At 45.1% G+C, this 68,695-nt stretch overlaps 2 protein-coding genes across 4 annotated transcripts in view; one reads left to right on the top strand and one right to left on the bottom strand.

Annotated features, from left to right (window-relative positions):
- The first annotated feature begins 23,453 nt into the window (after positions 1 to 23,453).
- LOC137537246 (zinc finger protein 572-like) lies at positions 23,454 to 53,492 on the top strand. The gene is made up of 3 exons (XM_068259337.1): positions 23,454 to 23,531; positions 41,475 to 42,264; positions 51,433 to 53,492. Exons 1-3 carry the CDS (start codon positions 23,454 to 23,456, stop codon positions 52,503 to 52,505), a joined length of 1,941 nt encoding a protein of 646 aa, XP_068115438.1. The 3' UTR covers positions 52,506 to 53,492.
- Positions 53,493 to 64,125: 10,633 nt separating this feature from the next.
- LOC137535513 (oocyte zinc finger protein XlCOF6-like) overlaps positions 64,126 to 68,695 on the bottom strand; it is an 11,489-nt gene continuing 6,919 nt past the window's right edge. For 2 of the 3 annotated variants that reach the window (XR_011024408.1, XR_011024407.1), the window contains 2 exons: positions 65,047 to 67,485; positions 64,126 to 64,602 (listed from right to left, as the gene is read on the bottom strand). Coding sequence is in view for 1 of the 3 variants with exons in the window: in XM_068257355.1 (XP_068113456.1) it covers positions 66,071 to 67,485 (1,415 nt within the window). In the remaining 2 variants the exon portion in view is untranslated. Of the gene's footprint in view, positions 64,603 to 65,034; positions 67,486 to 68,695 lie in introns of those variants that run through there. The other variant, XM_068257355.1, reaches the window with a different exon arrangement.

The raw sequence follows: 68,695 nt of genomic DNA, 5'->3' as shown, positions 1-68,695 counted from the left end.
CTGCTAGTCCTCAGAGCTAGACTAATAGACGACTAGTCATCAGAGCTAGACTAATAGACTACTAGTCCTCAGAGCTAGACTAATAGACGACTAGTCATCAGAGCTAGACTAATAGACTACTAGTCCTCAGGGCTAGACTAATAGACTACTAGTCCTCAGAGTAGACTAATACACTACTAGTCCTCAGAGCTAGACTAATAGACTACTAATCCTCAGAGCTAGACTAATAGACTGCTTGTCCTCAGAGCTAGACTAATAGACTACTAGTCCTCAGAGCTAGACTAATAGACTACTAGTCCTCAGGGCTAGACTAATAGACTACTAGTCCTCAGAGTAGACTAATACACTACTAGTCCTGAGAGCTAGACTAATAGACTACTAATCCTCAGAGCTAGACTAATAGACTACTAGTCCTCAGAGCTAGACTAATACACTGCTATTCCTCAGAGCTAGACTAATAGACTACTAGTCCCCAGAGCTAGACTAATAGACTACTAGTCCTCAGAACTAGACTAATACACTGCTAGTCCTCAGAGCTAGACTCATAGATTACTAGTCCTCAGAACTAGACTAATAGACTGCTAGTCCTCAGAGCTAGACTAATAGACTGCTAGTCCTCAGAACTAGACTAATAGACTGCTAGTCCTCAGAGCTAGACTAATAGACTACTAGTCCTCAGAGCTAGACTAATAGACTGCTAGTCCTCAGAGCTAGACTAATAGACGACTAGTCATCAGAGCTAGACTAATAGACTACTAGTCCTCAGAGCTAGACTAATAGACGACTAGTCATCAGAGCTAGACTAATAGACTACTAGTCCTCAGGGCTAGACTAATAGACTACTAGTCCTCAGAGTAGACTAATACACTACTAGTCCTCAGAGCTAGACTAATAGACTACTAATCCTCAGAGCTAGACTAATAGACTGCTTGTCCTCAGAGCTAGACTAATAGACTACTAGTCCTCAGAGCTAGACTAATAGACTACTAGTCCTCAGGGCTAGACTAATAGACTACTAGTCCTCAGAGTAGACTAATACACTACTAGTCCTGAGAGCTAGACTAATAGACTACTAATCCTCAGAGCTAGACTAATAGACTACTAGTCCTCAGAGCTAGACTAATACACTGCTATTCCTCAGAGCTAGACTAATAGACTACTAGTCCCCAGAGCTAGACTAATAGACTACTAGTCCTCAGAACTAGACTAATACACTGCTAGTCCTCAGAGCTAGACTCATAGATTACTAGTCCTCAGAACTAGACTAATAGACTGCTAGTCCTCAGAGCTAGACTAATAGACTGCTAGTCCTCAGAACTAGACTAATAGACTGCTAGTCCTCAGAGCTAGACTAATAGACTACTAGTCCTCAGAGCTAGACTAATAGACTGCTAGTCCTCAGAGCTAGACTAATAGACGACTAGTCATCAGAGCTAGACTAATAGACTACTAGTCCTCAGAGCTAGACTAATAGACGACTAGTCATCAGAGCTAGACTAATAGACTACTAGTCCTCAGGGCTAGACTAATAGACTACTAGTCCTCAGAGTAGACTAATACACTACTAGTCCTCAGAGCTAGACTAATAGACTACTAATCCTCAGAGCTAGACTAATAGACTGCTTGTCCTCAGAGCTAGACTAATAGACTACTAGTCCTCAGAGCTAGACTAATAGACTACTAGTCCTCAGGGCTAGACTAATAGACTACTAGTCCTCAGAGTAGACTAATACACTACTAGTCCTGAGAGCTAGACTAATAGACTACTAATCCTCAGAGCTAGACTAATAGACTACTAGTCCTCAGAGCTAGACTAATACACTGCTATTCCTCAGAGCTAGACTAATAGACTACTAGTCCCCAGAGCTAGACTAATAGACTACTAGTCCTCAGAACTAGACTAATACACTGCTAGTCCTCAGAGCTAGACTCATAGATTACTAGTCCTCAGAACTAGACTAATAGACTGCTAGTCCTCAGAGCTAGACTAATAGACTGCTAGTCCTCAGAACTAGACTAATAGACTGCTAGTCCTCAGAGCTAGACTAATAGACTACTAGTCCTCAGAGCTAGACTAATAGACTGCTAGTCCTCAGAGCTAGACTAATAGACGACTAGTCATCAGAGCTAGACTAATAGACTACTAGTCCTCAGAGCTAGACTAATAGACGACTAGTCATCAGAGCTAGACTAATAGACTACTAGTCCTCAGGGCTAGACTAATAGACTACTAGTCCTCAGAGTAGACTAATACACTACTAGTCCTCAGAGCTAGACTAATAGACTACTAATCCTCAGAGCTAGACTAATAGACTGCTTGTCCTCAGAGCTAGACTAATAGACTACTAGTCCTCAGAGCTAGACTAATAGACTACTAGTCCTCAGGGCTAGACTAATAGACTACTAGTCCTCAGAGTAGACTAATACACTACTAGTCCTGAGAGCTAGACTAATAGACTACTAATCCTCAGAGCTAGACTAATAGACTACTAGTCCTCAGAGCTAGACTAATACACTGCTATTCCTCAGAGCTAGACTAATAGACTACTAGTCCCCAGAGCTAGACTAATAGACTACTAGTCCTCAGAACTAGACTAATACACTGCTAGTCCTCAGAGCTAGACTCATAGATTACTAGTCCTCAGAACTAGACTAATAGACTGCTAGTCCTCAGAGCTAGACTAATAGACTGCTAGTCCTCAGAACTAGACTAATAGACTGCTAGTCCTCAGAGCTAGACTAATAGACTACTAGTCCTCAGAGCTAGACTAATAGACTGCTAGTCCTCAGAGCTAGACTAATAGACGACTAGTCATCAGAGCTAGACTAATAGACTACTAGTCCTCAGAGCTAGACTAATAGACGACTAGTCATCAGAGCTAGACTAATAGACTACTAGTCCTCAGGGCTAGACTAATAGACTACTAGTCCTCAGAGTAGACTAATACACTACTAGTCCTCAGAGCTAGACTAATAGACTACTAATCCTCAGAGCTAGACTAATAGACTGCTTGTCCTCAGAGCTAGACTAATAGACGACTAGTCATCAGAGCTAGACTAATAGACTACTAGTCCTCAGGGCTAGACTAATAGACTACTAGTCCTCAGAGTAGACTAATACACTACTAGTCCTGAGAGCTAGACTAATAGACTACTAGTCCCCAGAGCTAGACTAATAGACTACTAGTCCTCAGAGCTAGACTAATAGACTACTAGTCCCCAGAGCTAGACTAATAGACTACTAGTCCCCAGAGCTAGACTAATAGACTACTAGTCCTCAGAACTAGACTAATACACTGCTAGTCCTCAGAGCTAGACTCATAGATTACTAGTCCTCAGAACTAGACTAATAGACTGCTAGTCCTCAGAGCTAGACTAATACACTACTAGTCCTCAGAGCTAGACTACTAGTCCTCAGAGCTAGACTAATAGGTTACTAGTCCTCAGAGCTAGACTAATACACTGCTAGTCCTCAGAGCTAGACTAATAGACTACTAGTCCTCAGCGCTAGACTAATACACTGCTAGTCCTCAGAGCTAGACTAATAGACTACTAGTCCTCAGAGCTAGACTAATAGACTACTAGTCCTCAGAGCTAGACTAATAGACGACTAGTCATCAGAGCTAGACTAATAGACTACTAGTCCTCAGGGCTAGACTAATAGACTACTAGTCCTCAGAGTAGACTAATACACTACTAGTCCTGAGAGCTAGACTAATAGACTACTAATCCTCAGAGCTAGACTAATAGACTACTAGTCCTCAGAGCTAGACTAATACACTGCTATTCCTCAGAGCTAGACTAATAGACTACTAGTCCCCAGAGCTAGACTAATAGACTACTAGTCCTCAGAACTAGACTAATACACTGCTAGTCCTCAGAGCTAGACTCATAGATTACTAGTCCTCAGAACTAGACTAATAGACTGCTAGTCCTCAGAGCTAGACTAATAGACTGCTAGTCCTCAGAACTAGACTAATAGACTGCTAGTCCTCAGAGCTAGACTAATAGACTACTAGTCCTCAGAGCTAGACTAATAGACTGCTAGTCCTCAGAGCTAGACTAATAGACGACTAGTCATCAGAGCTAGACTAATAGACTACTAGTCCTCAGAGCTAGACTAATAGACGACTAGTCATCAGAGCTAGACTAATAGACTACTAGTCCTCAGGGCTAGACTAATAGACTACTAGTCCTCAGAGTAGACTAATACACTACTAGTCCTCAGAGCTAGACTAATAGACTACTAATCCTCAGAGCTAGACTAATAGACTGCTTGTCCTCAGAGCTAGACTAATAGACGACTAGTCATCAGAGCTAGACTAATAGACTACTAGTCCTCAGGGCTAGACTAATAGACTACTAGTCCTCAGAGTAGACTAATACACTACTAGTCCTGAGAGCTAGACTAATAGACTACTAGTCCCCAGAGCTAGACTAATAGACTACTAGTCCTCAGAGCTAGACTAATAGACTACTAGTCCCCAGAGCTAGACTAATAGACTACTAGTCCCCAGAGCTAGACTAATAGACTACTAGTCCTCAGAACTAGACTAATACACTGCTAGTCCTCAGAGCTAGACTCATAGATTACTAGTCCTCAGAACTAGACTAATAGACTGCTAGTCCTCAGAGCTAGACTAATAGACTACTAATCCTCAGAGCTAGACTACTAGTCCTCAGAGCTAGACTAATAGGTTACTAGTCCTCAGAGCTAGACTAATACACTGCTAGTCCTCAGAGCTAGACTAATAGACTACTAGTCCTCAGAGCTAGACTAATACACTGCTAGTCCTCAGAGCTAGACTAATAGACTACTAGTCCTCAGAGCTAGACTAATAGACTACTAGTCCTCAGGGCTAGACTAATAGACTACTAGTCCTCAGAGCTAGACTAATACACTGCTAGTCCTCAGAGCTAGACTAATAGACTACTAATCCTCAGAGCTAGACTAATACACTGCTAGTCCTCAGAGCTAGACTAATAGACTTCTAGTCCTCAGATATAGACTAATAGACTACTAATCTTCAGAGCTAGACTAATAGACTACTAATCTTCAGAGCTAGACTAATACACTGCTAGTCCTCAGAGCTAGACTAATAGACTACTAGTCCTCAGAGCTAGACTAATAGACTACTAGTCCTCAGGGCTAGACTAATAGACTACTAGTCCTCAGAGCTAGACTAATACACTGCTAGTCCTCAGAGCTAGACTAATAGACTACTAATCCTCAGAGCTAGACTAATACACTGCTAGTCCTCAGTGCTAGACTAATAGGCTAGTAGTCCTCAGAGCTAGACTAATAGACCACTAATCCTCAGAGCTAGACTAATACACTGCTAGTCCTCAGAGCTAGACTAATAGACCACTAATCCTCAGAGCTAGACTAATACACTGCTAGTCCTCAGAGCTAGACTAATAGACTTCTAATCTTCAGAGCTAGACTAATACACTGCTAGTCCTCAGAGCTAGACTAATAGACTACTAATCCTCAGAGCTAGACTAATGCACTGCTAGTCCTCAGTGCTAGACTAATACACTGCTAGTCCTCAGTGCTAGACTAATAGGCTAGTAGTCCTCAGAGCTAGACTAATAGACCACTAATCCTCAGAGCTAGACTAATACACTGCTAGTCCTCAGAGCTAGACTAATAGACCACTAATCTTCAGAGCTAGACTAATACACTGCTAGTCCTCAGAGCTAGACTAATAGACTACTAATCCTCAGAGCTAGACTAATGCACTGCTAGTCCTCAGTGCTAGACTAATAGACTACTAATCCTCAGAGCTAGACTAATGCACTGCTAGTCCTCAGGGCTAGACTAATAGGCTAGTAGTCCTCAGAGCTAGACTAATAGACCACTAATCCTCAGAGCTAGACTAATACACTGCTAGTCCTCAGTGCTAGACTAATAGACTACTAGTCCTCAGAGCTAGACTAATAGACTACTAGTCCTCAGAGCTAGACTAATAGACTACTAGTCCTCAGAGCTAGACTAATAGACTACTAGTCCTCAGAGCTAGACTAATAGACTACTAGTCCTCAGAGCTAGACTAATAGACTACTAGTCCACTTCCAATGCAGCTGGCAATTCTGTCAATAGGCAATAAACGGTGTTACTTGATGTATAGAAAAGGAGCGGCAGAGGAGACTGCGTCCATTCAAGGTACTTACAAACAAAAATGACAGCGCTCACAGACTGCAACTGGCTTCAGGGGCGTGTATAGACCCCCATGGGCTAAATACACGCCTTGAATCCAAATCAGATGCAAAATTATGCAAATTAAGTGCAAATTTATGTGTTAGTCCCTAATCTAAAATTTGAATGCAGATTGGATGCAGGCTAGCACAAGTATACTTAGAACATTTTACATAGAGAAGAGGGTGTAGGCAGCGCTTCCAAATACAGAAGGCTGCACCTGAGTTGATTTAGCTGCAAAGAAGTGCAGAGCTCCAATGGACCATATTACACAACATGCATTCAAACAGGTACAGCAATGGAGGGCGTTAGCTTCAGCAATAATGTGTGCACAAATTATTCCCTACTAGACTTCCCCCCGGCGTTGACGTGCCCCCTCGGGGAAGACCTAACCACTAACCTAACATTAAAAGCATAACTTACCTGGTGCGACTTATACAATGGTATACACATTTCTTCAAGACAGACAAACAGAAATGACAGCGCTCACAGGCTGCAACTGGCTTATAAACCACCAAGGGGCGTGTACAGACCTCCAGGGGCTAAATACACACCTTGAATCCAAATCAGATGCAAAATTATGCAAATTAAGTGCAAATTTATGTGTTAGTCCCTAATCTAATATTTGAATGCAGATTGGATGCAGGCTACCACAAGTATACTTAGAACATTTTACATAGAGAAGATAGTGTAAGCAGCGCTTCCAAATACAGAAGGCTGCACCTGAGTTGATTTAGCTGCAAAGACGCACGCCCCTGATGGTTTATAAGCCAGTTGCAGCCTGTGAGCGCTGTCATTTCTGTTTGTCTGTCTTGAAGAAATGTGTATACCATTGTATAAGTCGCACCAGGAAAGTTATGCTTTTAATGTTAGGTTAGTGGTAGGTCTTCGCCGAGGGGACACGTCAACGCCGTGGGGGGGGGGGGGGGGGGTCTAGTAGGAAATGATTTGTGCACACATTATTTGCTGAAGCTAACGCCCTCCATTGCTGTACCTGTTTGAATGCATGTTGTGTAATATGGTCCATTGGAGCTCTGCACTTCTTTGCAGCTAAATCAACTCAGATGCAGCCTTCTGTATTTGGAAGCGCTGCCTACACCCTTTTCTCTATGTAAAGCATTCAAGGTACTTAGACTGTCTCCCCATGCCTCTTAAAGGACACCCAAGACTAAAATAAACTAATGAAATAAACGATTGTATCTATCTTCCTTCTCCTAAAAATGACTTTTTATGATATTTCACAGTTTTATTTTATGTTTAAATCTACTTTTTCAGTTTTAACTGTTTTATTGTTTTTGCTCAATGACACATTCATTGAAGTATGCCAGAGCTAAAATCTATGAACTCCTGACCCTTTCTATCTCTTTCCTGCTCTCAGAAGCCATTTTCTGATAGGAAAGTGTTGTATAGTTGGGATTTCTTATCAGTGAGGGTCACACTGTAGTCACTTCCTGTCTGAGTCAGGACTGAGTCAGCCACTTACATACCTGATATTTAACTCTTTCAGGCAGAGAAAGAAAAAAAGGAACACAGCATAGTTATGTGTTTTCTAGGCACTGTACATACCATGTCTATCTCATCATGTCACATGTCACCTCGGGTATTCTTTAAAGAGGAACTTCAGTGAAAATAATGTAATAAAAAAGTGCTTCAGTTTTACAATAATTATGTATAAATTATTTAGTCAGTGTTTGCCCATTGTAAAATCTTTTAAATCCCTGATTTACATTCTGACATTTATTACATGGTGACATTTTTACTGCTGGCAGGTGATGTAGCTGCTGCATGCTTTTTTGGCAGTTGGAAACAGCTGTAAACAACTATTTCCCACCCGCAAGGTTCACAGACCGGAAACTGCCAGGAGTACGTACATACTCAGAGTTTCTTGTGGCAGGGGTTTCACCACAATATCAGTCATACAGCGCCCCCTGATGGTCTGTTTGTGAAAATGAATAGATTTCTCATGTAAAAGGGGGTATCAGCTACTGATTGGGATAAAGTTCAATTCTTGGTCGGAGTTTCTCTTTAACCATTTCAATCTGCCGGTATTTTTCACCTTATGCATCAGAGCAATTTTCATCTCCCATTCATTCGCTAATAACTTTATCACTAATTATCACAATTAATTGATCTATATCTTGTTTTTTCCGCCACCAATTAGGCTTTCTTTGGGTGGTACATTTTGCTAAGAATTATTTTTTTCTAAATGCATTTTAACATGAATAGTATGGAAAAAAAATGGAAAAATTCATTATTTCTCAGTTTTCGGCCATTATAGCTTTAAAATAATACATGCTACCATAATTAAAACACATGTATTTTACTTGCCAATTTGTCCTGGTTATTACACCGTTTAAATTATGTCCCTATCACAATGTATGGCGCCAATATTTTATTAGGAAATAAAGGTGCATTTTTTTCATTTTTGCGTCCACCACTATTTACAAGCTTAAGCTCTCAGTCGTTTTCACTTTATGCATCCGAGCAATGTTCACCTCCCATTCATTAGCCTATAACTTTATCACTACTTATCACAATGAACTGATCTATATCTTGTTTTTTCTGCCACCAATTAGGCTTTCTTAGGGGGGTACATTTTGCTAAGAGCTACCTTACTGGAAATGCATTTTAACAGTAAGAATGAGAAAAAAAAATGAAAAAATTCATTATTTGTCAGTTTTCGGCCATTATAGTTTTAAAATAATACATGCCTCCATAATTAAAACCCACGTATTGTATTTGCCTATTTGTCACGGTTATTTCACCGTTTAAATTATGTCCCTATCACAATGTATCGCGACAATATTTTATTTGGAAATAAAAGAGCATTTTTTCCGTTTTGCATCCATCACTATTTACAAGCTTATATAGAAAAAATAAAGAGAAATATTTCATCTTTACATAGATATTTAAAAAGTTTAGACCCTTAGGTAAATATTTCTGCTTTTTTTATAGTAATGTTTTTGGTTTTTTTTTATTAAACATTTTATGTGGGCATTTTTGGGAGGGTGGGATATAAATAGTGTTTTATTTGGGGAAATATTTGTGTATTGTAATGTTTTTTTACTTTTACTTGTAGTTTTACTTTTTGGCCACAAGATAGCAATCTTGAGTTTGTTTACATGACGTCACTTACGCTTAGAGGGACATAGCTTCAGAAAAAGCGTAGCTTCCGAGAGAAGCTGTCACTTTTTTTAGCGGGGGGAGAGGAATCAGTGATCGGGCACCATAGCCCGATACACTGATTGCCTGGGCTAACGAATCCGCGGCCGGAAGGGCGCGTGCTCGTGCGCGATCGGCCGCGGGTGCGCGCATGTCCTCCTTGATGTTTTTATACGTCAAGGAGGACAAAGTGGTTAACAAGCTTATAATTTAAAAAATGTTCATAATATACCCTCTTCACATACATATTAATAAAGTTCAGACCCTTAGGTAACTATTTATGTTTTTTTTTATATTGTAATTTTTTTTTCATCAAAAAATTGATTTAAGTAGTTTTTGGTGTGGGAGGTAAACATTTAATTTTTAATGTAATAATATGTTTATTTTATTAAAAAAAAGTATGTAGATGTAGTTTTACTATTTGGCCACAAGGTGACCACAGTGAAATAATTTTTTTTTTAGCCTGGAAGCGAAGTGCTCATTTCCAAGAAGCATATGGAGGTCGGGAAACTTTTTTTTTGTCAGAAAGACTGTGGCTTCTGATGAGAAGCCATCGTCTTTCTACCGGGGACTATGTTCCCATTCATTGGTCTAAGCCCGGGCTAATGGGGATGGCACGGAGGCGTGCGGCAGCAGCAGCCGCCTGGACGTGACAATCACGTCCAGGCGGCTTAAATGGTTAAGGTAGCCATACATCAGGCAATGATGGGCAGATTCGACAGATCTCTTTCTGATCGAATCTGATTAGAGAGAGATTAGTCGGCTGTTCATACACAGCAGGATAATTACTGATCAATTTCAGCATGAAATCGATGCAGAATCAGCCTTGTGATGCCGCATCCACCACCTCATGGCCTGACGCTGTCCCTCTAATGTCCAACGCGCCCCTCCCCCAGTGCCCTGTGATTATGCATTACCGGTCTGTGTCCGCTGCTGGCTCCACCCTCCATCCATACTCGCCCCTCCCCCAGTGCCCTGTGATTATGCATTACCGGTCTGTGTCCGCTGCTGGCTCCACCCTCCATCCATACACGCCCCCCCCATGTGTTTGCTGAAGTAACGTGGGGGCATTTGTAACGTCACTTGGATGGCTGATCACCCACCTAGTGGCCTGATGTACGGTCACCTTTACACAACCGCTCGTCTTATGTGTGGAGAGCCCCTCAGATGTCTGACCTAAACAGCAGTTATCGAGATATTTTCCCATCAGGAGTGGCCTGGAGGTGATATGATGTATTCCGGGGAAAGAGTTTACTCAGATTACTTTGTCTTTTCAGCCAATAATTGTCCTCGGGGAGTCAATTTTCAGCTGCCATTCATGACGTCTCTTGTAATGTCTTTCCATTTTCCTCCCCATCTACGAATCCTTGTATTCTGTGTCCATTAACAACAAATAAAGCTTTGAATCCAGTTTTCCTGTGTTTGTGTGTCATCATTTCCTGTATTGCTGCCTGTATAAAGGTACTATGTGTGCTTTGTATTATAGAGCAGCTGCTGCATGGATCTGGCTATATCTGAGCCTCCCGTCAGGTGGTATTCATCTCATATTTGGGGGAAGGTATTTTGGTTTCTGGTACTGCTGGCAGATCTAGCCCAGTGTGAGCTGTGTGTGTGTCTTTCTGTCTGTCTGTGTGTGTGTGAGATGTGTGTGGTGTGTGTGTGAGATGTGTGGTTTGTGTGTGTGTGAGATGTGTGTGTGCGTGCGTGTGTGGTGTGTGTGTGTGTACAGTGTGTGTTTGTGATGTGTGTGTACGTGCGTGTGTGTACAGTGTGTGTCTGATGTGTGTGTGTGTGAGAGGTGTGTGTGTGTGTGTGTGTGTGTGTGTGTGTATAGTGTGTGTGTGTGTAGTGTGTGTGTGTCTGTGTGTGTGTGTGTACAGTGTGTGTGTACAGTGTGTGTGTACAGTGTGTGTGTGTGTCTGTGTGTACAGTGTGTGTGTGTGTGTATGTACAGTGTGTGTGTACAGTGTGTGTCTGATGTGTGTGTGTGTGAGAGGTGTGTGTGTGTATAGTGTGTGTGTGTCTGTGTGTGTGTGTGTACAGTGTGTGTGTACAGTGTGTGTGTGTGTGTGTGTACAGTGTGTGTGTGTACAGTGTGTGTGTGTGTATGTGTGTACAGTGTGTGTGTGTACAGTGTGTACAGTGTGTGTGTACAGTGTGTGTCTGATGTGTGTGTGTGTGAGAGGTGTGTATAGTGTGTGTGTGTCTGTGTGTGTGTGTGTACAGTGTGTGTGTACAGTGTGTGTGTGTACAGTGTGTGTGTGTACAGTGTGTGTGTGTGTGTATGTGTGTACAGTGTGTGTGTGTGTACAGTGTGTGTGTGTGTGTGTGTGTGCCTGTGTGTGTGTGTGTACAGTGTGTGTGTACAGTGTGTGTCTGATGTGTGTGTGTGTGAGAGGTGTGTGTGTGTGTATAGTGTGTGTGTGTCTGTGTGTGTGTGTGTACAGTGTGTGTGTGTGTACAGTGTGTGTGTGTACAGTGTGTGTGTGTGTGTCTGTGTGTATGTGTGTACAGTGTGTGTGTGTGTGTGTGTCTGTGTGTGTGTACAGCGTGTGTGTGTGTGTACAGTGTGTGTGTGTGTGTACAGTGTGTGTGTGAGGTGTGTGTGTGTGTACAGTGTGTGTGTGTGTGTGCGTGTGTGTGTGTAGGCAACAGCACAGCAGCCTTTAAAGAAAAACATTTCTTTGTTACAGCTGATACAAATGCTGCAATAAATATGCAGTGTGTCAACTTCCTGCTTTCATGGAAGCAGACATATTGTTAACATCCTGTGTTTACCAATTAGCTCTCTGCTGTGGCAGTCATGTGACACAGCTGAACAGATCAAATTACAATTAGTGATTAGTCACAAATGAGGGGGAGTTAGACAGGGTAAACTCTCTGCATACTTACAGGGTGCATTTCTATATATGTTTTCCTTCTGTCCTGTGCAAGAGTTCAGCTCCACTTTAAGCAATACCAGTTGCCTGGCTCTCCTGCTGATCCTCTGCCTCTAATGCCTTTAGCCATGGCCCCTAAACAAGTGTGCAGATCAGATGTTTCTGACTGAAGTCATAGGCAGACACAGTATTCCCTGATATTCTACTAGAATACCAGGGAGTAATGTCAGGGATGGGTGGACCACTAGAATACCAGGGGATATTTAGAGGGAGGGACCAATAGACTACCAGAGCATACTAAGGGGGGAGGGACCAACAGACTACCGGAGCATACTGGGGAGGAGGGACCAATAGACTACCGGAGCATACTAAGGTGGAGGGACCAATAGACTACCGGAGCATACTTAGGGAGGAGGGACCAATAGACTACCGGAGCATACTGAGGGGGAGGGACCAATAGACTACTGGAGCATACTAAGGGGGGAGGGACTAATAGACTACTGGAGCATACTGAGGGGGGAGGGACCAATAGACTACCGGGGCATACTGAGGGGGAGGGACCAATAGACTACCGGAGCATACTAAGGGAGGAGGGACCAATAGACTACCGGAGGATACTAAGGGGGGAGGGACTAATAGACTACCGTAGCATACTAAGGGGGAGGGACCAATAGACTACCGGAGCATACTACGGGGGAGGGACTAATTGACTACCAGAGCATACAAAGGGGGGGGGGAACCAATAGACTACCGGAGCATACTAAGAGGGGAGGGACCAACAGACTACTGGAGCATACCAAGGGGGGGAGGATCAATAGACTACCGGAGCATACTGAGGGGGGAGGGACCAATAGACTACCTGAGCATACTGCGGAGGAGGGACCAATAGGCTACTGTAGCATACTAAGGGGAGCAGGACCAATAAACTACCGGAGCATACTGGGGAGCAGGACCAATAAACTACCGGAGCATACTGGGGAGGAGGGACCAATAGACTACCGGAGCATACTGGGGAGGAGGAACCAATAGACTACCTGAGCATACTGGGGAGGAGGAACCAATACGGTAGACTACCGGAGCATACTGGGGAGGAGGAGCCAATAGACTACCAGAGCATTCTGGTGAGGAGGAACAAATAGACTACTGGAGCATACTGGGGAGGAGGGACCAATAGACTACCGGAGCATACTGGAGAGGAGGGACCAATAGACTACCGGAGCATACTGGGGAGGAGGGACCAATAGACTACTGGAGCATACTGAGGGGGAGGGACCAATAGGCTACTGGAGCATACTGGGGAGGAGGGACCAATAGACTACCGGAGCGTACTGGGGAGGAGGGACCAACAGACTACTGGAGCATACCAAGGGGGGAAGGATCAATAGAATACTGGAGCATACTAAGGGGAGCAGGACCAATAGACTACCGGAGCATACTGGGGAGGAGGGACCAATAGACTACCGGAGCATACTAGGTAGGAGGAACCAATAGACTACCGGAGCATACTGGGGAGGAGGGACCAATAGACTACCGGAGCATACTGGGGAGGAGGGACCAATAGACTACTGGAGCATACTGGGGAGGAGGGACCAATAGACTACCGGAGCATACTGGGGAGGAGGGACCAATAGACTACCGGAGCATACTGGGGAGGAGGGACCAATAGACTACTGGAGCATACTGAGGGGGAGGGACCAATAGGCTACCGGAGCATAGTAAGGGGGGAGGGACCAATAGACTACTGGAGCATACTGAGGGGGGAGGGACCAATAGACTACAGGGACATACTGAGGGGGAGGGACCAATAGACTACCGGAGCATGCTAAGGGTGGAGGGACCAATAGACTACCGGAGCATACTAAGGGAGGAGGGACCAATAGACTACCGGAGGATACTAAGGGAGGAGGGACCAATAGACTACCGCAGGATACTAAGGGAGGAGGGACTAATAGACTACCGTAGCATACTTAGGGGGGAGGGACCAATAGACTACCAGACCATACTACGGGGGAGGAACTAATTGACTACCAGAGCACACAAAGGGGGTGGGGGACCAATAGACTACCGGAGCATACTGGGGAGGAGGGACCAATAAGCTACTGGAGCATACTGAGGGGGAGGGACCAATAGGCTACCGGAGCATAGTAAGGGAGGAGGGACCAATAGACTACTGGAGCATACTGAGGGGGGAGGGACCAATAGACTACTGGAGTATACTGAGGGGGAGGGACCAATATGCTACCGGAGCATAGTAAGGGAGGAGGGACCAATAGACTACCGGGGCATAGTGAGGGGGAGGGACCAATAGACTACCGGAGCATGCTAAGGGCGGAGGGACCAATAGACTACCGGAGCATACTAAGGGAGGAGGGACCAATAGACTACCGGAGGATACTAAGGGAGGAGGGACTAATAGACTACCGTAGCATACTTAGGGAGGAGGGACCAATAGACTACCAGAGTATACTACGGGGGAGGGACTAATTGACTACCAGAGCATACAAAGGGGGGGACCAATAGACTACCGGAGCATACTAAGGGGGGAGGGACCAACAGACTACTGGAGCATACTGAGGGGGGAGGGACCAATAGACTACCGGGGCATACTGAGGGGGAGGGACCAATAGACTACCTGAGCATACTGGGGAGGAGGAACCAATAGACTACCGGAGCTACTGGGGAAGAGGGACCAATAGGCTACCGGAGCATACTAAGGGGAACAGGACCAATAGACTACCGGAGCATACTGGGGAGGAGGAACCAATAGACTACTGGAGCATACTGAGGGGGGAGGGACCAATAGACTACCGGGGCATACTGAGGGGGAGGGACCAATAGACTACCGGAGCATGCTAAGGGAGGAGGGACCAATAGACTACCGGAGCATACTAAGGGAGGAGGGACCAATAGACTACCGGAGGATACTAAGGGAGGAGGGACTAATAGACTACCGTAGCATATTTAGGGGGGAGGGACCAATAGACTACCAGAGCATACTACGGGGAAGGGACTCATTGACTACCAGAGCATACAAAGGGGGGGGGGAGCAATAGACTACCGGAGCAATTTAAGGGGGAGGGACCAACAGACTACTGGAGCATACCAAGGGGGAAGGATCAATAGACTACCAGAAGATACTAAGGGGAGCAGGACCAATAGACTACTTGAGCATACTGGGGAGGAGGGACCAATAGGCTACTGGAGCATACTAAGGGGGGAGGGACTAATAGACTATCGGAGCATACTGGGAAGGAGGGACCAATAGACTACCGGAGCATACTGGGGAGGAGGGACCAATAGACTACCGGAGCATACTGGGGAGGAGGAACCAATAGACTACCAGAGCATACTGGGGAGGAGGGACCAATAGACTACCGGAGCACACTTAGGGAGGAGGGACCAATAGACTACCGGAGCATACTGAGGGGGAGGGACCAATAGGCTACCGGAGCATACTAAGGGGGGAGGGACCAATAGACTACTGGAGCATACTGAGGGGGGAGGGACCAATAGACTACCGGGGCATACTGAGGGGGAGGGACCAATAGACTACCGGAGGATACTAAGGGAGGAGGGACTAATAGACTACCGTAGCATACTTAGGGGGGAGGGACTAATACAGGGAGTGCAGAATTATTAGGCAAGTTGTATTTTTGAGGAATAATTTTATTATTGAACAACAACCATGTTCTCAATGAACCCAAAAAACTCAATATCAAAGTTGAATATTTTTGAAAGTAGTTTTTAGTTTGTTTTTAGTTTTAGCTATTTTAGGGGGATATCTGTGTGTGCAGGTGACTATTACTGTGCATAATTATTAGGCAACTTAACAAAAAACAAATAAATACCCATTTCAATTATTTATTTTTACCAGTGAAACCAATATAACATCTCAACATTCACAAATATACATTTCTGACATTCAAAAACAAAACAAAAACAAATCAGTGACCAATATAGCCAGCTTTTTTTGCAAGGACACTCAAAAGCCTGCCATCCATGGATTCTGTCAGTGGTTTGATCTGTTCACCATCAACATTGCATGCAGCAGAAACCACAGCCTCCCAGACACTGTTCAGAGAGGTGTACTGTTTTCCCTCCTTGTAAATCTCACATTTTATGATGGGCCACAGGTTCTCAATGGGTTTCAGATCAGGTGAACAAAGAGGCCATGTCATTAGTTTTTCTTCTTTTATACCCTCTCTTGCCAGCCACGCTGTGGAGTACTTGAACGCGAGTGATGGAGCATTGTCCTGCATGAAAATCATGTTTTTCTTGAAGGATGCAGACTTCTTCCTGTACCACTGCTTGAAGAAGGTGTCTCCCAGAAACTGGCAGTAGGACTGGGAGTTGAGCTTGACTCCATCCTCAACCCGAAAAGGCCCCACAAGCTCATCATTGATGATACCAGCCCAAACCAGTACTCCACCTCCACCTTGCTGGCATCTGAGTCAGACTGGAGCTCTCTGCCCTTTACCAATCCAGCCACAGGCCCATCCATCTGGCCCATCAAGACTCACTCTCATTTCATCAGTCCATAAAACCTTAGATAAATCAGTCTTGAGATATTTCTTGGCCCAGTCTTGACGTTTCAGCTTGCGTGTCTTGTTCAGTGGTGGTCGTCTTTCAGCCTTTCTTACCTTGGCCATTTCTTTGAGTATTGCACACCTTGTGCTTTTGGGCACTCCAGTGATGTTGCAGCTCTGAAATATGGCCAAACTGGTGGCATCTTGGCAGCTGCACACTTGACTTTTCTCAGTTCATGGGCAGTTATTTTGCTCCTTGGTTTTTCCACACGCTTCTTGCGACCCTGTTGACTATTTTGAATGAAACGCTTGATTGTTCGATGATCACGCTTCAGAAGCTTTGCAATTTTAAGAGTGCTGCATCCCTCTGCAAGATATCTTACTATTTTTGACTTTTCTGAGCCTGTCAAGTCCTTCTTTTGACCCATTTTGCCAAAGGAAAGGAAGTTGCCTAATAATTATGCACACCTGATATAGGGTGTTGATGTCATTAGACCACACCCCTTCTCATTACAGAGATGCACATCACCTAATATGCTTAATTGGTAGTAGGCTTTCGAGCCTATACAGCTTGGAGTAAGACAACATGCATAAAGAAGATGATGTGGTCAAAATACTCATTTGCCTAATAATTCTGCACTCCCTGTAGACTACCGGAGCATACTACGGGGGACGGACTAATTGACTACCAGAGCATACAAAGGGGGGGGGGGGAACCAATAGACTACCGGAGCATACTAAGGGGGGAGGGACCAACAGACTACTGGAGCATACCAAGGGGGGAAGGATCAATAGACTACCGGAGCATACTGGGGAGGAGGGACCAATAGACTACCGGAGCATACTAAGGGGGAGGGACCAATAGACTACCTGAGCATACTAGGGAGGAGGGACCAATAGGATACTGGAGCATACTAAGGGGGGAGGGACTAATAGACTACCGGAGCATACTGGGAAGGAGGGACCAATAGACTACTGGAGCATACTGGGGAGGAGGGACCAATAGACTACCGGAGCATACTGGGGAGGAGGGACCAATAGCCTACCGGAGCATACTGGGGAGGAGGGACCAATAGACTACCGGAGCATACTGAGGGGGAGGGACCAACAGACTACTGGAGCATACCAAGGGGGGAAGGATCAATAGACTACCGGAGCATACTAAGGGGAGCAGGACCAATAGACTACCTGAGCATACTGGGGAGGAGGGACCAATAGACTACCGGAGCATACTAAGGGGGGAGGGACCAATAGACTACCTGAGCATACTGGGGAGGAGGGACCAATAGGCTACTGGAGCATACTAAGGGGGGAGGGACTAATAGACTACCGGAGCATACTGGGAAGGAGGGACCAATAGACTACCGGAGCATACTGGGGAGGAGGGACCAATAGACTACCGGAGCATACTGGGGGGAGGGACCAATAGACTACCGGAGCATACTGGGGGGAGGGACCAATAGACTACCGGAGCATACTGAGGGGGAGGGACCAATAGACTACCGGAGCACATATAAATGAGTACATATTATTTGCGTGCCAGGTGAGTGGAATGATGACTAAACTCCCTTGTGGCGTTAAATACTATTCCCCCTCCCAGATGTTGTAACTTGGAGGGAGATGTAATTCTGGGTCTGGCGACCGGAGGAGCCCCGTATTACTGTAATGCGGGACGCTTAGCGTAGCATTGCTACTATGACGGCGCCCAGCTTCAGCGCTCAGCCGCGCACCAAAATATCCTGCTTCGTATGTAAATAAGGGAAGGGGGATGGGCGTATGGATATCAGTCCAACCCAAACTTTTTACAAAGAATAAAGGAAGGTATAATAGACTTAATTTATTGGTTTCAAAAAGTATCAACAACCATATCATAAATGCCAAAGTGCATCACAGACCAGACATAAATAAGGCCCAGTGCACACTGAGCGGATCCGCCGGCCGCATAGTCTGTTAATCCGCGTGGCTAATGTAAATGAATGGGCTGGTGCACATCGGCGGTTTGAGTTTTTTTGCAAACCGTAAACGTGTGCACCAGCCCATTCATTTACATTAGCCACACAGATTAACAGGCGGATGCGGCCGGCGGATCGCATCCAAATCTGCTCGGTGTGCACTGTGCCATTTATCTGCTCTGCTAGTGGTTTTGGTGTGCACTGGGCCTAAAACCAGTTAAAACAAAATAAACCTCCCGACACATTAAACTATATACCCTGACACGATGCAGTGTGTGCACTGTAATAATGTACTAACACAATGGACCTGTAATGCAGTTGGCTGTATCAGTTGAATTCAGCTTGGCATCATGGGAAAAAGGCATCAAGACAGTTCGTCCAGTACAGGAAATCTGCCAAGTAGAATCTCTGACCGCTCAGTTCCATCAATAGCTGAATCCAATGAAGGCCGTGACGTGTGTGGTTAGCCAGGTGCTCAATGAGGAGAGTCCCAATCTCAGACCTCCACACAATATCAGCAGCAGCAAGCTTGTATAGATAATCAGCACAAAGCAGTTCATGCGGGATTATGCATTTACATCTACTCCAAAACCTCTGCACCACCACTAACCCTCTGACCGTGGCCCTGGTTGGCCGAGGCACCACAAACCCCAAAGCGGGAGTCCATAACATAAGACCCCTCTTGTGCAAAAAGGCCCGGAACCAATCATAAAATCCTGCAGCCTTCTTCAATAATAGTACAAATAATGGAGCATTTAGCCAGACCCAGAAAAATCTCCTGACATTCCTCTAAAGACCAGGAGCATTTAAGTTATCCACCTTGCCACTTAAGCATAGCTGGGGACATGTTCTCTTCATACAATAGAGAGATCAGGCCTTGTCTATACACACAGGAGAGGAATTCAGAGCAGACCAGTGCGAGGTTCAGATCCACTCTGGACTTATTCCAATTGGAATTGGACGTAATGGAAGCGTTCGGTGGGATGGAGATCATATTTGAGCCTAGCCTGTTCCCAGAACTCGCTGTCTAGCAGCAGGTATTTTTTTTTAAGCCAATTTTAGAGGAAGCCAAGGGACCCACCCAGCCAGATGTAGCCCAGGGCTAAAATCTCTATTCAGGAAAACTGATTCTTCAAGGGAGAGTACAGTTTGGTAAGGTCAAGCTTATGAGAAAGGGACCATCAAACCAGCAAAGATTCCAGAGTATGAGGGGCCTGGTCTTATCTAAGAGGGGTGCTTGGTCCAGAGCAATGGGAAAGGGGGAAACCAGGGTGGCCTCTTAATCAACCCACCTCATCTGGCCAGGGGATGAAGACCATTGGGCTATCTGAACCTGTCTAGAAGTGTGAAAATATTGCATTAATCTGGGCGCCCCCCAACACCCCCCCCCCCCCCCTTACCTTAAAAGGGGGCCACTAGACATCAGGGTATTGTATAGGGAAAGAAGGGGGCCACTAGACACTAGGAAACTGTATAGGTGAGGGAGAGAGGACAACTAAACATCAAGGAATTGAATAGGTGAGGGAGGGAAAACCACTAAACACCAGGGAACTGTATAGATGAGGGAGGGAGGACCACTTAACACCAGGGAACAGTATAGGGGGGCGAGATGGGCCACTAGACACCAGGGAACAGTATAGGGGAAGAAGGGGGCTATTAGACACCAGGGAACTTTATAAGGGAGAGGGGTGGCCACTAGACATTGATGTTGGCCAGCGACTTTGTCCCAGAGAGCTCAGTTTGGGCCCACTTTGCCTTTGAGTTTGACACCCCTGGTTTAAGGCCACCAAGACTGAGGGCCGGCCCGCAATGTCTTGCTCCTTTTACCGCCTTTTCATATCAGCCTGAAGCTCCCTGATTGCTTGCAAGGTAGCGTTCGTCTTCCTGGATGCTAGTTTAAAACTTTCCCCTCTAACATAACACAGGTAAGAGGCACCCAGGGTATATAAAACTGAGTGAAAATCAAACAAAAGGAAGAAAGGAGATGGCAGAATAATGAGGCCCCTCATTGTTCTGGCTTATTCCCCTACTGGCACTGTAGCTGGCTTGAGGAAGCGGGCTCACACCTACGAAACGCATTGCCTGTGCTAATAAATTTCATTATCATATGAGATTGTTGTTACTGAGGTAGGCCACCTCCTTTTTTTTCTTTTATTTGATTTTAACTCTTGGGTGCCTCGTTTCACCGTTTAAACTAGTATCCAGAAAATATTAAACTAAAAATATTAAACTGGTATTAAAATATTAAATTGTATCCAGAACGAAGATGGCTACCTTTCAAGCAATCAGGGAGCTTCAGGATGATATTAAAAGGTTGGAAATGGAGCAAGACATTTTGGGCTGGCCCTCCACCGAGAAGATGCCTAATTATGTTTTATGGGAAACTGTTTTTTTTATTCAGCAGATTGCAATCCTCCTAACTTTTTGAGATAACAAGGAGGGACACTTTAAGACACACCCCTAATCATGCTCCCACCACACCCCTAATCATGCTCCCACCACATCCCTAATCATGCTCCCACCACACCCCTAATCACGCCCCCACCACACACCTAATCATGCTCCGACCACACCCCTAATCACACCCCCACCACACCCCTAATCATGCTCCCACCACACCCCTAATCATGCTCCCACCACACCCCTAATCATGCTCCGACCACACCCCTAATCATGCTCCGACCACACCCCTAATCATGCTCCGACCACACCCCTAATCATGCTCCCACCACACCCCTAATCATGCTCCGACCACACCCCTAATCATGCTCCGACCACACCCCTAATCACACCCCCACCACACCCCTAATCATGCTCCCACCACACCCCTAATCATGCTCCCACCACACCCCTAATCATGCTTCCACCACACCCCTAATCCTGCTCCCACCACACCCCTAATCACACCCCCACCACAACCCTAATCATGCTCCCACCATACCCCTAATCATGCTTTCACCTCACCCCTAATCACGTTCCTACCACACCCCTAATCACACCCCCACCACACCCCTAATCATGCTCCCACCACACCCCTAATCATGCTTCCACCACACCCCTAATCATACCCCCACTACACCCCCAATCATGCTTCCACCACACCCCTAATCCTGCTCCCACCACACCCCTAATCACACCCCCACCACAACCCTAATCATGCTCCCACCATACCCCTAATCATGCTTTCACCTCACCCCTAATCACGTTCCTACCACACCCCTAATCACGCCCCCACCACACCCCTAATCATGCTCCCACCACACCCCTAATCATGCTTCCACCACACCCCTAATCATACCCCCACTACACCCCCAATCATGCGGCGTATCTAGAGGGGTGCAGGCATGGCTTGTGCCATGGGCACCACAGCACCATGGGCGCCATAGCTACCCCTGTGATGTGCCACCACACATGCCCCTGTGCTGTGTCGCCACACCTGCCTCCATGTCTCCCTGTCACTCAGACCTCAGATCAGATTACTTCTGTTATCTGGGGAACATGGCTACTTAATTAATGTATGCAGGATGCACTTGGCTTAGTGATAGAAAAAAGAACAGAGAGGAAATAAGAAGAAATATTTTCAAAAAGTAATTTCAGCAGCAATATTCTGAGCCAAAAAACACAGGCAACCATAACACAAGTACATGAGAAATTATGCTGTTTTTAGAGGGGAAGGTGGCTCTGACCAGGAGGAGGGGGCACAATTTCAGTGTTTGCCATAGGCGCTATATTACCCAGATACGCCCCTAATCATGCTCCCACCACACCCCTAATCATGCTCCCACCACACCCCTAATCATACCCCACCACACCCCCAATCATGCTTCCACCGCACCCCTAATCCTGCTCCCACCACACCCCTAATCACACCCCCACCACAACCCTAATCCTGCTCCCACCACACCCCTAATCATGCTTCCACCACACCCCTAATCACACCCCCACCACAACCCTAATCCTGCTCCCACCACACCCCTAATCACACCCCCACCACAACCCTAATCCTGCTCCCACCACACCCCTAATCATGCTTCCACCACACCCCTAATCACACCCCCACCACAACCCTAATCCTGCTCCCACCACACCCCTAATCCTGCTCCCACCACATTCCTAATCACACCCCCACCACAACCCTAATCCTGCTCCCACCACACCCCTAATCATGCATATCTCAAATAATTCAGAAGCTAAAAGACGCGGTTTTATAATTCAGATTACACTGTTCCTTTCTGTCACCTTAAGTTATTTTTCATTATAACATTTGCAATTAGGCAAACAGATTTTTCAGCAGATAAAATACATAAATTTACATAGATCTGTACATCAGTCCTGAAAGAGGGACAAATAAGGAGGGAAGAGGGACAGAGGCAAAGGGTTCCCAAAGAGGGACTATCCCTCCGAACAAGGGACGGTTGGGAGCTATGAGATTGGGATGCTGGGGTGAGGTGGTGGGAGGGGGAAGACTTTTTCAGTGCCCCTGATGGGCAATAAAAGTGTCCAGGACTGACATGGCAGATCTTTGGTAATGTATAGCTGTTGTGAGTTATTAGGATAATATTGAAATGACGTTTTATGTGGGGAAGTGCACTGATAGAGAATATTAGTAACAGCAGCAATTATTATAACCGTCAGTATTGATATATTATATTTATATGGCTAAGTGCAAGTAAGTCCACGGATAGAGACTGCAGTTAGCCAAATCAACACAAGATGGCGACATTACACCTCCCAGATGGAACGCACAGAAAGGAGGAAATTAATCCAACAACCGGAAGTGAAGAGCCCACTTTGCTGGACGTTCTTGGAAGAGGTAATTTTGTGATTGTTGACTATTATATATTGGGCAGAGCAGAGGTCGGGGTGGACATACTTGTTATATATTGGGCAGAGCAGAGGTCGGGGGGACATACTTGTTATATATTGGGCAGAGCAGAGGTCGGGGTGGACATACTTGTTATATATTGGGCAGAGCAGAGGTCGGGGTGGTCATACTTGTTATATATTGGGCAGAGCAGAGCCTGCAGAGGTCGGGGTGGGCATACTTGTTATATATTGGGCAGAGCAGAGGTCGGGGTGGACATACTTGTTATATATTGGGCAGAGCAGAGGTCGGGGTGGACATACTTGTTATATATTGGGCAGAGCAGAGGTCGGGGTGGACATACTTGTTATATATTGGGCAGAGCAGAGGTCGGGGTGGACATACTTGTTATATATTGGGCAGAGCAGAGGTCGGGGTGGACATACTTGTTATATATTGGGCAGAGCAGAGGTCGGGGTGGGCATACTTGTTATATATTGGGCAGAGCAGAGGTCGGGGTGGACATACTTGTTATATATTGGGCAGAGCAGAGGTCGGGGTGGACATACTTGTTATATATTGGCAGAGCAGAGGTCAGGGAGGCATACTTGTTATATACTGAGCAGAGGTCGGGGTGGACATACTTGTTATATATTGGGCAGAGCAGAGGTCGGGGTGGTCATACTTGTTATATATTGGGCAGAGCAGAGGTCGGGGTGGTCATACTGGTTATATATTGGGCAGAGCAGAGGTCGGGGTGGACATACTTGTTATATATTGGGCAGAGCAGAGGTCGGGGTGGTCATACTTGTTATATATTGGGCAGAGCAGAGGTCGGGGTGGACATACTTGTTATATATTGCGCAGAGCAGAGGTCGGGGTGGACATACTTGTTATATATTGGCAGAGCAGAGGTCAGGGAGGCATACTTGTTATATACTGAGCAGAGGTCGGGGTGGACATAGTTGTTATATATTGGGCAGAGCAGAGGTCGGGGTGGTCATACTTGTTATATATTGGCAGAGCAGAGGTCAGGGAGGCATACTTGTTATATACTGAGCAGAGGTCGGGGTGGACATAGTTGTTATATATTGGGCAGAGCAGAGGTCGGGGTGGTCATACTTGTTATATATTGGGCAGAGCAGAGGTCGGGGTGGACATACTTGTTATATATTGGCAGAGCAGAGGTCAGGGAGGCATACTTGTTATATACTGAGCAGAGGTCGGGGTGGACATAGTTGTTATATATTGGGCAGAGCAGAGGTCGGGGTGGACATACTTGTTATATATTGGGCAGAGCAGAGGTCGGGGTGGACATGCTTGTTATATATTGGGCAGAGCAGAGGTCGGGGTTATCTTACTTGTTATATACTGGGCAGAGCAGAGGTCGGGATGGATATACTTGTTATATATTGGCAGAGCAGAGGTCAGGGAGGCATACTTGTTATATACTGAGCAGAGGTCGGGGTGGACATAGTTGTTATATATTGGGCAGAGCAGAGGTCGGGGTGGACATACTTGTTATATATCGGGCAGAGCAGAGGTCGGGGTGGACATACTTGTTATATATCGGGCAGAGCAGAGGTCGGGGTGGACATACTTGTTATATATTGGGCAGAGCAGAGGTCGGGGTGGGCATACTTGTTATATATTGCGCAGAGCAGAGGTCGGGGTGGACATACTTGTTATATATTGGCAGAGCAGAGGTCAGGGAGGCATACTTGTTATATACTGAGCAGAGGTCGGGGTGGACATAGTTGTTATATATTGGGCAGAGCAGAGGTCGGGGTGGACATACTTGTTATATATCGGGCAGAGCAGAGGTCGGGGTGGACATACTTGTTATATATCGGGCAGAGCAGAGGTCGGGGTGGACATACTTGTTATATATTGGGCAGAGCAGAGGTCGGGGTGGGCATACTTGTTATATATTGGGCAGAGCAGAGGTCGGGGTGGCCATACTTGTTATATATTGGGCAGAGCAGAGGTCGGGGTGGACATACTTGTTATATATTGGGCAGAGCAGAGGTCGGGGTGGTCATACTTGTTATATATTGGGCAGAGCAGAGGTCGGGGTGGACATACTTGTTATATATTGGGCAGAGCAGAGGTCGGGTGGACATAATTGTTATATATCGGGCAGAGCAGAGGTCGGGGTGGACATACTTGTTATATATTGGGCAGAGCAGAGGTCAGGGTGGACATACTTGTTATATATTGGGCAGAGCAGAGGTCGGGGTGGACATACTTGTTATATATTGGGCAGAGCAGAGGTCGGGTGGACATACTTGTTATATGTTGGGCAGAGCAGAGGTCGGGGTGGTCATACTTGTTATATATTGGGCAGAGCAGAGGTCGGGGTGGACATACTTGTTATATATTGGGCAGAGCAGAGGTCGGGGTGGACATACTTGTTATATATTGGGCATAGCAGAGGTCGGGGTGGCCATACTTGTTATATATTGGGCAGAGCAGAGGTCGGGGTGGGCATACTTGTTATATATTGGGCGGAGCAGAGGTCGGGGTGGACATACTGGTTATATATTGGGCAGAGCAGAGGTCGGGGTGGACATACTTGTTATATATTGGGCAGAGCAGAGGTCGGGGGGACATACTTGTTATATATTGGGCAGAGCAGAGGGCGGGGTGGACATAGTTGTTATATATTGGGCAGAGCAGAGGTCGGGGTGGACATACTTGTTATATATTGGGCAGAGCAGAGGTCGGGGTGGACATACTTGTTATATATTGGGCAGAGCAGAGGTCGGGGTGGACATACTTGTTATGTATTGGGCAGAGCAGAGGTCGGGGTGGACATACTTGTTATATATTGGGCAGAGCAGAGGTCGGGGTGGGCATACTTGTTATATATTGGGCAGGGCAGAGGTCGGGTGGGCATACTTGTTATATATTGGGCAGGGCAGAGGTCGGGGTGGACATACTTGTTATATATTGGGCAGAGCAGAGGGCGGGGTGGACATAGTTGTTATATATTGGGAAGAGCAGAGGTCGGGGTGGACATACTTGTTATATATTGGGCAGAGCAGAGGTTGGGGTTGACATACTTGTTATATATTGGGCAGAGCAGAGGTCGGGGTGGTGATACTTGTTATATATTGGGCAGAGCAGAGGTCGGGGTGGACATACTTGTTATATATTGGGCAGAGCAGAGGTTGGGGTGGGCATACTTGCTATATATTGGGCAGAGCAGAGGTCGGGGTGGACATACTTGTTATATATTGGGCAGGGCAGAGGTCGGGTGGGCATACTTGTTATATATTGGGCAGGGCAGAGGTCGGGTGGGCATACTTGTTATATATTGGGCAGGGCAGAGGTCGGGGTGGACATACTTGTTATATATTGGGCGGAGCAGAGGTCGGGGTGGACATACTTGTTATATATTGGGCAGGGCAGAGGTCGGGGTGGACATACTTGTTATATATTGGGCAGAGCAGAGGTCGGGGTGGACATACTTGTTATATATTGGGCAGAGCAGAGGTCGGGGTGGTCATACTTGTTATATATTGGGCAGAGCAGAGGTCGGGGTGGACATACTTGTTATATATTGGGCAGAGCAGAGGTCGGGGTGGACATACTTGTTATATATTGGGCAGAGCAGAGGTCGGGGTGGACATACTTGGTATATATTGGGCAGAGCAGAGGTCAGGGTGGACATACTTGTTATATATTGGGCAGAGCAGAGGTCGGGGTGGTCATACTTGTTATATATTGGGCAGAGCAGAGATTGGGGTGGACATACTTGTTATATATTGGGCAGAGCAGAGGTTGGGGTGGACATACTTGTTATATATTGGGCAGAGCAGAGGTCGGGGTGGACATACTTGTTATATATCGGGCAGAGCAGAGGTCGGGGCGGACATATTGGGCAGAGCAGAGGTCGAGGTGGACATACTTGTTATATATCGGGCAGAGCAGAGGTCGGGGTGGACATACTTGTTATATATCGGGCAGAGCAGAGGTCGGGGTGGACATACTTGTTATATATTGGGCAGAGCAGAGGTCGGGGTGGACATACTTGTTATATATTGGGCAGAGCAGAGGTCGGGGTGGCCATACTTGTTATATATTGGGCAGGGCAGAGGTCGGGGTGGACATACTTGTTATATATTGGGCAGAGCAGAGGTCGGGGTGGACATACTTGTTATATATTGGGCGGAGCAGAGGTCGGGGTGGACATACTGGTTATATATTGGGCAGAGCAGAGGTCGGGGTGGACATACTTGTTATATATTGGGCAGAGCAGAGGTCGGGGTGGACATACTTGTTATATATCGGGCAGAGCAGAGGTCGGGGCGGACATATTGGGCAGAGCAGAGGTCGAGGTGGACATACTTGTTATATATTGGGCAGAGCAGAGGTCGGGGTGGACATACTTGTTATATATCGGGCAGAGCAGAGGTCGGGGTGGACATACTTGTTATATATTGGGCAGAGCAGAGGTTGGGGTGGACATACTTGTTATATATTGGGCAGGGCAGAGGTCGGGGTGGACATACTTGTTATATGTTGGGCAGAGCAGAGGTTGGGGTGGACATACTTGTTATATATTGGGCAGAGCAGAGGTCGGGGTGGTCGTACTTGTTATATATTGGGCAGAGCAGAGGTCGGGGTGGACATGCTTGTTATATATTGGGCAGAGCAGAGGTCGGGATGGACTTGCTTGTTATATATTGGGCAGAGCAGAGGTCGGGGTGGACATACTTGTTATATATTGGGCAGAGCAGAGGTCGGGGTGGTCATACTTGTTATATATTGGGCAGAGCAGAGGTCGGGGTGGCCATACTTGTTATATATTGGGCAGTGCAGAGGTCGGGGTGGACATACTTGTTATATATTGGGTACAGCAGAGGTCGGGGGGGACATACTTGTTATATATTGGGCAGAGCAGAGGTCGGGGTGGTCATACTTGTTATATATTGGGCAGAGCAGAGGTCAGGGTGGACATACTTGTTATATATTGGGCAGGGCAGAGGTCGGGGTGTACATACTTGTTATATATTAGGCAGAGCAGAGGTCGGGGTGGACATACTTGTTATATATCGGGCAGAGCAGAGGTCGGGGTGGACATACTTGTTATATATTGGGCAGAGCAGAGGTCGGGGTGGCCATACTTGTTATATATTGGGCAGAGCAGAGGTCGGGGTGGACATACGTGTTATATATTGGGCAGAGCAGAGGTCGGGGTGGGCATACTTGTTATATATTGAGCAGAGGTCGGGGTGGACATACTTGTTATATATTGGGCAGAGCAGAGGTCGGAGTGGACATACTTGTTATATATTGGGCAGAGCAGAGGTCGGGGTGGTCATACTTGTTATATATTGGGCAGAGCAGAGGTCGGGGTGGACATGCTTGTTATATATTGGGCAGAGCAGAGGTCGGGGTGGACATACTTGTTATATATTGGGCAGAGCAGAGGTCGGGGTGGGCATACTTGTTATATATTGGGCAGAGCAGAGGTCGGGGTGGGCATACTTGTTATATATTGGGCAGAGCAGAGGTCGGGGTGGACATACTTGTTATATATTGGGCAGAGCAGAGGTCGGGGTGGACATACTTGTTATATATTGGGCAGAGCAGAGGTCGGGGTGGGCATACTTGTTATATATTGGGCAGAGCAGAGGTCGGGGTAGACATACTTGTTATATATTGGGCAGGGCAGAGGTCTGGCATTGAGAAATATTGCCAATCAGAGGGAGAGGAAAACATTAGAGAAAGAGGCTTCAGCCAATCAGACTGCATTAGTTAAAGAGTGCCAGAGCTCGTAAAAATAAAAGCTTTATACATACCTGGGGCATCCTCCAGCCCCAGCAACTCGGATCGCTCCCACGACTCCGTCCTCTGCTGCCCGCAGCTTCGGGAAGCAGGTCCCGTCACTTATGTCAGTCGGAGCCAGTCTTGGCCGGAGAAGTGCGCCCTCTATGTATCTCTCCAGATATGCAAACAGCGCACTTCTCTTTTGTCAGACTGGCTCCGACTGACAGAAGTGACGGGACCCGGTTCCCAAAGCTGCGGGCAGCAGAGGACGGAGTCGTGGGAGCGATCCGAGTTGCTGGGGCTGGAGGAAGCCCCAGGTTTGTATAAAACTTTATTTTTTTTTAGCTCTGAGTCACTTTAAGTCTGAGGGGAAAGTAAAGAAGAAAAAAAGAAAACCCAGCATGCCCTGCCACTTCCTTTGTGCGGCGGATGTACCACATAAGAGCCAGGGAAACTGTGGAATGATGTTTTATGGAAAACAAACATAATATTGCTTTTTAACTTTTGGATTGCCTGATTAGCATCCTTATTACTTGTTTACCAGATAAAAAATAAAGAATTGATTTTTGATTTTATGCCCGACAGTTACTCTTTAAAGGGAGGCCTGGTGCACACCAGAGGAGTTTTTCTGAGCGTTTTGAGTTTTTAAATCTGCTGCTAATGTTATCCTATGTGTCTGTGCACACTGGAGCAATGAGGTTTTGTAAAAAACCCCCATAGCATTACATTGGGAAGAGCTTTTGAAACCTCTAAACGCTCTTCCCAATGTAATGCTATGTGGGTTTTTACAAAACCTCCTTGCTCCAGTGTGCACAGACACATAGGATAACATTAGCAGCAGATTTAAAAACTCAAAACGCTCAGAAAAACTCCTCTGGTTTGCACCAGGCCGGACACTTAAGTCAAACAAAAAAAAATGAGTTTTACTCACCTGGGGCTTCCAATAGCCCCCTGCAGCTGTCCGGTGCCCTCACCCTCTCCCTCCGATCCTCCTGGCCCCGCCGGCAGCCACTTCCTGTTTCGGTGACAGGAGCTGACAGGCTGGGGACTCGAGTGATTATTCGCGTTCCTGGCCACAATAGCGCCATCTATGCTGCTATAGCATATATCATATACCCTATAGCAGCATAGAGGGTGCTAATGTGTCGGGGAACGCGAAGAATCACTTGCGTCCCCAGCCTGTCAGCTCCTGTCACCGAAACAGGAAGTGGCTGCCGGCAGGGCCAGGAGGATCGGAGGGAGACGGCGAGGGCACCGGACAGCTGCAGGGGGCTATTGGAAGCTTCAGGTGAGTAAAACTCATTTTTTTTGTTTGACTTAAGAGTCCCTTTAAGGGCTCGTTCACAACTAGGGCGTTGTTTTTTTTTGAGTACCGGCAATTTAAAAAAAAACCTAAAATCGCTAGTGCAATGAATCTTCATGGGGTAGTTCGTATCAGCGCGTTTTGTCTGCTTTCCACTCAGCAAAGTGCTGCCTGTACCATTTTTAGGGCGATTTTGCTACAATGGAAGGTGTAGGAAAAGCGCAAAACGCTCACAAAATCGCTTTGTGTGGCGATTGCGTTCACTCTTTTAAGAATAAATACATTGTATCTATTATTTTCCAGGCCAAAGAGTTCACTCGTGTCAGGAAGTGATAAAATAGAAGCGCTTTGAAAAGCTCTGTACTAGGCCTGAAAGATAAATCGAATTTAAATCGAAATCGCGATCACCAAGATCACAATTTCAGAATCGTCAAAGCGGCGAATATCGCGATCACGTCATTTCCACATGAGGAAGTTTGAAGAAGCGCCTTCAAACTTTCCCAAAGTCCCAGTGCCCGCAGCGTTGGACATACCTTCCATCCTCTATCGCCCTCTGCCGCCTCTTGTGCTTGGCAAAACTTCGGGGTCCTGTATATCACATGATATACAGGAAGTATGCTGTGCATTAGAGCCTGCAGGAGGCAAAGTGGATAGACAGGCATCGCTGGACTCGTGCTTCAAGCTATGGCCAGAACTGATGCAACTTGGGGGACAGAGGAGGCACAGAGAAAGACAGCGTGGGCACAGAGACACAAAGGAGGCAAGAGAGAGACCCAGAGGAGGCATTAAGAGGCAAAGGGGGCACAATGAGAGACGGGGACAGAGGGGGAACAGACAGGCACAAAGGGGGGGGGAACAAAGCTTGATTTTAAGGAAATCGTGAATCGAATCGAAATCGTAATTTTGGACAGAAATCGCTCAATTCAATTTTTTCCTAAAATCGTTCAGGCCTACTCTGTACACAAATCACACAGGTAAGCGCCAGGAGGGGGAAAAATCACTCACAAAATCGCAAAACGCGGCCATCTGCGATTTAAATTTTAAATGTGAAGTAAGCCTAAAGCACTATTTCTGCCGAAAGCCCGGGGAGGCGAGCGGTCCCTGGCTTCAGGAAGTATTTCTTTATTATTTTCATTTTTTCCTGCTTTCTCCCACTAACATGCATAGAAAACAAAATGTCCTTGGGAAAAAAACTACCCAATGAAAATCTAGTTTGTCTTGCAAAATAAAAGATAATTTATTTAATTTGGGTGTCATAAGTAGTTATAAAGTTATTGCTGATTAAACAGGGGCATAGCTAAAAAGTCAAAACTGTTCTGTCTGTTCGGAGAAAATGAGGTCTAGATGTGAAGTGGTGTAACAGTATATTATGTGCACAGAGACCTATAAAGTCAGGCCTATGGGGTACCATTTTCACCATCACGGTCACTAGTGGGAGAATCAATTTTGGGTTGTTTTTAAAGGGACCCTGAGCGGTAGAAATAAATGAAATCGGTACTTAGCTGAGGCTTCCTCCAGCCCACCATAGACCACAAATTCCCCCGGCGTCCTCCTGGCTCCTCTCCAGGCTCCGCTGCAGACTTCATTACCGGCGACATCAGGACCGAGACACTTCCTTAACGGTGACGCTATGCGTCATCACGGCGGCCAGCGTAACAGTCCTGCACATGTGTGGTTCTCTAACTTTGAACGCTGCAGACTTCATTACCGGCGACACCGGGAGCGGGACACTTCCTTAACGGTGACGCTATGCGTCATTATGGCGGGCAGCGTAACAGTCCTGCACATGTGTGGTTCTCTAACTTTGAACACTGCAGACTTCATTACCGGCGACACCGGGACCGAGACACTTCCTTAACGATGACGCTATGCGTCATCACGGCGGCCAGCGTAACAGTCCTGCGCATGTGTGGTTCTCTAACTCTGAACGCTGCAGACTTAATTACTGGCGACACCGGGACCGAGACACTTCCTTAACGGTGACGCTATGCGTCATCACGGCGGCTAGCGTAACAGTCCTGCACATGTGCGGTTCTCTAACTATGAACGCTGCAGACTTCATTACCGGCGACACCGGGACCGAGACACTTCCTTCACGACGATGACGCTATGCGTCATCACGGCGACCAGCGGAACAGTCCTGCGCATGTGCGGTTCTCTAACTCTAAACGCTGCAGACTTTATTACCGGCGACACCGGGACCGAGACACTTCCTTAACGGTGACGCTATGCAGCATCACGGCGGCCAGCGTAACAGTCCTGCGCATGTGTGGTTCTCTAACTCTGAACGCTGCAGACTTCATTACCGGCGACACCGGGACCGAGACACTTCCTTAACGGTGATGCTATGCGTCATCACGGCGGCCAGCGTAACAGTCCTGCGCATGTGCGGTTCTCTAACTCTGAACGCTGCCAACTTCATTACCGGCGACACTGGGACCGAGACACTTCCTTAACCGTGACGCTATGAGTCATTATGGCGGCCAGCGTAACAGTCCTGCGCATGTGCGGTTCTCTAACTCTGAACACTGCAGACTTCATTACCGGCGACACTGGGACCGAGACACTTCCTTAACGGTGACGCTATGAGTCATTATGGCGGCCAGCGTAACAGTCCTGCGCATGTGTGGGTCTCTAACTCTGAACCGCGCATGCACGGGACTGTCACACCGGCTGGCGTGATGACGCGTAACGTCACGGCTAAGAAAGTGTCGGCCCGACACTCGGCCCCGGTGTAGTCCGTAATGAAGTCTGCAGTTAAGTACCGGTTTCATTTATTTCCACTGCTCAGGGTCCGTTTAAGTTAAGGCTGCTGCTATCTTAAAAAAATATTACGCGCAATTGCAATCTGTAAATTGAGGCCACCCCTCCTCATACCATACAAAGAATTGAATGAAAAATAACAAAATGAGGGTTGCAAAGCTGAGTATTAATAGTCAGTGGTAAAAAAATAACTTTTAATAACAGTGTTCATAAATAGTCAAATGTGATGCAGCACAGTAAAATAGATCCTTAGGTCCAGTCAAGTTCCAAATGACGCAGTCTAGCGCAAGTTTCACGGCCTACAGCATGGCTGCTTCCTCAGAGGCAGGATTTCACAGGTTCAGAGATCGTGACCAGGAGAAATAAAAACATGGAATGTCGATCTTCAAAGTACAATCATATTCAGGATGCTTCCAGCGTTCCTATCGGCTTTTTTGTCTATCAGAAGCTGGATGGAGGCGTGGCAATAATATCGTCTGCCCTTTATTCCATTCCCTCTTTCTCCCAAGGTTTGTCCTGCTTTTTCTGGCCACACCCCCTTCAGCACCCTCCCTTTCCTTAAAGTGTAACTGTTAGGCATTAAATGCAAAATACATTTTCTATTGCAGGGTGTTACACAGCTGAAAAGGGTGCTAACAAGGCAATTCAAACATTTACAATCAATCTTACTTTTTTCCCTGTTAGGTTTTTCCTCCTCATGCCCCCAGGATCTAAGAGGGTACGCACGGCCGCAGAAGAGAAGTGGCAGGCAGGCTGGATCAGCCAGATTGGCTGAAGCCTCTGTCACTAACCTCTCTCCGCTGCGATTGGCCGTCTTGTCTCCCCTTCACTGCGGTGGATCTAGCCGTTGTTAGAGCGCAGGGAGGGGGACAGAGGCTATCTCCTGTCTCTGTCCTCTGCCCCCCTCCTCCAGTAGCATGTCCGCTCGGTCTCTGCCCGCCTGCTGCATGTGGCGCCGCCGCATCCCCCCTCTTCCCCGCACTGATCAATGGGGAAGGATAAAGACGGCGCACACAGACTCACCTAACAATGGTTCCAGGCGCTGCAGTTCCCTTCTATACTCTCTGCACTGCCGCCGGCGGTAGTGCAGAGATTAGATGAGAACAGCAGTGCTTGGATCCATTATTAGGTGAGTCTGTGCCTGCTCCATTTATCCTCCCCGCTGTGCTCAGAATAAATGCAGGGAGGAGGGGGGGGGGGGGGAGAATCTACCCTATGAACCAAGATGGCCACTGCCAGGAGGGGGATACTTCATTAAGAAGATTAAAAAATTAATGAAATCTAATGGGTGGACAGTGTAATACATCTGTTATGTAAGTAGAGCAAGTATTTATCTACTTAAGGGGCCCATACACCTAACGATTTTCCCACCGATATACAGCCGTTTCGATCACAGTGATCGAAACGGCTGTGAAATCGGCGCGCACACCGCTGACAGAACGATCGATTTCCGTCCGAAATCGATCGTTCCCGTCGACTCCCGTCAACCCATCTGTGCGAAAGATTTCACTCGGCCGCCGGCGGGTCGGGAGTGCATCGTTAGCGGCATTCGAATGCCCGACGACCGACGCAATACAGCGGGTATACATTACCTGTTCCGGCCGGTGCGAGTCCCCCGGTCTTCTTCTCCGCTTCGGGCTCCAGAACGTTCCTGCAGCTACACAGAACTTCCTGTCCCGGAAGGAAGTTTAAACAGTAGAGCGCCCTCTACTGTTTAAACTTCCCCCCCGGACAGGAAGTTCAGTAGCCGGAGCGGAGAAGAAGACAGCGGAGTCTCGCGCCGGCCGGAACAGGTAATGTATGGGGGGGGCAGCAGCGGCAGCTCCACAGATTGTGAACGGTTTCAGGCTGAAATCGATTCACAATCTGTTTGCAGTAAAGGCAGCCATACGATCCCTCTCTGATCAGATTCGATCAGAGAGGGATCTATCTGTTGGTCGAATCTGATGGCAATTCGACCAGTATATGGCCACCTTTACATGTGTATATTTTTAGGGGGGCATATTATGGCTAACAGTTGTTCATTAATAATTAATTTAATGTCCTAACTAGAGGCAATGTGCCTGGATATATATGTTTTTTTTTTATTTTCCCACCTAATCAATAAAATACCTTCTAAGCCACCAACAAACAAGAAAATATTTAGAATAATTTTGGCAGAACTTTTCCACCTATTTCCTGGTAGTTTTCCAGTTGCAAAATGCTGAAATGTTATTTTAAACAAAAGATACAAAACTTTGAGGAAAAGGTCCATTGAATAAGGGCCTCTGTCTCCTTACAAATATAACACTGCCAATATGCAAGGTAATGCTGGGAATACACGATGCAACTTCCTGTCCAATCGACGGGAACCGGCCAATTATTTTGACATACAATCTGTTTCTGGTTGAGAAAGGGATCAGTTTTGCAAGGTTCTCATAAAAAAATTCGATCCCTTTATCGATCGTGTACACATGGTACAACTTTCCGTCCCATCACTCGTCGATTTGGATGAGAATTGGCATTGTGTATTCCCAGCATTTGGCTGAATGAATGAATAAGCAGGAGGGGACGCTGATGTTTTGCAGTTCCCTACTTACTTCCAGCTTGTATGCCTGACTATGGGAGTTGGGAGAGCTCAGGATGGGATTCCAATGCCCTTTTATTTTATGCAAAGATACAAAAGCATTCTCCAATAAAGTACAGCTCTACAGTAACTGCCGCTAGCCTTAGCTAACCTCATTGGATTAGCAGTCATGTAGGAGAGTTGTCACACCTGCAGGGCTGCAAAATCATCCCTTTAACCACTTCGCATCCAGACCTTTTTTCCCACTTATGTAGCAGCAGAGCAGTTTTGACAGTTTAGCTATGTCCTTATTTAATCAGAAATAACTTTATCCCTACTTACGACACAGAAATGAAATATATATTGTTTTTTTCGAGACAAACTAGGCTTTCATTGTATGCCATTTTTTTCTATGAATTTTAATGGGAAAACAAAGAAAAAATAGAAAAATATTTATTTCTCAGTTTTACCAATTCCAGTTTACAAATAAAAAGTGCTACTGTAGATAAAAAACACAAATTTTGTTTGGCTATTTTTACTGCTTATCACAAAACTTAGATTATGTTCTGGTCACAATTTATGGTGAAGATATTTGATTCTGAAATAATGCTACAGAGTGTATTTTTCACTATGAAATGATAAAATAAAAGTATTTTTAATAGTAAAAATCAATCTCATTAGCTCAGGAAACATATATTCCCGTTCACCAATTAGTGCTGCATCAGATAGTGCCAGAAATGTGCACAGGAGCAAGCCCAATCCTGCACAGCACTGCTTCTGCTACAAGACAAGACAAATAACATTTATATTGCGCTTTTCTCCTTGCGGACTCAAAGCGCCAGAGCAGAGCAGCAGCCACTAGGGCGTGCTCTATTGGCAGTAGCAGTGTAAGGGAGACTTGCCAAAGGTCTCCTACTGAATTAGTGCTGGCTTACTGAACAGGCAGAGCCGAGATTCGAACCCTGGTCTCCTGTGTCAGAGGCAGAGTCCTTAACCATTACACCATCAGCCAACTGCTACAAGACATATATCTACTGACTCGTGGCTTAGATGAAGTCACAGAGGACTTAGATATACTGTAATGGTGGATAAAGTGGTTAAAGCAGGATTGCTGGCCATAAAATCAAATTCCATTGACCCATTGCTCTGTGTTTATTATGTAGTCTAGATCCTGACTCTGCATTGCAACCATTCCACTGTACTTAGAAAAATATCGGATGCAATAAATCTTATCTCAGTCAGCCTGGCTAATTTCTGCTACATTGTCAGGGAGAGGGATGCATGTTATCTCCCCTCCCACATAACTGCTCCTCACTAATTGGCTGAGTGCAGTCCAGTGTGATATGAGGCTGAGCAGGGAAATACACCTCACCCCTCTGCAGAAGGTGCTGAAATACCATCTATGCTGTGCTCACATGTATTTACAAGGCAAACTAGATATGACAGTGCAGTTTGTAAAACAGAGCTTAGTGGGGAGGAAGGCTGGCAATACATGACATGTGTTGAATGAACTGGAGGGCCAGATCCATGCCAGTGCTTAGGATGAACTGAGAAAGAAAGGAATGTGTTCTACCTGATGGACCACGCCTTTCTTGATTCAGACCCATCAATTCATTTGAGCTGTGTCAACAATGTGTGAGGTTCTTGGCCCTCGTAGGACCGGTTTGACATACATGCAATACATACACCATTTCAGGCAGGAGAAAAAAAAGAGTAAGGGAGGAAATTACATCAGGATTGGCTTCAGTAAGAGGCAGTAAAGATGGAAAATGCCTGGAATAGTTGTCTCATTATTTACTTTATAAAATTCACTAAAATCAGAATGTGGACAGTACAATACATCTGTTACGTAAGTAGAACAAGTATTTATTTATGTATGTGTTTTTTTCCTGGAATAGTATGGCTGTCCCTGCTGATTTAACCTCCCTGGCAGTGTTTCCAGATTTTAGAGTCTTTAAAAGTTTTCAGACCCTAAAATCAGGTAAAAATTATGTCTCTGCAGCAGCCCCAGCTCTCGCTCACCTCCCTGGGCACCAGTGCTACAATTTTACCTCCATCCCCCATGTGGCGCTGTAACTATAGTGAGATCAATGACTGCGATCTCACCAGAGTCATTCAGAGCCTTGGAGGACAGGAAGGAGAACGGCTGCTGACGTCTGGATGCCCCGGGAGGTGAGTAACAGCTCCCGCTGCACGCATTGCTCTGCATTGAGCTCCCATCAGCTAGCCCGAGCTTAGTTCAGGATCACTGCCAGGAAGGTTAAAGACTGACACATCTAAGTTAACAAACAAAAAGAAAAGACATGTCAGGCACTGTTGATGATTTATATCTCTGTGAAACAATGATTCATAAACATGAATGCAAAATAGTCCTTATTGGTGAACAAGTGCAATACCTAATACACAGGTGATGGATAATGCATTAGAGGTTAGGGTCTCTTTCATGAGGATACCTCAGCACGGTGGAAGAGTCGAGAACGGAACACTCTGCGCACAAACTTTTTTGGGAAGCCAACATCCTCCATTTTGTTGCATTTGTTTAGAATGCAAGTTGTGTAACCTGCCTATAATTATGCTCTGTACATCCATGCTGCTGGTCAATCAGATGCAGCCTGTCTTGGGAGTACTGCCACCTCCTCCTGCTATATAGAAATGTACATTTTCTTATGGCTAGCTGCATCCATTTGTTATTTTAGGTTTGCATTCCGTTTTAATCGGAGTTTAGGGGTTTAGTACATAGTTTGCATCTGTTGAATACCAGGTGTGTATTTAGCCTCTAGGGTTCTCTGCGCAGCTCTGTTGGTAGTCATGCGGCCTAATTAGGAGCATTCACAATTTCTCCCTGTTCCCTAAAAAAATGCATAAAAGTACTTGTGGCGATTACTGGGCTTGGTGGGGTTTCAGGTTGCAGTAATGGGTGCCAGATTGTTTCATTCCTTTTGTTTGCTACAGATACTGGAGCATGTCTTGGGCACACTGATTGCATGGGGTGCGCTCTTCAACTCTCTGACAGCTACATGTTTGATATACTTCTGTATGCCTGCTGCTGACCCTGTATTTGCTCATATCTAAGTTAGGCAGTTTCTAGGGCTACCTATGTATAATCAGTACCTAAGCTGTAACTGACTGTATAATTCATATGTGTCAGTAATAAAAGGGATGAATTGACAACACAATACAATAACACAATACAATAACATTTGTAAAGCGCTTTTCTCCCATAGGACTCAAAGCGCATAGTTGTGTCTCAGATTAATACAGGGTTGCAGGCTGGTTTGTGTTACAGAGGAGATAGTCAGATGTTCATGAATGCCAGACTGAAGAGGTAGAGATTTTCAGTTTAGACTTAAATGCTTCCAGGGATGGAGCTGTCCTGATTGGGTGTGGCAGGGAGTTCCAAAGTGTAGGGGCAGCATGACAAAAGGCTCTGTCTCCAAAGGTTTTGAGGTGGACTCTTGGGGTGACCATGGTGTTGCGTCCTTTTGATCTAAGGTTGTGGGGGGTGTGATGCAGTTGCAACAAGTCCTTCAGGTATCCAGGGCCCAGATTGTGCAAGGATTTGAATGTCAGTAAGCCAATCTTAAACAGAATTCTCCATTTTATCGGTAGCCAGTGGAGTGAGCTCAGGGTTGGTGTTATGTGGCAATGGCGGGGTTGGCTCGTTAACAGCCTTGCGGCAGCATTCTGTACTAATTGCAGGCGGCGTAAGTCTTTCTTATGTAGGCCTGTGTAGAGGGCGTTGCAGTAGTCTAACCTTGATGTGACGAAGGCATGAACTAGGGTTGGAAGATCCTCTGAAGGAATTAGGTGTTTAATCCTTGCAATATTCCTTAGGTGAAAGAAGGAATGTTTCACAACAGCTGAGATTTGATTCCTGAAGCTTAATTTCCCATCAATCAGTACTCCCAGGCTGCGCACACAGTCTGAGTTGTTCAGGTCTGAGCTCCCTATCCTTAGCGGTGTTGGTTGAGACTGAGGCTGCTTTGCTGTTGAGCCCTGGCCCTCGATAACAAGAACCTCAGTTTTGTTAGCATTAAGTTTTAGCCAATTCATATTCATCCACTCCTGAAGCTTAGCTAAGCATGTGTTTATTTGTGGAGTAGGGTCTGTGATGCCAGGTTTAAATGACAAATATAGCTGGGTGTCATCAGCATAGCAATGATATGTCAGGCCATGTTTTTGTATGATTTCTCTAAGTGGCAGCATGTATATGGTGAAAAGTAAAGGGGATAATATTGCGCCCTGAGGTACACCTTATTTTAGTGTTACAGGGTTGCAGAGGAAGGGCCCTAAGGCTACCCTTTGTGTTCTGCCAGCCAGGAAGGAGTTGAACCACCGGAGAACAATGGCATCTATGCCACAGTACTCTTGTAGCCTGTTGAGCAAGATTTCATGATCGACTGTGTCAAAAGCCGCTGAGAGGTCGAGCAAAATCAGGATGGAACATTGACCCTTGTCTCTTGCAATGAGCAGATCATTGCAAATCTGGGTGAGGGCTGTTTCACAGCTGTGATATTTCCTGAAGCCAGATTGAAGAGGGTCAAGGATGTTGTTTTTGGAGAGCCTGGCTTCAAGTTGGAGGTAGACAGCCTTTTCAATAACTTTTCCCAGAAAGGGGAGGTTTGAGACAGGTCTGTAGCTGTTTAGGGCATTTGGGTCTAAGGATGGTTTCTTGAGTAGTGGCCTGACGATTGCTTCACAGCACACACCTTCTCACACAGGACTTCACACATTATAAATCACAAGCGCTGATCGCTTTTTCAGGCGATTCTACCATTGTTTTTTTTGATCAATGTGATTTTTGTAAGCACTTTTGTTTTGCGATTTGATTAGGAAGTGAACTCTTTAACCTGGAACTGAATCTCTCTAATGTAATTTATAATAAAAAGCGCTCACAAAATCGCTTTTCCAATCACTTTTAAAGCGCTTTGCGATTTTCATATATCTTCCATTGAAGTGCAAACACTCAGAAAATGGTGCAGGAGCCGCGTTTGTGATTCGAAAGAAATTTCAACGCTCATGTGAGAGCACTCACATTGGAATTCATTACACAAGCGCTTTCAAAGAGCTTTTAAAAAATGCTAGTGCTTAAAAAAAGCTCAAAGCGCTCATAGGGCTTGATTCACAAAAGAGTGCTAACTGTTAGCACGGCCGTTTTCGTGCGAATTTTCGCATTGCGCGCGATTGCGAATTTTCGCGCGAAACGATAACGTTTTCGCGCGCTAACGCGAATTTTACCGCGAATTCGATATCGTTTTCACGCGAAAATTCGCGTTTGTGCGCGAAACCGTTATCGTTTAGTGCGAAAGTTCGCGATCGCACGCAATGCGAAAATTCGCGCGAAAACGGCCGTGCTAACAGTTAGCACTCTTTTGTGAATCAAGCCCATAGTGTGAACACGCTCTAACTGAGCAGAAAGACCAGTACGGTGTGATACAGCATAGTAATAATTGCTCAGTGCGCCACAGCTTATGTGAGCCTCTGAGGTCTTCCCATTCTGTCTGCTCATTTTAGTGGTGCTTATATTTGAAAGATGTTATTAACTATCACTTTACGGTTCTAGGGTGAAGAACTAAAATCTTCCAAAGAGTTTAAAGAGAAAGAAACACACATGAAGCGTGAACAGGAGGGTGACGTGAGGAGAATACATAAAAAAGAAAAGGATACACATGTGAGGAGGGATCAGCAGTCTATGGAGGAGGGTGACATGATGAGGACAAGTAAAGAGGAAGAAGAAGAGATGTATGTGAGAAGTGATCAGCAGTCTATGGAGAAGGGTGACATGATGAGGACAAGTAAGGAGGAAGAAGAAGAGACGTATATGAGGAGTGATCAGCAGTCTATGGAGGAGGGTGGCATGATGAGGACAAGTAAAGAGGAGAAAGAAGAGACGTATGTGAGAAGTGATCAGCAGTCTATGGAGGAGGGTGACATGATGGGGACAATTAAAGAGGAAGAAGAAGAGATGTATGTGAGGAGTGATCAGCGGTCTATGGAGGAGGGTGACATGATGGGGACAATTAAAGAGGAAGAAGAAGAGACGTATGTGAGGAGTGATCAGCAGTCTATAGAGGAGGGTGACATGATGGGGACAATTAAAGAGGAAGAAGAAGAGATGTATGTGAGGAGTGATCAGCAGTGTATGGAGAAGGGCGACATGATGGGGACAATTAAAGAGGAAGAAGAAGAGACATATGTGAGGAGTGATCAGCAGTCTATGGAGGAGGGTGGCATGAGGACAAGTAAAGAGGAAGAAGAAGAGACGTATGTGAGGAGTGATCAGCAGTCTATGGAGGAGGGAGACATGATGAGGACAAGTAAAGAGGAGGAAATTCTTACAGAGATTAGTAATGGTTAATATTTACAAATTTACTATCAGTTTATACATGTTTACTGTGGAAAGAAGACTGTTGAAAACTGATTATTCTAAATGTCCTTTAGGGCCCTTTTCCACTAGCGCGTTTGCGCTAGCTGAATCGCAAAACCGCAAACCGCTAGCGATTTTACAATCGCTACGGTTTGCTTTTTAACATAGGAATCGCGGTAGGTCATTTCCACTACCACGATTCGTTTTTTACTTGATCGCGATCGCGCCGCGGAGCGACTTTTGCCGCGATTTTGCTATGCAGTGCATAGCATAGCAAAATCGCGGCCGCAAACGTCGGGAAAACGGCGGAACTGCGATTCAGCAATCGCTAGCGTTCAGCGCGAACGCTAGCGACTGCTAGTGGAAAAGGGCCCTTATACTGCATTATAGCACAGCGACCATTATCAACTTATTACAGGCCAATAACACTAAGTCACCCCTACTGTGACCAATCTGTGTACAGTAATGTACAGCGACCATTATCAGCTTATTACAGGCTGGTAACACTAAGTCACCCCTACTGTGACCAATCTGTGTACAGTAATGTACAGTGACCATTATCAGCTTATTACAGGCCGGTAACACTAAGTCACCACTACTGTGACCAATCTGTGTACAGTAATGTACAGTGACCATTATCAGCTTATTACAGGCCAATAACCCTAAATCACCCCTACTGTGACCAATCTGTGTACAGTAATGTACAAAGACAAAGACAAACACTTATATAGCGCTTTTCTCCTGGCGGACTCAAAGCGCCAGAGCTGCAGCCACTAGGACGCGCTCTATAGGCAGTAGCAGTGGTAGGGAGACTTGCCTAAGGTCTCCTGCTGAATAGGCGCTGGCTTACTGAACAGGCAGAGCCGAGATTCGAACCCTGGTCTCCCATGTCAGAGGCAGAGCCCTTAACCATTACACTATCCAGCCACATGTACAGCGACCATTATCAGCTTATTACAGGCCAGTAACAGTAAATCATCCCTACTGTGACCAATCTGTGTAAAGTAATGTACAGTGACCATTATCAGCTTATTACAGGCCAGTAACACTAAGTCACCCCTACTGTGACCAATCTGTGTACAGTAATGTACAGTGACCATTATCACCTTATTACGGGTCAGTAACACTAAGTCACCCCTACTGTGACCAATCTGTGTACAGTAATGTACAGTGACCATTATCAGCTAATTACAGGCCAGTAACACTAAGTCACCCCTACTGTGACCAATCTGTGTACAGTAATGTACAGTGACCATTATCAGCTTATTACAGGCCAGTAACACTAAGTCACCCCTACTGTGACCAATCTGTGTACAGTAATGTACAGTGATCATTATCAGCTTATTACAGGCCGGTAACACTAAGTCACCCCCTACTGTGACCAATCTGTGTACAGTAATGTACAGTGACCATTATCAGCTTATTACAGGCCAGTAACACTAAGCCACCCCTACTGTGACCAATCTGTGTATAGTAATGTACAGTGACCATTATCACCTTATTACGGGTCAGTAACACTAAGTCACCCCTACTGTGACCAATCTGTGTACAGTAATGTACAGTGACCATTATCAGCTAATTACAGGCCAGTAACACTAAGTCACCCCTACTGTGACCAATCTGTGTACAGTAATGTACAGTGACCATTATCAGCTTATTACAGGCTGGTAACACTAAGTCACCCCCTACTGTGACCAATCTGTGTACAGTAATGTACAGTGACCATTATCAGCTTATTACAGGCTGGTAACACTAAGTCACCCCTACTGTGACCAATATGTGTACAGTAATGTACAGTGACCATTATCAGCTTATTACAGGCCGGTAACACTAAGTCACCCCCTACTGTGACCAATCTGTGTACAGTAATGCACAGTGACCATTATCAGCTTATTACAGGCCGGTAACACTAAGTCACCTCCTACTGTGACCAATCTGTGTACAGTAATGTACAGTGACCATTATCAGCTAATTACAGGCCAGTGACACTAAGTCACCCCCACTGTGACCAATCTGTGTACAGTAATGTAGAGAGGCCATTATCAGCTTATTACAGGTCAGTAACACTAACTCCCCCCTACTGTGACCAATCTGTGTACAGTAATGTACAGTGACCATTATCCGCTTATTACAGGCCAGTAACACTAAGTCACCCCTACTGTGACCATTCTGTGTACAGTAATGTACAGTGACCATTATCAGCTTATTACAGGCCAGTAACACTAAGTCACCCCTACTGTGACCAATCTGTGTACAGCAATGTACAGTGACCATTATCAGCTTATTACAGACCAGTAACACTAAGTCATCCCTACTGTGACCAATCTGTGTACAGTAATGTACAGTGACCATTATCAGCTTATTACGGGCCGGTAACACTAAGTCATCCCTACTGTGACCAATCTGTGTACAGTAATGTACAGTGACCATTATCAGCTTATTACGGGCCGGTAACCCTAAGTCACCCCTACTGTGACCAATCTGTGTACAGCAATGTACAGTGACCATTATCAGCTTATTACAGGCCAGTAACACTAAGTCACCCCTACTGTTACCAATCTGTGTACAGTAATGTACAGTGACCATTATCAGCTTATTACAGGCCGGTAACACTAAGTCACCCCTACTGTGACCAATCTGTGTACAGTAATCTACAGTGACCATTATCAGCTTATTACAGGCCGGTAACCCTAAGTCACCCCTACTGTGACCAATCTGTGTACAGCAATGTACAGTGACCATTATCAGCTTATTACAGGCCGGTAACACTAAGTCACCCCTACTGTGACCAGTCTGTGTACAGCAATGTACAGTGACCATTATCAGCTTATTACAGGCCGGTAACACTAAGTCACCCCTACTGTGACCAATCTGTGTACAGTAATGTACAGTGACCATTATCACCTTATTACGGGTCAGTAACACTAAGTCACCCCTACTGTGACCATTCTGTGTACAGTAATGTACAGTGACCATTATCAGCTTATTACAGGCCAGTAACACTAAGTCACCCCCTACTGTGACCAATCTGTGTATAGTAATGTACAGTGACCATTATCAGCTTATTATAAGCCGGTAACACTGTCACCACTACTGTGACCAATCTGTGTAGAGTAATGTACAGTGACCATTATCAGCTTATTACAGGCCAGTAACACTAAGTCACCCCCTACTGTGACCAATCTGTGTACAGTAATGTACAGTGACCATTATCAGCTTATTACAGGCTGGTAACACTAAGTCATCCCTACTGTGACCAATCTGTGTACAGTAATGTACAGTGACCATTATCAGCTTATTACAGGCCAGTAACACTAAGTCACCCCCTACTGTGACCAATCTGTGTACAGTAATGTACAGTGACCATTATCAGCTTATTATAAGCCGGTAACACTGTCACCACTACTGTGACCAATCTGTGTAGAGTAATGTACAGTGACCATTATCAGCTTATTACAGGCCAGTAACACTAAGTCACCCCCTACTGTGACCAATCTGTGTACAGTAATGTACAGTGACCATTATCAGCTTATTACAGGCCGGTAACACTAAGTCACCCCTACTGTGACCAATCTGTGTACAGTAATGTACAGTGACCATTATCAGCTTATTACAGGCCGGTAACACTGTCACCCCTACTGTGACCAATCTGTGTACAGTAATGTACAGTGACCATTATCAGCTTATTACAGGCCAGTAACACTAAGCCACCCCTACTGTGACCAATCTGTGTATAGTAATGTACAGTGACCATTATCACCTTATTACGGGTCAGTAACACTAAGTCACCCCTACTGTGACCAATCTGTGTACAGTAATGTACAGTGACCATTATCAGCTTATTACAGGCCGGTAACACTAAGTCACCCCTACTGTGACCAATCTGTGTACAGTAATGTACAGTGACCATTATCAGCTTATTACAGGCCGGTAACACTGTCACCCCTACTGTGACCAATCTGTGTACAGTAATGTACAGTGACCATTATCAGCTTATTACGGGCCGGTAACCCTAAGTCACCCCTACTGTGACCAATCTGTGTACAGCAATGTACAGTGACCATTATCAGCTTATTACAGGCCAGTAACACTAAGTCACCCCTACTGTGACCAATCTGTGTACAGTAATGTACAGTGACCATTATCAGCTTATTACAGGCCGGTAACACTAAGTCACCCCTACTGTGACCAATCTGTGTACAGTAATCTACAGTGACCATTATCAGCTTATTACAGGCCGGTAACCCTAAGTCACCCCTACTGTGACCAATCTGTGTACAGCAATGTACAGTGACCATTATCAGCTTATTACAGGCCGGTAACACCAAGTCACCCCTACTGTGACCAATCTGTGTACAGTAATGTACAGTGACCATTATCAGCTTATTACAGGCCGGTAACACCAAGTCACCCCTACTGTGACCAATCTGTGTACAGTAATGTACAGTGACCATTATCAGCTTATTACAGGCCGGTAACACCAAGTCACCCCTACTGTGACCAATCTGTGTACAGCAATGTACAGTGACCATTATCAGCTTATTACAGGCCGGTAACACCAAGTCACCCCTACTGTGACCAATCTGTGTACAGTAATGTACAGTGACCATTATCAGCTTATTACAGGCCGGTAACACTAAGTCACCCCTACTGTGACCAATCTGTGTACAGTAATGTACAGTGACCATTATCAGCTTATTATAAGCCGGTAACACTGTCACCACTACTGTGACCAATCTGTGTAGAGTAATGTACAGTGACCATTATCAGCTTATTACAGGCCAGTAACACTAAGTCACCCCCTACTGTGACCAATCTGTGTACAGTAATGTACAGTGACCATTATCAGCTTATTACAGGCTGGTAACACTAAGTCATCCCTACTGTGACCAATCTGTGTACAGTAATGTACAGTGACCATTATCAGCTTATTACAGGCCAGTAACACTAAGTCACCCCCTACTGTGACCAATCTGTGTACAGTAATGTACAGTGACCATTATCGGCTTATTATAAGCCGGTAACACTGTCACCACTACTGTGACCAATCTGTGTAGAGTAATGTACAGTGACCATTATCAGCTTATTACAGGCCAGTAACACTAAGTCACCCCCTACTGTGACCAATCTGTGTACAGTAATGTACAGTGACCATTATCAGCTTATTACAGGCCGGTAACACTAAGTCACCCCTACTGTGACCAATCTGTGTACAGTAATGTACAGTGACCATTATCAGCTTATTACAGGCCGGTAACACTGTCACCCCTACTGTGACCAATCTGTGTACAGTAATGTACAGTGACCATTATCAGCTTATTACAGGCCAGTAACACTAAGCCACCCCTACTGTGACCAATCTGTGTATAGTAATGTACAGTGACCATTATCACCTTATTACGGGTCAGTAACACTAAGTCACCCCTACTGTGACCAATCTGTGTACAGTAATGTACAGTGACCATTATCAGCTTATTACAGGCTGGTAACACTAAGTCACCCCTACTGTGACCAATCTGTGTACAGTAATGTACAGTGACCATTATCAGCTTATTACAGGCCGGTAACACTGTCACCCCTACTGTGACCAATCTGTGTACAGTAATGTACAGTGACCATTATCACCTTATTACGGGTCAGTAACACTAAGTCACCCCTACTGTGACCAATCTGTGTACAGTAATGTACAGTGACCATTATCAGCTAATTACAGGCCAGTGACACTAAGTCACCCCCTACTGTGACCAATCTATGTACAGTAATGTACAGTGACCATTATCAGCTTATTACAGGCTGGTAACACTAAGTCATCCCTACTGTGACCAATCTGTGTACAGTAATGTACAGTGACCATTATCAGCTTATTACAGGCCGGTAACACTAAGTCACCCCTACTGTGACCAATCTGTGTACAGTAATGTACAGTGACCATTATCAGCTTATTACAGGCCGGTAACACTAAGTCACCCCTACTGTGACCAATATGTGTACAGTAATGTACAGTGACCATTATCCGCTTATTACAGGCCGGTAACACTAAGTCACCCCCTACTGTGACCAATCTGTGTACAGTAATGCACAGTGACCATTATCAGCTTATTACAGGCCGGTAACACTAAGTCAGCTCCTACTGTGACCAATCTGTGTACAGTAATGTACAGTGACCATTATCAGCTAATTACAGGCCGGTAACACTGTCACCCCTACTGTGACCAATCTGTGTACAGTAATGTACAGTGACCATTATCACCTTATTACGGGTCAGTAACACTAAGTCACCCCTACTGTGACCATTCTGTGTACAGTAATGTACAGTGACCATTATCAGCTTATTACAGGCCGGTAACCCTAAGTCACCCCTACTGTGACCAATCTGTGTACAGCAATGTACAGTGACCATTATCAGCTTATTACAGGCCAGTAACACTAAGTCACCCCTACTGTGACCAATCTGTGTACAGCAATGTACAGTGACCATTATCAGCTTATTATAGACCAGTAACACTAAGTCATCCCTACTGTGACCAATCTGTGTACAGTAATGTACAGTGACCATTATCAGCTTATTACAGGCCGGTAACCCTAAGTCACCCCTACTGTGACCAATCTGTGTACAGCAATGTACAGTGACCATTATCAGCTTATTACAGGCCAGTAACACTAAGTCACCCCTACTGTGACCAATCTGTGTACAGCAATGTACAGTGACCATTATCAGCTTATTACAGACCAGTAACACTAAGTCATCCCTACTGTGACCAATCTGTGTACAGTAATGTACAGTGACCATTATTAGCTTATTACAGGCCGGTAACCCTAAGTCACCCCTACTGTGACCAATCTGTGTACAGTAATGTACAGTGACCATTATCAGCTTATTACAGGCCGGTAACACCAAGTCACCCCTACTGTGACCAATCTGTGTACAGTAATGTACAGTGACCATTATCAGCTTATTACAGGCCGGTAACACTAAGTCACCCCTGCTGTGACCAATCTGTGTACAGTAATGTACAGTGACCATTATCAGCTTATTACAGGCCAGTAACACTAAGTCACCCCTACTGTGACCAATCTGTGTACAGTAATGTACAGTGACCATTATCAGCTTATTACAGGCTGGTAACACTAAGTCATCCCTACTGTGACCAATCTGTGTACAGTAATGTACAGTGACCATTATCAGCTTATTATAAGCCGGTAACACTGTCACCACTACTGTGACCAATCTGTGTAGAGTAATGTACAGTGACCATTATCAGCTTATTACAGGCCAGTAACACTAAGTCACCCCCTACTGTGACCAATCTGTGTACAGTAATGTACAGTGAGCATTATCAGCTTATTACAGGCTGGTAACACTAAGTCATCCCTACTGTGACCAATCTGTGTACAGTAATGTACAGTGACCATTATCAGCTTATTATAAGCCGGTAACACTGTCACCACTACTGTGACCAATCTGTGTAGAGTAATGTACAGTGACCATTATCAGCTTATTACAGGCCAGTAACACTAAGCCACCCCTACTGTGACCAATCTGTGTATAGTAATGTACAGTGACCATTATCACCTTATTACGGGTCAGTAACACTAAGTCACCCCTACTGTGACCAATCTGTGTACAGTAATGTACAGTGACCATTATCAGCTTATTGCAGATCAGTAACACTAAGTCACCCCCTACTTTGACCAATCTGTGTACAGTAATGTACAGTGACCATTATCAGCTTATTACAGGCCAGTAACACTAAGTCACCCCCTACTGTGACCAATCTGTGTACAGTAATGTACAGTGACCATTATCATCTTATTACAGGCCAGTAACACTAAATCACCCCTACTGTGCCCAATCTGTGTACAGTAATGTACAGTGACCATTATCATCTTATTACAGGCCAGTAACACTAAATCACCCCTACTGTGCCCAATCTGTGTACAGTAATGTACAGTGACCATTATCATCTTATTACAGGCCAGTAACACTAAATCACCCCTACTGTGACCAATCTGTGTACAGTAATGTACAGTGACCATTATCATCTTATTACAGGTCAGTAACACGAAGTCACCCCCTACTGTGACCAATCTGTGTACAGTAATGTACAGTGACCATTATCAGCTTATTACAGGCCAGTAACACTAAGTCACCCCCTACTGTGACCAACCTGTGTACAGTAATGTACAGTGACCATTATCAGCTTATTACAGGCTGGTAACACTAAGTCCCCCCTACTGTGACCAAGCTGTGTACAGTAATGTACAGTGACCATTATCAGCTTATTACAGGCCAGTAACACTAAGTCACCCCCTACTGTGACCAATCTGTGTACAGTAATGTACAGTGACCATTATCATCTTATTACAGGCCAGTAACACTAAATCACCCCTACTGTGACCAATCTGTGTACAGTAATGTACAGTGACCATTATCAGCTTATTACAGGCCAGTAACACTAAGTCACCCCTACTGTGACCAATCTGTGTACAGTAATGTACAGTGACCATTATCAGCTTATTACAGGCCGGTAACACTAAGTCACCCCTACTGTGACCAATATGTGTACAGTAATGTACAGTGACCATTATCAGCTTATTACAGGCCGGTAACACTAAGTCACCCCTACTGTGACCCATCTGTGTACAGTAATGTACAGAGACTATTATCAGCTTATTACAGGCTAGTAACACTAAGTCACCCCTACTGTGACCAATCTGTGTACAGTAATGTACAGTGACCATTATCAGCTTATTACAGGCCGGTAACACTAAGTCACCCCTACTGTCACCAATCTTTGTACAGTAATGTACAGCGACCATTATCAGCTTATTACAGGCTGGTAACACTAAGTCACTTTCTACTGTGACCAATCTGTGTACAGTAATGTACAGTGACCATTATCAGCTTATTACAGGTCAGTAACACTAAGTCACCCCTACTGTGACCAATCTGTGTACAGTAATGTACAGTGACCATTATCATCTTATTACAGGCCAGTAACACTAAATCACCCCTACTGTGACCAATCTGTGTACAGTAATGTACAGTGACCATTATCAGCTTATTACATGCCGGTAACACTAAGTCACCAAGTGCGAAAGACTCTTTGCAGTTCTCTATCAGGCTTATCACTATTGTTCCCTCTCTTTGCAGGGTGGAGTCCCAGTGTCCGGTACCGGTCGGAGACTCCGCCTCTTCTCTCCCCAGACCGCACAGTGACCGATGACGATGTAACAGACAGTTTTTCAGATGAGGTCCCTCACAAGGCAGCTGTTCATCCAGGAATGTCTGCTGAGAAGTCTCACCTCATCAAACAGGAGAATTTACTCACAGGGGAGAGAGACTATTCTTGTGCTGAGAGTGGGAAATCTGTTAGTGATGAATCCAGAGTGAATATCCATGAGAGATGTTACACGTGGGAGGAGCCACATCCTTGTCCTGAGTGTGGGAAAGGTTTCAGTTTTAAATCTGAACTGAAGAGACATGAGAGAACTCATACGGGGGAGAAGCCATATTCATGTGCTGAGTGTGGGAAAGGTTTCACTCATAAGCACGATCTTGTGAGACATGAGAGATCTCACACAGGGGAACTGTATTCATGTCCTGAGTGTGGTAAAACTTACGTATATAGGTCAAACTTCTTGAGACACTTAAGAGATCACAGTGGTGCAAAGCCCCACATTTGTCCTGAGTGTGGGAAAGGTTACCTTTCTAAAACTGATCTTGAGAGACATGAGAGAACTCACACGGGAGTGAAACCGTTCTCATGTGCTGAGTGTGGGAAATGTTTCAATAGTAAATACAATCTTGGGAGACACAAGAGAACTCACTCAGAGGAGAAGCCTCATTCATGTCCTGAGTGTGGGAAATGCTTTAAAAATGAGTCAGACCTTTCGACACATTTGCAAAACCACAAGAGCCCGAAGCCCCACGTATGTCCTGAGTGTGGGAAAAGCTTCACTTCTAAATCCGAGCTGGTGAGACACGAGAGAACTCACTCTGGGGAGAAGCGGTATTCGTGTTCTGAGTGTGGGAAAGGGTTCATTCAAAAACACGACCTTGGGAGACACGAGAGAACTCACATGGGAAAGAAGCTGTATCCATGTTCTGAGTGTGGGAAATATTTTTCACAGAAATCACATCTTGTCAGACATGAGAGATCTCACACCGGGGGAGCTGTATTCATAACCTTGTCAGGGGGACCATTTTTGATACATATTGGATAACGTTCTTTTATCTGTGTATTGATTATTGATTGATTGATTCTCAAGAAGATGAATGCTTATCTTTTACAATGTGTTTTTCCTCTCAGTGTTCTCCCCAGGCTCTTTTAGCTGGGTGCTCCACCCGGCTAGATTTGGTGACCACCCGGCTGTCATCACCTCACCACCTCCTGTGCTGTAAGCAGAGTTGCTTTGCACTTTCATCTCACCCCACCCGGCTACTATTTCATGCCACCCGGCTGGAAAAAAATTCTGGGGAGAACACTGTATCTGCTTTAACCCATTTCAGATGACGGTAATTGAAATGTATTCCTTGTTTGGAGGCTGTTATTCACACCAGGGCATAGATTTCACCTCACCGCTGCTGCTGTGCGCTCTCCCTGCTTCTGCCAATCACGTTGCTATCTCCCCTCTGCAGCTCACTAACCCTGCTGTCAAAATGCCTGTGAGCCGGACAGGATTCATTGGCCCCTGACATCAATGTCAGCAAATCTTATTGGCTCACATTGATCACAGGGCCAGGAGCCAATGAAAGCAGACTGGAGGATCGTGGAGTACCGGCGTGGGCACAGGGCGACTGCAGGGGAGGGGGGGGGGGCGGTAGAAGCCCCAGGTAAGTAAAACTGCCTTTTTTAATATGACTTAAGTATTTCTTTAAAACCAGAGCAATTTTCACACATCACGCTCCTCCCATTCATACGCCAATAACTTTAACGCCACTTATGTCACCAAAATGATCTATACATCATTCTTTTCGCCACTTTCTTTGGTTGGTACATTTGGCCAATAATTATTTTATTTTAGCTGCATTTTAAAGGTAGCAAAAAAGAGAAAAATATATTTCTTAGATTTCAGTCATTATAGTTTTAGCATAAAATATGCTGACACACAGTAGATAAAATCGACACCTTTTATTTGCCCATTTGTCCCGCTTACAATGTTTAAATTGTGTCCCTAGTACAATGTATGGTGATAACGTTTTCTTTGTAAATAAAGGTGTATTTTTTCCATTTGTGTTTTTTTTTAATACTAGATCAATAATTACAAGCAAAATTTGCAAAAGTAGTAGTAATATACCCTAATGAAATTCATAATAAAAGTTCATGAAGTAATTATATGTTTTTATATGCTTTTTTTGTACATTTTTTTTTACAATAACTAAAGATAGTAGGGGTGAATAAGGGATTCAAATTGGGTATATTTCAATTAACATTTCTAGGTGTATTTTTATTGTTGGCCACTAGATGTCCTCATATCCTGTGTAATGAACAGCACACAGGAAGTAGTGAAGAACTGTGAATAACGACGGCATCTCATTGATGCCAGAAGATCATTCATTACTGGCACAGCGATCGGTGAGTATCGATCAGTACTCTGCCGTGGTGAGGGGGGGGGTTGTCGAGTGTTGCTATAAACAGCGCGATACGTGTAGCTACGCCCCCCTGGTGCTGAAGTGAATTTCTTAGGGGCGTATATACATGACACAGCAGTGCTATAGAGGTTAAAGTGCTTGGATAGTTGAGTAGAGAGAGTGCTACTTACTAGGGTGAGTTGCTAGATGGCAACCACAGTATAGGGCATGTGGAGAATTCCGTCTTCATGCAGACAAGACCAGACAGCTGGGTAAAGAGATCAGGAGGAAACCGCTGAGATGTGGGGAAAGACTAAGATGGCTGGGAGGAGGGTGAAGCAGGTGATTTCAGCCCTCGATACCGGCTGCCCAGTGCTGCATTTGGGGCACTTCTATAACTGTAATGTTAATTAAGACTATTGCACTGCTGCACAAAAAGCGTTTTAATCACAGTAATTCGGGTACAAGCAATAGCCGGAACCCAAATTACGCATCCTAAGGGGGAATAAGGGAATCATTAGGGGAAGATAGTTGATATATCCCCCGAGATTAACTTGCACGGGGAAGGGAGAGCCGTCCCTCAGCTGTCCCTGCGCCCAAATAACTTGTAATGGTATAAAACATGCGCCCAGGAGGTGCGCCGGGGATGTCTTACCTCAGAACCAGGAGTGCTATGCGTTTCTTGGGTGCTACCCGCTTCCTCGGGTCAAAAATATAGTGTCAAATATCAAAGCAATATACAGCTTTACAGTCCGGTGTTCCATTACATATAAATAGAATGAAAGTAAAAATGATATATTATAATTAATAACCATCTCGTGGGGTAAGTACATACGTTGTACAGATGTCTGCAGATGACATGTACTTGATCAAATACAACATGGTTTTATGGTTTGTTTTACCCAATAAATCGCTTCTGCTTGGATTAGACAGTAACAGTGTTTCAGTAATTTCTGGTGGCGTCAGTTCATTGGTTTGTTTGAGCACTGGGCCTCTGCACGAGATTCCTACAAATCTGTTTCCACTTTGTCAGAGGGCTAGAGGCTCTATGGAAGCGGGAAGCCCCACGAAACGGCTGTCAGGCTAATCTGTTTCCCATAATGCCTTGTGTTTTGCCTCACGGGAAGGGTTTTTAAACCTTCTAACTTCGCTCACCACCGTAGTGGGTAAAATGAATTGCAGCAAAACACGAGGAAAGGTTCAATAGTAATATTTATTGAGCTACAATCCTGTTATAATAATTATCTAGGCTTGCAGAATCATAGTTACATTGTATTTGAGTCATTAGTGAGCATCAATATTATTTCTTACGAAGTATTGCAGCATCACCCAGAGAAGATCGGGGGACCTCAGCGACCTCGGAGGGGAAATACCTGGTGACGGCATGTCTGCTTGTCCTTCGAGAGTCCCCACTCTAAAGTATTCATCAATGCGCCTGTGCAGATAAGGGTGCGTGATCACCAAGTGCTTGTATCAGTGCGCCTGTGCAGATAAGGGTGCGTGATCACCATGTGCTTGTATCAGTGCGCCTGTGCAGATAAGGGTGCGTGATCACCATGTGCCTGTATCAGTGCGCCTGTGCAGATAAGGGTGCGTGATCACCATGTGCTTGTATCAGTGCGCCTGTGCAGATAAGGGTGCGTGATCACCATGTGCCTGTATCAGTGCGCCTGTGCAGATAAGGGTGCGTGATCACCATGTGCCTGTATCAGTGCGCCTGTGCAGATAAGGGTGCGTGATCACCATGTGCTTGTATCAGTGCGCCTGTGCAGATAAGGGTGCGTGGTCACCATTGTAAGAACTTCACGTTTCACACCATTATTCCGGCACCAGCAACTCATTAGTAAGAGCTGCAAACACGACTCTCATCACAGCAACAGCAACAGGCGTCTTCAGAGTTAGGAGTTTATTCAGTAAACAGATATACAGATACAGTTCGTTACATCTTAGCCAAGCAGCTTCATCTTTAAGTCCATTTGTGTTACAAGCTCTTGACTGACATTCCTCCTGAATGTTAGTCAGGTTATCTTCTTTCTATACTAAGTTACATCTAAACTAAGTATATACAGCATACGTTATATCAGCTTACATAAATAAAGGAAAGTAGTTAGGGTTCCAGTCAGTAGATAGAGAGCGTGAAAGTAAAGAGTGCCCTCCTTTGGCCCATCATGAACCTTAATACTGACCAGGAAAGAGTTAAATGTGACCTAATCTGAGCCATCCCCCAAAACCTACTATTGGCTCAGACCCCTCGTGGTGTCATAATACCCACCTACTTGATTGATATTCTATGATCCCTTTTCCCCACATACAGGAATGTTATGTTTGGAAAATATGGCCTATGTTGATTGTTCCCGTAGTCCATTTGTCTGGGGCAGTGTAGGCCTAAGACCTTGGACTAGGAACATCATCTCAGTATCTGCTTGTATCATCTGCTTCAAGCAGACACTGAGATGCTTCTGCCTGCATCAGGAGAAACTCTATTTAAAGGTATTTAAAGGTATACTCTGCGAACAAGCCTTTTACCTAAAACTCAGTCCTACTGAGGCCTACTTAAATTATAACACCATGTGCTTGTATCAGTGTGCCTGTGCAGATAAGGGTGTGTGATCACCATGTGCTTCTATCAGTGCGCCTGTGCAGATAAGGGTGCGTGATCACCATGTGCTTGTATCAGTGCGCCTGTGCAGATAAGGGTGCGTGATCACCATGTGCTTGTATCAGTGCGCCTGTGCAGACAAGACACATGACTGCGTGATCACAACGTGCTTTAGAAGCGTCACAGAACATGTCTGACTATTGTTGCTTATGTGAGAACTTGCACATCATCTCATATTTTGACTTGTGTTGGAGATAGCAACATTCTCATGGTCAGTTGGCCATGAGAATGAAAAAACATGTTATTTTGAAATAAAATAACTGCCAGTGTTGTAACGAATCATCATAGTACTTATAAAAGAAGCTAACCTATATATCGTGGACACCAATCTTATCAATCAATCAGACATTCATGTCACTTTTGTATCTCACCTTGTCTGGTTGTTCTTTGATGGGTTAATAAAAGCTTTGAAGCTTTACAGCTACTGGTGCCCGGCCTCTCTACCTCTATCTGGAATGCTTTAATATATGTATAGGGATGTATTGATATTAAAGTGACACAGAAGCAAAACAAACAACATGATATAACGAATTGTATGTGTAGTACAGATAATGAATGGAACATTAGTAGCAAAGACAAGAGTCTCATATTTTTATTTTCAGTTTTTTTTCTTTTTTTATAACATTGCATCATTCTGTCATATTTGCAATTACAAACAACAATCTGTATTTTGAACTATGAAACAGAGCAGAGCTAATAACCCTTTGAACTCCCCTGCAGTAAAACCTTATCTGAAGCTGTTTTTCACTGTTTCTTTGATGGATAAGTGCTTCAGCGCTGTTGTCCGAGGGGATCAGCTCCCGATCCCCAATGGGCAACATCAGCTGGGCATGTGTACGAGCCCCTAGATTCAGTGGGTGTTGCTGAATCCCAAAAAAATGAAATGAGCCTGGAAGAGAGAGAGGGAGGAGCAGAGGAGTGATAGCATTAGATATTTTTCAGTTCAAAAGATTACTGCGCCAGTTCATTTATCAACTCTCACTAATTAGGTTCGCTGCAGCAAGATTCCAGACGGATTCAAATGCAATACTCAGCTCAACAGAGCTTGTTGCCACACGCTCGTCCACGGTCACTAGTACCTGTAAACAAATCTCACATAGTGTGATACTGTCTCCATACAATCAATCACAGTCATCAATAAGAACAATCCAGCCAGGTGTCAATTCAACACTTCATGCAGTGAATAGGTGACCGTGCACTTAAAGCGGACCCAAACCAAACATTTTTTTAATTAAAAATATTTAGTTGCAGCACTCTGACACATACAAAGATAAATAAACACTCCTTCAAACCTATGATCATTTCAGTGCATGCTTTTCACCCTTCTCTTTTCATAGCTAGGGTTATACTGGGGGCAGCCATTAGCAATTCCTCCATTGCCAGACACCATCTACTCCACCAGTTTGCCGGAAAAATCCCAGCAATATGAAAGGAAGGGAGGGGTTCCTCCAATAAATGTAAAATATTTTATATTTGTCATCATGCAGCTGAAAAAAGGCTGCTATTTATTATTATAATTTAGAAAATAGATTTTATTTCTGAAATCTTGTATTTTTAATTTGGGTCCACTTTAACTTCCCTACATTGGCCCAGTGCACACCAAAAACCTCGAGCAGATCTGCAAAATGCTAGAGGTTTCTGAAGCAGATTTCAGAGCACTTCTAGGTATGTATAGAGAGGTTTTCTAAACACGCCTGGTGTTTTTCGGACTGTTTTTCTGTAGCAGATGTCATATATTGTTACAGTAAAGCTGTTACTGAGCAGCTTCTGTAACAAGAATGCCTGGAAAACTACTCTGATCTAGCGTTTTTCAGAGCGGTTTGAGCTTTTCCTATACTTTACATTGAGGCAGAAACTCATCTGCAAACCGCAAAAAATGCTGCAGGATCCAAGTTTGCGGTTTGCTAAAAACCTCAAACCGCTGGTGTGCACCATCCCATTGAGATACATTAGCCAATCGTTTTCACAGGCGGCAGCGGTTTTGAAAACGCTACCGAAAACATTTGGAGTGCAACAGCCCACACTGAGTACTTCTAGCGGCTCACCAGATGTAGCCCAAGGATTAGTTTAATATTCAAAAAATAAAAGATAAAAGACAGAACATCATAGCGAATTATGGCATAACAATTCAGCCAATGTCATTTTTGTATATTCTATGTATGTAACTACATGAATATATTTTTACATTAAAAAAAAATTCTGGTCTGAATGTTGTAATTATTTCAATGAGTGGTAACTGTTAAAAATCTATATTGTGACTTGCAGTGTTCCTGTAACCTGTTTAACTGACTCCGGAACAATTAACGCTCTATTGAGTTGCGCTTCCTAAATAAGCTACTCATCCTGTATTGCACAGACGCTATCAAGCAAATGTTTTTATGGAGCCACGATGCCACGTCTGCTTATTTGAATCTGTTTGCGGACATATTGAGAATGGAGCGAGAGTGAAGACTGGTCTCCTGATCTATGTGGACTACAGCAATTCGATAAAAATGATCGCTAGTACAGAAAAATCAAAAGCATTTTTATTCGAGAAATCTGATGGAATGTCCATATATATATATATATATATATATATATATATATATATATATATATATATATATAAATAAATTAATCAATCGGGTTTTTTTTTTTTCTGATCAGTTTTTATGAAAATTGAATGGTGTAGGAGAGACTCAATTTATGCAAGCAATTTTTTTTAGACTTTTCAATGTTTTATTTTTCATAATTCTAGAAAAATGTAATCCACACTGTGTGATAAATACTGTATTCTACGGCATATAAGATGCTCTATGCAATATAAGGTGCACCTACAGTTGTGTTCAAAATTATTCAACCCCCAATGCTGTAAAGGGTTTTAGTAAATTTAGTGTACATTTGTAATTATGTTCAGAATGAAATCTTACAAGGACTTTTTAAAGAACCAAATGCAACTAAAATGACATCAGTTGTTTTTGTAATACAGTATTAAATGTTTTTTTGTGTGTGATTTCTTCATTGACACAATTATTCAACCCCTTAAAGACTACTACTCTTAAGAACAGAGGTTGATTCAAGTGTTTTCGATCAGGTATTGAAAACACCTGTGAATGTTACCGAGCAGCAATCAAGCATAAGCACCAATTAGGCAGATTTAAAATGACTGTGATACTCAGCTCCTTCTTGACATTTACTGGTGTGCTTACAAACATGGTGAAGTCAAGAGAATGGTCCAGGAAGACCAGAGAAGAGGTGATTTCTCTTCACAGGAAGGGCAATGGCTATAAGAAGATTGCAAAGATGTTAAACATACCAAGACAGAGACACCATAGGAAGCATCATTCGCAAATTCAAGGCAAAGGGCACCTGAAAAGCTACCTGGTGGCAGAAAGAAGATGCTGACTTTGACTGCTGTGCGCTACCTGAAATGCAAAGTGGAGAAAAGTCCCCATGTGACTGCTGAGGAACTGAAAAAAAGATTTGTCAGATGCAGGTACTGAAATTTCAGCTCAGACAATAAGGCGCACACTGCGTAATGAAGGCCTCTATGCCAGAACTCCCAGGTGCACCCCCTTGCTGTCTCCAAAGAATAAGAAGAGTCGACTGCAGTATGCCAAAAGTCATGTGGACAAAGCACAAAAGTTTTGGGATAGTGTTCTGTGGACTGATGAAACAAAATTAGAACTGTTTGGGCCCATGGATCAACGCAATGTTTGGAGGAGGAAGAACAAGGCCTATGAAGAAAAGAACACCTTGCCTACCGTGAAGCATGGCGGGGGGTCAATCATGCTTTGGGGCTGTTTTGCTTCTGCAGGTACAGGAAAGCTTCAGTGTGTGCAAGGTCCCATGAATTCTCTTCAGTACCAGGAGATATTGGATGAAAATGTGATGCAGTCCGTCACAAACCTGAGGCTTGGGAGATGTTGGACCTTACAACAGGACAATGATCCCAAGCATACCTCCAAGTCCACTAGAGCGTGGTTGCAGATTAAAGGCTGGAACATTTTGGAGTGGCCATCACAGTCACCAGACTTAAAGAGAACCTAAAGTCAACAAAAAAAAATGAGATTAACTCACCTGGGGCTTCCCTCAGCCCCCTGCAGACGATCGGTGCCCTCGCAGCCCCGCTCCGATGGCCCAGGACCCGCCGGCGAATACTTCCGGTTTGGCCGTCAACGGCCGACAGGCATGGGAACGCGAATGATTGTTCGCATTCCCAGCCTGTATATGGCCCCCTATGCTGCTATTGCGGCCTCCTGCGGCCAAACCGGAATTGTTCGCCGGTGGGTCCTGGGCCATCGGAACGGGGCTGCGAGGGCACCGATCGTCTGCAGGGGGCTGAGGGAAGCCCCAGGTGAGTTAATCTCATTTTTTTTTTGGTTGCCTTTGGGTTCACTTTAAGTCCGATTGAGAACCTCTGGTGGGACTTAAAGAAAGCAGTTGCAGAGCGCAAGCCTAAGTGTGACTGAACTGGAGGCTTTTGCCCATGAAGAATGGGCTAAGATAGCCGCAGATCGCTGCAAGACACTTGTGACAAGCTATGCTTAACGTGTAAAAGCTGCTATAACTGGAAAAGGATGTTGTACTGAGGACTAAGAATGAATGTCACTTGGGGGTTGAATAAAACTGATAATGATGTGAGCACAGAAAAGACGTGTGGTTATTTCATTATAAATGTTATTTTTGTCTGACTTACAAGTGCCTCTTTGATTTAATTGTAAACAAAATGGCTGAAATGATCAAAATCAATGTCAAACTGGCCAAACCACTCAATTTCAGTGGGGGTTGAATAATTTTGAACACAAATGTAGGTTTAGAGGGCAAAAAAAACGGGAAAAAAATATACTAAACCCGGTGCATCCATGTTCCAGGAGTGTCTTGTGGATGTTCTCCCCAATTATTGTCCTCCTGTGTCCCCGTGTCCTCCTTTGCCCCTGTGTGTCCCCTTCCATCCTTCTTTGGCCTCTTATGTCCCCTTGTCCTCCTCCGGTCTTCCTGTGTGTCCTCCCTTTCTCCCTTATGTACCCGTGTCCCATTCTGTTCCTCTGTGTGGTCCTCCGATCCCCGTGTTGTCCTCCTGTGTCCCCTTGTCCTCCTCCGGTCTTCCTGTGTGTCCTCCCTTTCTCCCTTATGTACCCGTGTCCCATTCTGTTCCTCTGTGTGGTCCTCCGATCCCTGTGTTGTCCTCCTGTGTCCCCTTGTCCTCCTCCGGTCTTCCTGTGTGTCCTCCCTTTCTCCCTTATGTACCGGTGTTCCATTCTGTTCCTCTGTGTGGTCCTCCGATCCCCGTGTTGTCCTCCGGCCCGCTATTCCCCCTGTCCCCTCCACTCCCAGTGTGTAAATACAAGTACTGGCAGTGTGTCTCACCTCCTCCAGCAGCTCTCCTCTCCAGCGCTGCTCCCCTAGTGCTGACTTCTGCTTAGGGAGCTGTGCAGGAGAGGACAGGTCTGTTATCACCACAGGAGCTGCTGGATGAGGTGAGCCATGCTACCGCTAATTGTATTGACACATGGGGAGCGGGGGAGACCAGAGGAAGACGGGGAGGATACAGGGAATCCCCGATGTCGCGGCAGGTCAGCAGGTGATCGTAACTCAGGAACTCCCTGTAGTTTACATATAAGACACAGGGACTTTCTCCATTTTTAGGGGAGAACAAGTGAGTTTTACATGCCAAAAAATACAGTAGGTCAGATTTTTCAAATGATACAATCAGAAAAACTGAAAAGTAATGTAAAAATGGTATAGTGTGTGGCCACTTCAAGCCTATATAAACATTAGTTGACAGGCTGGTCGTTTATATACATCCTGGAGGATGATGCAACCGTATGATATCCTGGGAACAATTTCAAGACAGATAACTGAAGGGGAGCGTTTTATAATTTGAATTAAAGGATACCCGAAGTGACATGTGACATGATGAGATAGACATGGTATGTACAGTGCCTAGTACACAAATAACTATGCTGTGTTCCTTTTTTTCTTTCTCTGCCTGAAAGGGTTAAACATCAGGTATGTAAGTGGCAGTTCCTGGGTCAGACTACAGTGTGACCTTCACTGATAAGAAATTCCAACTATAAAACACTTTCCTAGCAGAAAATGGCTTCTAAGGGCAGGAAAGAGATAAAAAGGGTCAATAGTTCATAGCGTTTAGCTCTGGCATACTTCAATGAATGTTTCATTAAGCAAAAACAATAAAACAGTTAAAACTTAAAAAGTAGATTTAAAGAGACTCTGAAGTGAGAATAAATCTCGCTTCAGAGCTCATAGTTAGCAGGGGCACGTGTGCCCCTGCTAAACAGGGTCCCTTCACCCCCAAACCCCCCACTGCGACACTTGGTCGCAGACTTGGTCGCTCCTGGAGGCAGGACTAACGGCTGCAGCCCTGCCTCCATTCGCGTCTATCAGCGGCGCATCGCCGCCTCTCCCCCGCCCCTCTCAGTGAAGGAAGACTGAGAGGGGCGGGGGAGAGGCGGAGATACGCGCTGACAGACGCGCGTGGGGCAGGGCTGCGGCGGTTAGCCCTGCCCCAACCAGGAAGCGCTCCCCCGCTGAAACGAGGGGATTTGGGGGATCAGGGACCCCCGTTAAGCCGCGGGATAGCGGCGGTTTAGCAGGGGCGCAAGTGCCCCTGCTATCTATGAGGTCTGAAGCGAGATTTATTCTCGCTTCAGACTCTCTTTAAACATAAAATAAACCTGGGGAATATCTTAAAACATTTTTAGGAGAAGGAAGATAGATACAATCATTTTTTTCATTAGTTTATTTTTGCCTCGGGTGTCCTTTAATATCGGACACTCCCAGCAGTGGCTGAGCCATCAGACTCAAGCCAGATGAAAAGGGTGCTGGAGATTTGGGTGCACCATGCGGCGCCGCCATAGGCTGAATTGTAAATTACGGCTATAGCGGTGCTCAGACAGTCATTTTGGCGCTGTCAAAAGACGGAGCCCAAATTAAAGAGACACTGAAGCGAAAAAAAAAATATCATGAATTGTATGTGTAGTACGGATAATTACTAGAACATTCGTAGCAAAGAAAATATCATATTTTTATTTTTCAGTTATATATATATTTTTAATAACATTGCATCATTCTCGAATATTTGCAGTTTACACACTACTCAGCATTCTAAATGATTTTACAGAGCAGGCCAGTGAACTATTGACCTGTTCCCTGCAGAAGAAAAAACAATACAGTGACTGACAGTTGAGATAACAAGCTTCAGAAGACAGAGCTCTCTGCGACTTTGAAAGTCATGGAGCTCAATGGCTCTTTTGCAGATACCAACTGGAGTTTATTAACTCTTCCTGTACTGGAAACAATTACACTGATGTATCTGATCTTAATGTTTTATTTCTTAGCTGTACTACACATACAAATCATTATATCATCATTTTATTTCGCTTCAGGGTCTCTTTAGAATAAAAACAGTGTAATTTAGCCGCCAGAAATAGCTGGAATCCAAATTGCAACTTTCCTGAGTCCATGGCGTCCTGGAGGGGGAATAGTGATTAGAGCCGCCAGGATTTGTGCAGGAGCAGGGAGGGGGAGACGTTATTTGGCTTCCCCTGCACCCAAATTTCCCGGCACCGTTATTACACGAATGTGTCAGGCTGAGGTGTGGATGCGGCTGTTTGTATCATCAGAAAAAAATATATTTCAGGGAATATGAAATGAGCCAATATAGTAAACAATAAATACAATATTTATGAATACAATATTTATCTTTAATCAGGTAGAAATGAATGTGAAGAGTATGCGAGACACAGTCCTGTGTATGGCATGGAGAATACGACTGGGGAATAATGGTGTTCAGGCATCATAGCTTCTTCTTATGATCAATCCTCCATCAGACACTTGCAACACCAGTTGCCTGGCAGCCCTGCTGATCCTCTGCCTCTAATATTTTTAGCCACAGACCCCGAACAAGCATGCAGCATATCAGGTGTTTCTGACATAATTGTCAGATCTGACAAGATTAGCTGCATGCTTGTTTCTGGGGGTGATTCAGACACTACTGTAGCCAAATAGATCAGCAGGGTTGTCATGTAACTGGTATTGTTTAAAAGGAAACAAATATGACAGCCATCATTCTCCTCACCTCAGGTTCACTTAAAGTGAACCTAAAGTCCCCAAAAAAAAACGAGATGAACTCACCTGGGGCTTCCCTCAGCCCCCAGCAGACGATCGGTGCCCTCGCAGCTCCGCTCCGATGCCTCTGGACCCGCCGGCGAGCACTTCCGGTTTGGCCGTCACCGGCCGACAGGCATGGGAACGCGAGTGATTGTTCGCGTTCCCAGCCTGTATATCGCCCCCTATGCTGCTATTGCGACCTCCTGGCCGCAATAGCAGCATAGGGGGCGATATACAGGCTGGGAACGCGAACAATCACTCGCGTTCCCATGCCTGTCGGCCGGTGACGGCCAAACCGGAAGTGCTCGCCGGCGGGTCCAGAGGCATCGGAGCGGAGCTGCGAGGGCACCGATCGTCTGCTGGGGGCTGAGGGAAGCCCCAGGTGAGTTCATCTCGTTTTTTTGGGGGGACTTTAGGTTCACTTTAAATACAAATATGTTGCTTCCAGATGAGTAGGTTTCTTGAGGGTTACTGGAGACGGGATTTACTCTTCTTACGTCTTTGTTGAAAAAATACAGCTTTATTCTTAATATTTGGCACCAATGGCAATAAAGCGGTCATTTCTTGCATTTTTTATTATAATGAGAGCAGCCCCTCCCCCCATACAACCATATGTGATAAAAGAAAACCCAAACCCAGGCCTGGAGAGTAACTGTGGTCACTAAATGGCTGCAGATCCCGCTAACTGTTATTACACACCTCAAACCTCTATAATGACCCAAGCAGTGTTGCAGCAGGAGAAGCGAGACTTCCTGAGCGTTTATCATTTCCACCATTCACACATAGTTATACCTGGATGGTGGTAATAGTGGAACCCAGAAAGTAAATGAGGTAAAACAGAGGCTGAACTACAAGAACCCCCAACACCAGGGCTGTGGAGTCCGCACATAAACCTTTCACTCCGCCGCCTCTATTTATGGTACCCTTAACTCCGCCTCCACTATGTATGGGAACCCTAACCCCGCCCCCACTATTTATGGGAACCCTAACTCCGCCCCCACTATTTATGGTACCCATAACACACCCATAGTAATATTGGCTACGATGGGAGATTTGGGCACTGGAAGTGCCATTCACTATACAAACTGTGGCTACAAATAACTATTTTATCAGGTGCTTCTGGCACCCAAATTTCCGATCCTGACCGATATTACTGTGGGCACCGAAATTTCCTGCTTCCCCCCCCCAACTCCAACTCTTTTATTTATGGGCACCCAACTCCGCCTCCTCTCTTTATGGTCCCCTCAACTCCGCCTCCTCTATTCATGGTACCGCCAACTCCGCCTTCTCTATTCATGGTATGACCAACCCTGACTCCTCAATTCGTGGTACCCTTCACCATAACTCGGTACAGGACTCCGGCTTCTGCCCATTCTGTGACCTTTCATGTCTGCGCCGATCTGATTTTGATGCAAAGCATTTCCCACACTCAGAACATAGAGCTAGCTATTCAGCATCATGACATTTCTCATGTTTAGTAAGATAAGACTTCTGTCCAAAACATTTCCCACATTCAAAACAGGAAAATGACTTCTCGGAAATGTGAGACATCTTGTGTTTGGCAAGATAGGATTTCTGCAAGAAAGATTTCCCACACTCAGAACAGGAATAAGCCTTCTCCCCTGTGTGAGTTCTCTTGTGTTTGGCAAGGTACGACTTCTGCCCAAAGCTTTTCCCACACTCGGAACATAAATATGGCTTCTCACCAATGTGAGACTTTTCGTGTTTCGTAAGGTATGATTTCCGTACAAAACATTTCTCACACTCAGGACAAGTAAACGGCTTCACCCTAGAGTGAGACTTCTCATGCACATGAAGCTTTGCAGTAGATATAAAACATTTCCCACACTCAGGACATGAATACGGTTTCTTGACAAGGTGAGCTCTTTCATGTTCATTAAGCTGTGATTTCAGAACAAAACATTTCCCACACTCAGCACAGGGAAACGGCTTCTCGCCAGTGTGATATCGCTGGTGTACCTCGAGGAGTGACTGATAACTAAAACATTTCCCACACTCGGGACATGGAAACGGCTTCACAATTGCATGAGACTTTACATGTAAGTGAAGCTTAGAGTTTGACACAAAGCATTTCCCACACACAGTACAGGAATACGGCTTCTCGCCCGAATGAGATCGTCTGTGTTCAACGAGCTGTGATTTCACACCAAAAGATTTCCTACACTCAGCACAGGAAAATGGCTTCACCCCAGTATGTGACCTTTCATGTAAGCGAAGTTTTGAGTTAGAGACAAAGCATTTCCCACACTCAGTACAAGAATACGGCTTCTCACCGCTGTGACATCTCTTGTGTTCAGTAAGCTGTGATTTTACGCTGAAACATTTCCCACACTCAACACAGGAAAAAGGCTTCTCACCATTGTGAGTTCTGTGATGTACAAATAGATCTGACTTCTGAACAAAACATTTCCCACACTCAGCACAGGAATACGGCTTCTCACCATTGTGAGACCTCTCATGTAGGCGGAGCTTTGAGGTGGACATAAAGCATTTCCCACACTCAGGACATTCATACAGCTTCTTGCTTGTGTGATAATTCTCGTGTACAGCGAGCTGTGATTTCTGTAGAAAACATTTCCCACATTCAGAACATGAAAAAGGCCTCTCGCCGTGAGTTCTTTGATGTCTGACAAGATTTGACAGCATTCTGAAATATTTCCCACACTCAGGACACTGGAATCCCTTCCATCCAGGGTTGGTTGGATGGGAGATGTATGGGAGGAGTTTGGGGGAATCGTGATTTCTGCCTGCACAATCTCGTGTGACATCATCATCCGTTGTACAGTCTGTGGATACAGAGAGACGAGTCTCTAAGAGGTTCCTGATGCCGGGACTCTGCGCTGCAAATAGAGAAACATCATCACTTCCTGTTAGAGAATTCTGAGGGGAGGAGCAATTATCATTAGGGATGGTCAGTGAGCTGCTGATAATACCAAATTGATGCGAAGTTTATGCAGATTAGAAATGGAACAAATGCAGCAGTTAGATTTTGCTCTGATAAACTTAACATTAAGTCAAATCAAAAAAAAATGTACGTTATTGATTTCAGAGGTTGATTTTTCTACTATTACATTTACTTAGCGTAAGTCGCTTGCTGGCAACTGCTTACTTGGCATATCATCAGCAGGGTATATTTCACAGACAGCACACCTCATCTGCTTCTAGCGGCTGGATTGTGTACTGGGTAAGGGCTCTGCCCCTGACACAGGAGACCTGGGTTCAAATCTCTTCCTGTTCAGTAAGGAGATCTTGGGCAAGACTCCCTAACACTGCTACTGCCTATAGAGTGCCCTCTAGTGGCTTCAGCAGTGGCACTTTGAGTCCACCAGGAGAAAAGAGAGATATACATTTTATTTGTCTTGTCTTCTAATCCCCATGCACAGTCTAGTCTGCATGGCTCTGGCAAGCTTATAACTTCCAGGGAAAAGAGAGCTTGACCAGCACCAAAAGGTTTATTCACATCCCCTCTGGTGAATAACGGTAGCCAAACATCCTGGATAACAGTACGCACTGTCTCCCCTTCAAACAGATAAACCGTTCTTATCAAGCGATGTCTTCGCTTGTATAAAGAGCGATTTGTCTGTTCAAAACGGTGACAGTCTGCTGTGTTTACTAGCTGCAATGTAGACACAGCTTCACCAGGAGAATGCCTCCTACTGCTGCTGCTAGCAAGAGCTAATAATACCATAAGAGCGATCATTACATCCTGACTGTTATTCTGGATGTTTGGCTAACGTTATTCACTGGATGGGATGTGAATAAACCATTAATGTTGAAAACTTCAATGCTGGTCATGCTCTCTTTTTCCGGAAGGTCATCATCAGCTGCACCTTTTTTGTTCCATTGTGGTGGGTGAGGTCATCAGAGCAAAATGTAAGGGCTTGGATACAAATCCCCGCCTCCACCCCTCCCGGATATTTCTCATGCTAGACTGACTACTTGGCCCTAAGCCCCAAAAACAGATTGGGTGGGAGGGGGTCCTACATTCGTACTTACAGTAGAAAGTCTAGTAGCATAACCTCAATGCTTCACAAATATCTGCCTGAGTTA

Source organism: Hyperolius riggenbachi, chromosome 10 (genome assembly GCF_040937935.1).
Source record: "Hyperolius riggenbachi isolate aHypRig1 chromosome 10, aHypRig1.pri, whole genome shotgun sequence".
Taxonomy (NCBI): Eukaryota; Metazoa; Chordata; class Amphibia; order Anura; family Hyperoliidae; genus Hyperolius; species Hyperolius riggenbachi.
This window is presented reverse-complemented; position numbering and strand designations above follow the sequence as displayed.

Bases quoted from the DNA above. Each gene is read 5' to 3' on its own strand.
- LOC137537246 (XM_068259337.1), top strand. From the start codon at position 23,454: ATGGAACGCACAGAAAGGAGGAAATTAATCCAACAACCGGAAGTGAAG. The intron at 23,532-41,474 runs GTAATTTTGTGA...TTACGGTTCTAG, and splicing joins GCTGGACGTTCTTGGAAGAG to GGTGAAGAACTAAAATCTTC. The intron at 42,265-51,432 runs GTTAATATTTAC...CTCTCTTTGCAG, and splicing joins TCTTACAGAGATTAGTAATG to GGTGGAGTCCCAGTGTCCGG.